General features: G+C 41.6%; 1 pseudogene; it reads right to left on the bottom strand.

The window, feature by feature from the left end:
• Nucleotides 1-17,557: 17,557 nt before the first annotated feature.
• On the bottom strand, nt 17,558-71,650 carry LOC139749428 (uncharacterized; annotated as a pseudogene).
• Between the last annotated feature and the right edge of the window lie 439 nt (nt 71,651-72,089).

Genomic DNA, 72,089 nt, shown 5'->3' with positions numbered 1-72,089 from the left:
TTCAGGAGTATTGCTACTCCTTCCCTTGCTCTTGTCCTCTCACTAACCCCTGACTTTACTCCCCAGACATTCCCAAACCACTCTTCCCCTTTACCCTTGAGCTTCGTTTCACTCAGAGCCAAAACATCCAGGTTCCTTTCCTCAAACATACTACCTATCTCTCTTTTTTTCACATCTTGGTTACATCCACACACATTTAGGCACCCCACTCTGAGCCTTCGAGGAGGATGAGCACTCCCCGCGTGACTCCTTCTTCTGTTTCCCATTTTAGAAAGTTAATACAAGGAGGGGAGGATTTCTGGCCCCCCGCTCCCGTCCCCTCTAGTCGCTTTCTACGACACGCGAGGAATACGTGGGAAGTATTCTTTCACCCCTATCCCCAGGGATAATATACATATATATATACATATACACATACACACACATACACATACATACGCACATATACACACACACACACATACATATATATACATATGAGAAATGTAAGAGACAATTTAGAAAACTGAAACTTCTAGCTTGAAATGAATGAAAAAAAGAATGTCACATAATGGTTCAACCTCTGGCTATGGAAAAAAGGAAATGTATAATTTATTTACACAAACGTCAATAGCAGTTCTCATCAATTTAACCACTGTATCAATAAGCTTCAATGTCTAAGCTACATTTTTCTCCAATTTCACTATTTTCCTTCACATTTTCAATTGTGTCTGAAGGTTCTACTTCAAGAGTGATTGTATATATATATATATATATATATATATATATATATATATATATATATATATATATATATATATATATATATATATATAAAAGAGAAAGAGAAGAGAGACTTTTGGATGTTAATGTGCTGAGAGGTGCAACTGGAGAGATGTCTGATCATTATTTTGTGGAGGCGAAGGTGAAGATTTGTAGAGGTTTTCAGAAAACAAGAGAGAATGTTGGGGTGAAGAGAGTGGTGAAAGTAAGTGAGCTTGGGAAGAAGACTTGTGTGAGGAAGTACCAGGACAGACTCAGTAAAGTATGGAAAAAGGTGAGAACAAAGGACGTAAGGGGAGTGGGGGAGGAATGGGATGTATTTAGGGAAGCACTGATGGCTTGCGCAAACGATGCTTGTGGAATGTGAAGCGTGGGAGGTGGGCAGATTAGAAAGGGTAGTGAGTGGTGGGACGAAGTAAGGTTATTAGTGAAAGAGGAGAGGCATTTGGACGATTTTTGCAGGGAAATAATGCAAATGACTGGCAGATGTATAAAAGAAAGAGGCAGAAGGTCAAGAAAAGGGCGCAAGAGGTGAAAAAGAGGGCAAATGAGAGATGGGATGAGAGAGTATCATTGAATTTTAAGGAGAATAAAAAGATGTTTTGGAAGGAGGTAAATCAAATGCGTAAGACAAGTGAAGAGTGAAGGGGGCTAATGAGGTGATAACAAGTAGTGGCGATGTGAGAAGGAGATGGGGTGAGAATTTTGAAGGTTTGTTGAATGTGTTTGATGATAGTGGCAGATATAGGGTGTTTTGATCGAGGTGGTGTGCAAAGTGAGAGGGTTAGGGAGAATGATTTGGTAAACAAAGAAGAGGTAGTAAAAGCTTTGCAGAAGATGAAAGCCGGCAAGGCAGAGGGTTTGGATGGTATTGCAGTGGAATTCATTAAAAAAGGGGGTGACTGTATTGTTGACTGGTTGGTAAGGTTATTTAATGTATGTATGACTCACGGAGAGGTGCCTGAGGATTGGCGGAATGCTTGCATAGTCCATTGTACAAAGGGAAAGGGGATAAGAGTGAGTGCTCAAATTACAGAGGTATAAGTTTGTTGAGTATTCCTGGTAAATTATATGGGAGGGTATTGATTGAGAGGGTGAAGGCATGTACAGAGTATCAGATTGGAGAAGAGCAGTGTGGTTTCAGAAGTGATAGAGGATGTGTGGATCAGGTGTTTGCTTTGAAGATGTATGTGAGAAATACTTAGAACAGCAAATGGATTTGTATATAGCATTTATGGATCTCGAGAAGGCATATGATAGAGTTGATAGAGATGCTTTGTGGAAGGTATTAAGAATATATGGTGTGGGAGGCAAGTTGTTAGAAGCAGTGAAAAGTTTTATCGAGGATGTAAGGCATGTGTACGTGTAGGAAGAGAGGAAGCTGATTGGTTCTCAGTGAATGTTTGCGGCAGGAGTGCGTGATGTCTCCATGGTTGTTTAATTTGTTTATGGATGGGGTTGTTAGGGAGGTAAATGCAAGAGTTTTGGAAAGAGGGGCAAGTATGAAGTCTGTTGTGGATGAGAGAGCTTGGGAAGTGAGTCATTTGCTGTTCGCAGATGATACAGCACTGGTGGCTAATTCGGTTAAGAAACTGCAGAAGCTGGTGACTGAGTTTGGTAAAGTATGTGAAAGAAGAAAGCTGAGAGTAAATGTGAATAAGAGCAAGGTATAGTAGGGTTGAGGGACAAGTCAATTGGGAGGTAAGTTTGAATGGAGAAAAACTGGAGGAAGTGAAGTGTTTTAGATATCTGGGATTGGATTTGGCAGCGGATGGAACCATGGAAGTGGAAGTGAATCATAGGGTGGGGGAGGGGCTGTAAGTTCTGGGACCGCTGAAAAATGTGTGGAAGTCGAGAACGTTATCTTGGAAAGCAAAAATGGGTATGTTTGAAGGAATAGTGGTTCCAACAATGTTGTATGGTTGTGAGGCGTGGGCTATAGATAGAGTTGTGCGGAGGAGGGTGGATGTGCTATAAGTGAGATGTTTGAGGACGATATGTGGTGTGAGGTGGTTTGATCGAGTAAGTAATGAAAGGGTAGGAGAGATATGTGGTAATAAAAAGTGTGGTTGAGAGAGCAGATGAGGGTGTTTTGAAATGGTTTGGTCACATTGAGAGAATGAGTGAGGAAAGATTGACAAAGAGGATATATGGGCCAGAGGTGGAGGGAACGAGAAGTGGGAGACCAAATTGGAGGTGGAAAGATGGAGTGAAAAAGATTTCGAGTGATTGGGGCCTGAACATGCTGGAGGTTGAAAGGCGTGCAAGGAATAGAGTGAATTGGAACGATGTGGTATACCGGGGTGGACGTGCTGTCAATGGATTGATCCAGGACATGTGAAGCATCTGGGGTAAACCATGGAAAGTTTTGTGGGGACTGGATGTGGAAAGGGAGCTGTGGTTCGGTGCATTATACATGACAGAGACGAGTGTGAATGAATGGGGCCTTTCTTTCGTCTTTTCCTTGCGCTACCTCGCAAACGCGGGAGACAGCGACAAAGTATAAAAAAAAAAAAAAAAAAAAAAAAAAATATATATATATATATATATATATATATATATATATATATATATATATATATATATATATATATATATATATATATATATATATACACAGACATATACATATATACACATGTACATAATTCATAGTCTGCCTTTATTTCATTCCCATGGCCACCTCGCCACACATGGAATAACAACCCCCTCCCCCCTCATGTGTGCGGGGTAGCGCTAATAATGAACCGAAACAACAGCTCCCTTTCCACATCCAGGCCCCAAACAACTTTCCATGCTTTACCCCAGACATGCCCTGGTTCAATCCATTGACAGCACGTCGACCACGGTATAACACATCGTTCCAATTCACTCTATTCCTTGCACGACTTTCACCCTCCTGCATGTTCACGCCCCGATCACTCAAAATCTTTTTCACTCCATCTTTCCACCTCCAATTTGGTCTCCCACTTCTCGTTCCCTCCACCCCTGACACATATATCCTCTTGGTCAATCTTTCCTCACTCATTCTCTCCATGTGCCCAAACCATTTCAAAACACCCTCTTCTGCTCTCTCAACAATACTATTTCCACACATCTCTCTCATCCTTACATTACTTACTCGATCAAACCACCTCACACCACACATTGTCCTCAAACATCTCATTTCCAGCACATCCACCCTCCCCCGCACAACTCTATCCATAGCCCACGCCTCGCAAACATACAACATTGTTGGAACCACTATTCCTTCAAACATACCCATTTTTGCTTTCCGAGATAATGTTCTCGACTTCAAAACATTCTACAAGGCTCCCAGGATTTTCGCCCCCTCCCCCACCCTATGATTCACTTCCGCTTCCATGGTTCCATCCGCTGCCAGATCCACTCCCAGATATCTAAAACACTTTACTTCCTCCAGTTTTTCTCCATTCAAACTTACCTCCCAACTGACTTGACCCTCAACCCTACTGTACCTAATAACCTTGCTCTTATTCACATTTACTCTTAACTTTCTTCTTCCACACACTTTACGAAACTCAGTCACCAGCTTCTGCAGTTTCTCACATGAATCAGCCACCAGCGCTGTATCATCAGCGAACAACAACTGACTCACTTCCCAAGCTCTCTCATCCCCAACAGACTTCATACTTGCCCCTCTTTCCAAAACTCTTGCATTTACCTCCCTAACAACCCCATCCATAAACAAATTAAACAACCATGGAGACATCACACACCCCTGCCGCAAACCTACATTCACTGAGAACCAATCACTTTCCTCTCTTCCTACACGTACACATGCCATACATCCTCGATAAAAACTTTTCACTGCTTCTAACAACTTTCCTCCCACACCATATATTCTTAATACCTTCCACAGAGCATCTCTATCAACTCTATCATATGCCTTCTCCAGATCCATAAATGCTACATACAAATCCATTTGCTTTTCTAAGTATTTCTCACATACATTCTTCAAAGCAAACACCTGATCCACACATCCTCTACCACTTCTGAAACCACACTGCTCTTCCCCAGTCTGATGCTCTGTACATGCCTTCACCCTCTCAATCAATACCCTCCCATATAATTTACCAGGAATACTCAACAAACTTATACCTCTGTAATTTGAGCACTCACTCTTATCCCCTTTCCCTTTGTACAATGGCACTATGCACGCATTCCGCCAATCCTTAGGCACCTCACCATGAGTCATACATACATTAAATAACCTTACCAACCAGTCAACAATACAGTCACCCCTTTTTTAATAAATTCCACTGCAATACCATCCAAACCTGCTGCCTTGCCGGCTTTCATCTTCCGCAAAGCTTTCACTACCTCTTCTCTGTTTACCAAATCATTTTCCCTAACCCTCTCACTTTGCACACCACCTCGACCAAAACACCCTATATCTCCCACTCTGTCATCAAACACATTCAACAAACCTTCAAAATACTCACTCCATCTCCTTCTCACATCACCACTACTTGTTATCACCTCCCCATTTGCGCCCTTCACTGAAGTTCCCATTTGCTCCCTTGTCTTACGCACTTTATTTACCTCCTTCCAGAGCATCTTTTTATTCTCCCTAAAATTTAATGATACTCTCTCACCCCAACTCTCATTTGCCCTTTTTTTTCACCTCTTGCACCTTTCTCTTGACCTCCTGTCTCTTTCTTTTATACATCTCCCACTCATTTCATTTTTTCCCTGCAAAAATCGTCCAAATGCCTCTCTCTTCTCTTTCACTAATACCCTTACTTCTTCATCCCACCACTCACTACCCTTTCTAATCAACCCACCTCCCACTCTTCTCATGCCACAAGCATCTTTTGCGCAATCCATCACTGATTCCCTAAATACATCCCATTCCTCCCCCACTCCCCTTACTTCCATTGCTCTCACCTTTTTCCATTCTGTACTCAGTCTCTCCTGGTACTTCCTCACACAGGTCTCCTTCCCAAGCTCACTTACTCTCACCACCCTCTTCACCCCAACATTCACTCTTCTTTTCTGAAAACCCATACAAATCTTCACCTTAGCCTCCACAAGATAATGATCAGACATCCCTCCAGTTGCACCTCTCAGCACATTAACATCCAAAAGTCTCTCTTTCGCACGCCTGTCAATTAACACGTAATCCAATAACGCTCTCTGGCCATCTCTCCTACTTACATAAGTATACTTATGTATATCTCGCTTTTTAAACCAGGTATTCCCAATCATCAGTCCTTTTTCAGCACATAAATCTACAAGCTCTTCACCATTTCCATTTACAACACCGAACACCCCATGTATACCAATTATTCCCTCAACTGCCACATTACTCACCTTTGCATTCAAATCACCCATCACTATAACCCGGTCTCGTGCATCAAAACCACTAACACACTCATTCAGCTGCTCCCAAAACACTTGCCTCTCTTGATCTTTCTTCTCATGCCCAGGTGCATATGCACCAATAATCACCCACCTCTCTCCATCAACTTTCAGTTTTACCCATATTAATCGAGAATTTACTTTCTTACATTCTATCACATACTCCCACAACTCCTGTTTCAGGAGTATTGCTACTCCTTCCCTTGCTCTTGTCCTCTCACTAACCCCTGACTTTACTCCCCAGACATTCCCAAACCACTCTTCCCCTTTACCCTTGAGCTTCGTTTCACTCGGAGCCAAAACATCCAGGTTCCTTTCCTCAAACATACTACCTATCTCTCCTTTTTTCACATCTTGGTTACATCCACACACATTTAGGCACCCCACTCTGAGCCTTCGAGGAGGATGAGCACTCCCCGCGTGACTCCTTCTTCTGTTTCCCATTTTAGAAAGTTAATACAAGGAGGGGAGGATTTCTGGCCCCCCGCTCCCGTCCCCTCTAGTCGCTTTATATATATATATATATATATATATATATATATATATATATATATATATATATATATATATATATATATATATTTTTTTTTTTTTTTTTTGCCGCTGTCTCCCGCGTTTGCAAGGCAGCGCAAGGAAACAGACGAAAGAAATGGCCCAACCCACCCCCATACACATGTATATACATACGTCCACACACGCAAATATACATACCTACACAGCTTTCCATGGTTTACCCCAGACGCTTCACATGCCCTGATTCAATCCACTGATAGCACGTCAACCCCGGTATACCACATCGATCCAATTCACTCTATTCCTTGCCCTCCTTTCACCCTCCTGCATGTTCAGGCCCCGATCACTTAAAATCTTTTTCACTCCATCTTTCCACCTAAAATTTGGTCTCCCACTTCTCCTCGTTCCCTCCACCTCCGACACATATATCCTCTTGGTCAATCTTTCCTCACTCATTCTCTCCATGTGCCAAAACCATTTCAAAACACCCTCTTCTGCTCTCTCAACCACGCTCTTTTTATTTCCACACATCTCTCTTACCCTTACGTTACTTACTCGATCAAACCACCTCACAGCACACATTGTCCTCAAACATCTCATTTCCAGCACATCCATCCTCCTGCGCACAATTCTATCCATAGCCCACGCCTCGCAAACATACAACATTGTTGGAACCACTATTCCTTCAAACATACCCATTTTTGCTTTCCGAGATAATGTTCTCGACTTCCACACATTCTTCAAGGCTCCCAGAATTTTCGCCCCCTCCCCCACCCTATGATCCACTTCCGCTTTCATGGTTCCATCCGCTGCCAGATCCACTCCCACATATCTAAAACACTTTACTTCCTCCAGTTTTTCTCCATTCAAACTTACCTCCTAATTGACTTGACCCTCAACCCTACTGTACCTAATAACCTTGCTCTTATTCACATTTACTCTTAACTTTCTTCTTTCACACACTTTACCAAACTCAGTCACCAGCTTCTCCAGTTTCTCACATGAATCAGCCACCAGCGTTGTATCATCAGCGAACAACAACTGACTCACTTCCCAAGCTCTCTCATCCCCAACAGACTTCATACTTGCCCCTCTTTCCAAAACTCTTGCATTCACCTCCCTAACAACCCCATCCATAAACAAATTAAACAACCATTGAGACATCACACACCCCTGACGCAAACCTACATTCACTGAGAACCAATCACTTTCCTCTCCTCCTACACGTACACATGCCTTATATCCTCGATAAAAACTTTTCACTGCATCTAACAACTTGCCTCCCACACCATATATTCTTAATACCTTCCACAAAGCATCTCTATCAACTCTATCATATGCCTTCTCCAGATCCATAAATGCTACATACAAATCCATTTGCTTTTCTAAGTATTTCTCACATACATTCTTCAAAGCAAACACCTGATCCACACATCCTCTACCACTTCTGAAACCACACTGCTCTTCCCCAATCTGATGCTCTGTACATGCCTTCACCCTCTCAATCAATACCCTCCCATATAATTTACCAGGAATACTCAACAAACTTATACCTCTGTAATTTGAGCGCTCACTCTTATCCCCTTTGCCTTTGTACAATGGCACTATGCACGCATTCCGCCAATCCTCAGGCACCTCACCATGAGTCATACATACATTAAATAACCTTACCAACCAGTTAATAATACAGTCACCCCCTTTTTTAATAAATTCCACTGCAATACCATCCAAACCTGCTGCCTTGCCGGCTTTCATCTTCCGCAAAGCTTTTACTACCTCTTCTCTGTTTACCAAATCATTTTCCCTAACCCTCTCACTTTGCACACCACCTCGACCAAAACACCCTATATCTCCCACTCTATCATCAAACACATTCAACAAACCTTCAAAATACTCACTCCATCTCCTTCTCACATCACCACTACTTGTTATCACCTCCCCATTTGCGCCCTTCACTGAAGTTCCCATTTGCTCCCTTGTCTTACGCACTTTATTTACCTCCTTCCAGAACATCTTTCTATTCTCCCTAAAATTTAATGATACTCTCTCACCCCAACTCTCATTTGCCCTCTTTTTCACCTCTTGCACCTTTCTCGACCTCCTGTCTCTTTCTTTCATACATCTCCCACTCAATTGCATTTTTTCCCTGCAAAAATCGTCCAAATGCCTCTCTCTTCTCTTTCACTAATACCCTTACTTCTTCATCCCACCACTCACTACCCTTTCTAATCAACCCACCTCCCACTCTTCTCATGCCACAAGCATCTTTTGCGCAATCCATCACTGATTCCCTAAATACATCCCATTCCTCCCCCACTCCCCTTACTTCCATTGCTCTCACCTTTTTCCATTCTGTACTCAGTCTCTCCTGGTACTTCCTCACACAGGTCTCCTTCCCAAGCTCACTTACTCTCACCACCCTCTTCACCCCAACATTCACTCTTCTTTTCTGAAAACCCATACAAATCTTCACCTTAGCCTCCACAAGATAATGATCAGACATCCCTCCAGTTGCACCTCTCAGCACATTAACATCCAAAAGTCTCTCTTTCGCACGCCTGTCAATTAACACGTAATCCAATAACGCTCTCTGGCCATCTCTCCTACTTACATAAGTATACTTATGTATATCTCGCTTTTTAAACCAGGTATTCCCAATCATCAGTCCTTTTTCAGCACATAAATCTACAAGCTCTTCACCATTTCCATTTACAACACCGAACACCCCATGTATACCAATTATTCCCTCAACTGCCACATTACTCACCTTTGCATTCAAATCACCCATCACTATAACCCGGTCTCGTGCATCAAAACCACTAACACACTCATTCAGCTGCTCCCAAAACACTTGCCTCTCTTGATCTTTCTTCTCATGCCCAGGTGCATATGCACCAATAATCACCCACCTCTCTCCATCAACTTTCAGTTTTACCCATATTAATCGAGAATTTACTTTCTTACATTCTATCACATACTCCCACAACTCCTGTTTCAGGAGTATTGCTACTCCTTTCCCTTGCTCTTGTCCTCTCACTAACCCCTGACTTTACTCCCCAGACATTCCCAAACCACTCTTCCCCTTTACCCTTGAGCTTCGTTTCACTCGGAGCCAAAACATCCAGGTTCCTTTCCTCAAACATACTACCTATCTCTCCTTTTTTCACATCTTGGTTACATCCACACACATTTAGGCACCCCACTCTGAGCCTTCGAGGAGGATGAGCACTCCCCGCGTGACTCCTTCTTCTGTTTCCCATTTTAGAAAGTTAATACAAGGAGGGGGAGGATTTCTGGCCCCCCGCTCCCCGTCCCCTCTAGTCGCTTTATATATATATATATATATATATATATATATATATATATATATATATATATATATATATATATATATATATATATTTTTTTTTTTTTTTTTTTTTTGCCGCTGTCTCCCGCGTTTGCAAGGCAGCGCAAGGAAACAGACGAAAGAAATGGCCCAACCCACCCCCATACACATGTATATACATACGTCCACACACGCAAATATACATACCTACACAGCTTTCCATGGTTTACCCCAGACGCTTCACATGCCCTGATTCAATCCACTGATAGCACGTCAACCCCGGTATACCACATCGATCCAATTCACTCTATTCCTTGCCCTCCTTTCACCCTCCTGCATGTTCAGGCCCCGATCACTTAAAATCTTTTTCACTCCATCTTTCCACCTAAAATTTGGTCTCCCACTTCTCCTCGTTCCCTCCACCTCCGACACATATATCCTCTTGGTCAATCTTTCCTCACTCATTCTCTCCATGTGCCCAAACCATTTCAAAACACCCTCTTCTGCTCTCTCAACCACGCTCTTTTTATTTCCACACATCTCTCTTACCCTTACGTTACTTACTCGATCAAACCACCTCACACCACACATTGTCCTCAAACATCTCATTTCCAGCACATCCATCCTCCTGCGCACAATTCTATCCATAGCCCACGCCTCGCAAACATACAACATTGTTGGAACCACTATTCCTTCAAACATACCCATTTTTGCTTTCCGAGATAATGTTCTCGACTTCCACACATTCTTCAAGGCTCCCAGAATTTTCGCCCCCTCCCCCACCCTATGATCCACTTCCGCTTTCATGGTTCCATCCGCTGCCAGATCCACTCCCAGATATCTAAAACACTTTACTTCCTCCAGTTTTTCTCCATTCAAACTTACCTCCTAATTGACTTGACCCTCAACCCTACTGTACCTAATAACCTTGCTCTTATTCACATTTACTCTTAACTTTCTTCTTTCACACACTTTACCAAACTCAGTCACCAGCTTCTGCAGTTTCTCACATGAATCAGCCACCAGCGCTGTATCATCAGCGAACAACAACTGACTCACTTCCCAAGCTCTCTCATCCCCAACAGACTTCATACTTGCCCCTCTTTCCAAAACTCTTGCATTCACCTCCCTAACAACCCCATCCATAAACAAATTAAACAACCATTGAGACATCACACACCCCTGCCGCAAACCTACATTCACTGAGAACCAATCACTTTCCTCTCCTCCTACACGTACACATGCCTTATATCCTCGATAAAAACTTTTCACTGCATCTAACAACTTGCCTCCCACACCATATATTCTTAATACCTTCCACAGAGCATCTCTATCAACTCTATCATATGCCTTCTCCAGATCCATAAATGCTACATACAAATCCATTTGCTTTTCTAAGTATTTCTCACATACATTCTTCAAAGCAAACACCTGATCCACACATCCTCTACCACTTCTGAAACCACACTGCTCTTCCCCAATCTGATGCTCTGTACATGCCTTCACCCTCTCAATCAATACCCTCCCATATAATTTACCAGGAATACTCAACAAACTTATACCTCTGTAATTTGAGCGCTCACTCTTATCCCCTTTGCCTTTGTACAATGGCACTATGCACGCATTCCGCCAATCCTCAGGCACCTCACCATGAGTCATACATACATTAAATAACCTTACCAACCAGTTAATAATACAGTCACCCCCTTTTTTTAATAAATTCCACTGCAATACCATCCAAACCTGCTGCCTTGCCGGCTTTCATCTTCCGCAAAGCTTTTACTACCTCTTCTCTGTTTACCAAATCATTTTCCCTAACCCTCTCACTTTGCACACCACCTCGACCAAAACACCCTATATCTCCCACTCTATCATCAAACACATTCAACAAACCTTCAAAATACTCACTCCATCTCCTTCTCACATCACCACTACTTGTTATCACCTCCCCATTTGCGCCCTTCACTGAAGTTCCCATTTGCTCCCTTGTCTTACGCACTTTATTTACCTCCTTCCAGAACATCTTTCTATTCTCCCTAAAATTTAATGATACTCTCTCACCCCAACTCTCATTTGCCCTCTTTTTCACCTCTTGCACCTTTCTCGACCTCCTGTCTCTTTCTTTCATACATCTCCCACTCAATTGCATTTTTTCCCTGCAAAAATCGTCCAAATGCCTCTCTCTTCTCTTTCACTAATAATCTTACTTCTTCATCCCACCAATCACTACCCTTTCTAATCAACCCACCTCCCACTCTTCTCATGCCACAAGCATCTTTTGCACAATCCATCCCTGATTCCCTAAATACATCCCATTCCTCCCCCTACTTCCATTGTTCTCACCTTTCTCCATTCTGTACTCAGTCTCTCCTGGTACTTCCTCACACAAGTCCCCTTCCCAAGCTCACTTACTCTCACCACCCTCTTCACCCCAACAATATATATATATATATATATATATATATATATATATATATATATATATATATATATATATATATATAATATATATATATATATATATATATTATATATATATATATATATATATATATATATATATATATATATATATATATATATATATATAGAGAGAGAGAGAGAGAGAGAGAGAGAGAGAGAGAGAGAGAGAGAGAGAATGTATATGTATGTATATGTGCGTGTGTGGACGTGTATTTTTATACATGTGTATGCGAGTGGGTTAGGCCATTCTTTCATCTGTTTCCTTGTGCTACTTCGCTATCGCGGGAGACAGCGACAAAGTATAAGTATATATATATATATATATATATATATATATATATATATATATATATATATATATATATATATAATAATATTCCACTAGTCTAATACTAACCCCCTCCCCCCAAAAAAAAAGTTTGCTTCCACTATTTATCAGTGTTCAGCTGTTCTGAAAAACAAAAAACAAAAAAAATCCCAAATGTTTCTAATCAATTTTATTCGTTTTTTTTTTTTTTTTTTTTTTTTTATATACTTTGTCGCTGTCTCCCGCGTTTGCGAGGTAGCGCAAGGAAACAGACGAAAGAAATGGCCCAACCCCCCCCCCCCCCCATACACATGTACATACACACGTCCACACACGCAAATATACATACCTACACAGCTTTCCATGGTTTACCCCGGACGCTTCACATGCCTTGATTCAATCCACTGACAGCACGTCAACCCCTGTATACCACATCGCTCCAATTCACTCTATTCCTTGCCCTCCTTTCACCCTCCTGCATGTTCAGGCCCCGATCACACAAAATCCTTTTCACTCCATCTTTCCACCTCCAATTTGGTCTCCCTCTTCTCCTCGTTCCCTCCACCTCCGACACATATATCCTCTTGGTCAATCTTTCCTCACTCATTCTCTCCATGTGCCCAAACCATTTCAAAACACCCTCTTCTGCTCTCTCAACCACGCTCTTTTTATTTCCACACATCTCTCTTACCCTTACGTTACTTACTCGATCAAACCACCTCACACCACACATTGTCCTCAAACATCTCATTTCCAGCACATCCATCCTCCTGCGCACAACTCTATCCATATCCCACGCCTCGCAACCATACAACATTGTTGGAACTACTATTCCTTCAAACATACCCATTTTTGCTTTCCGGGATAATGTTCTCGACTTCCACACATTTTTCAAGGCTCCCAAAATTTTCGCCCCCTCCCCCACCCTATGATCCACTTCCGCTTCCATGGTTCCATCCGCTGACAGATCCACTCCCAGATATCTAAAACACTTCACTTCCTCCAGTTTTTCTCCATTCAAACTCACCTCCCAATTGACTTGACCCTCAACCCTACTGTACCTAATAACCTTCGTTTTTATGCTATATAAATTTTCCTGTTTTTCTCCACTACGTCCTAGTAGTTGCTTTTCTCATAAATCAATTTTCCCTTCTTTTTCTCAACTCCATGTAATACTGTTATTGGAGCATTTTCATTGCTCCCATTCTGAGTTCACTGATTACTGCCATATATCACTCATTTGGCCCAACACCTGACCAGTTCTCCTCCACTCCACTGCTCTTACTCTCAATCCCCCCCCCCCCCTTTTTTTTTTAATAACCAGAATAAACTAATTTGTGTGGCCCTATCAAGACCAAAACTTGACTGCCTTAGATGAAAATACAGAATAACATTAACAAGCCCCACAGGTGGGCAGGACCGAATTCCAGTAACTCGGTCCATTACCAGGAAAGTCTTTTCCCATTCAGGACCGGAATGGCGAACGACCGATTCCCATTCCAGTCTAGTTTTAATCAATTCGGATGGTCCTTTTTACTTTTTTTGTCTTTTTTGGTTTTCAGTATAATAAAGCATAACACGGTGTTATAAACTTAGAGCATTACAAAATAAAGTAACATTTAATAGTGTCTTTTTAAATGATTTTGGTGTGACAAGATTATTTGGAAAAAGACATCTCGTTTTGTCAAGAAGACTCAAAGCCTGAAATCGAACGTTTTTCAACCCCTAATGGTGTTGTCAAGTGTTTCAACCTCAAGTCAAACAACTGAAGTTCCTAGATAGAAAACTTGAGCCCATTAACCCTTCGCCGTACCTGGACTATGTTGAATACATGGCCTCCAATGGTGAGCAGAACCTGGAATACAAGTGTTTGCTGTGTCTGCCGAACAAGAACTTGCTCTCGACAAGCGGCAAGAGCCAAACAACCTCAAACGAAGCCACTAAAAAACCAGTTCGACCGATGCATCAAGTACGAGGGTGGCCATCCAGAAAAAAAAGTGGCCAAGTGAGTATCTGGAGCTCCTCGGTGACAAGAGGCAGAGGACCATGGTTCAGCCGACCATAAAAGGAACCATGACTGAACCCTTCAGTCATCAAGGCTCTCTTTGAGGTCAGTAAATCTAATTAACACTCTTTCAGCCTTGTCTAAAAGTATTTACATCAGTCATGATGAATTGTAACGAATTTTCCAATTTCTTTAATTCTTTAATCACTTTCTTTGTGGACATGTTGCCATTTGACATCGCCGACCCTGATCCATGGAGGACAAACAAGTTTGTTTTAACTATCCAACCCTGGCAGGTATCTGGGTCACACTGACCATATTGATGTGACATATATACATCGGAAAACAAATTCTAATTATTTTACTTTCACCAAAGATGGGTTATATTGACCATACTGATATGACAAATATACATCGGAAAACAAATTCTAATTGTTTTACTTCCACCAAAGAGAACATTGATAAACAACCGTGTTAATTCAATTCATTATAATGCCCTTAACATATGAAAATATTTAGAGAATACATCTCTGTTGAATCATTTCAAAGTATTCCATAAATCCATTTCAAGTCGTTCCTGGGCATGACCACTAAAATGATCAGGAAACTCTCCTCAGGAAGCAGTCTGTTTTATCTTGTACATGATTCACTGGACGACACACCTTCCAAGTTATACACAAGGTACACTTCTACTTTACATTTGAGTCAAAGGTCTGCAGTACTACTACAGACAATGGCAGCATCTTCAAGGTATTTTCAGTAAGATTTTTTTTATCTCATTATTCTTACCAACTTTAATGTGATTTTTTTTTTCTTTTCGCAAAACAGATGAGGAGCGGCCTGAGTAAGGTTGAGGATCTGGCGTCGGTATAGGAAGGTAATTAGGAATTATTATTTGCTTTCTTTCACTATTTACAAGATGTATAAAGTATTACATTTGCACTCACAATTCAAATATACCTTTTCCGCTGGTTGGAAGATCCTGAATATGTCCTACCGAAACACACAGGTGCGCCGCTCACACAATGAATCTAGTGACCACTTCCTACACCGACGAGGCCCTGATGGACTCTCATTCCAGCAGGATGATGCACTGGACTGCCTTAGGTAAAGCTACGGAGTTGTGGAACAAGCAGGCAAGAAGTTCCCAACCCAAGCCTCAAACATCAAATGGCCGACATAGGGATACTGCCAGACTGTCCTCTAAATTATGAGATAGAACTCCGTCTACGACGGGGTCTCGTCTGGTCATCTTCCGAGACAGGGATAAGCTTCATGGACTTGCTCAGAACGTGAAACATTCTTCGGGTACCTTCATTCACATATCATTTATTTTACTCTTTTTATCTCACTCCACTTATTGAGAAGTAAAAAAAGTAAAAACTAAAAAAAACTGACGTACGGGATTAAATTATTCAGCTCTTTCAGATGATGTTTGTTTCTTCAGATTATTTTAAGGTGATGCAACCGGTCTGTAAGGCATTGGACATGATGCAAGGGGAGGACAAAGGCTATATTGGGGAACTTCTACCCACCTCGGCCGTCTCTCAAAATGTTGGAGCTGGAGGAAAGCACCGATGTCAATAAGTGTCAGCCACTAGTAGCTGCTGTTTAGAATGGCATCAAAATCAAGCTTGGTCCCCTTTTTAAGGACATGGACTTCCTCTTGGCAGCTGCACTAGACCCTCAGTTCAAACTGGGCTTGGTGATACTAATGGAGGACAATGGTATGTATGACATCAAGATCACAGCCAAGGTAAGCAGCAAATGGCGATTACGTAGAAGATTCTGACGACTTAGGCAGTGAGGGAGAGAGAATGACACAGATGAAACTTTTTAGAGCTCTCTACGAGGGTGGGGCGAAAAGCAAAGAAACCGGGAACAAGTTGCTGGAAACATTTCTCAGCAAGAGGTCTGTAAACTCTAACAAATACTCATTCCTAAGTCTGGTGCTGAAGGGCTTGTTCATAAAAGTTTAATACACCTATACCTTCCAGTGCTGCCATAGAGCGGCTCTTCTCTTTGGAGGAAGACGTCCTCAAGCTGAAATGATCAGAAATGTGACAGCCATTTTGAAATGCTGGTTTTCTTTAACGGAAAATGAAGTATTATTGCAGTTACTTGTATTGGATACTATTAATTACCATTGGTGTTATTTGTACCAGTGTTTTCACTTGGTTGTTTGCATTTCATTTCAAATAAATATTTTTCAAAGAAATATTTTTCACATAATAAATGAAAGGACCAAGGATGAAGTTGGTCTTAGTTCCTTTCTTTGGGAAGGACCGGGACCATAGATCCATTTTGAGTCAAAGAGCCGGAACGAGACTGTTGGTCCATTTTGAGAACCAGGTGCCCACTTTTGCAAGCCCCACTAGAATCAATACAAATCATCTAATGGCAACTGGTCTCGTATGACTGCTATCTTACATTGCTGTCACACACATCCTGACAACAAAAGCAGATGAAAAGCTTTGATGAAAATCAGTTCAGTTCCTAACAGTATAAATGCTTTTACCAAAGAACTGCTCCACCTGCCATATGAGGGATTTTAAGAAAACCGTTTGCTGTAAAATAGAGGCAATATCAGCTTATGAGAGTACTTTCCTTCATCACAACTCATGATGCAATTAACTATATCTTAACCACTACATGTGTATGTCTTACAAAGTTGCTCACTTTATAAAGGCAGCAGTATTACTGTGGAAGGCTTAAATGATAACAATCAAACAAAGATGAAAAAACTGTGCAACAACATTCCACATTATATACATAAACAAGGTTTATTAAAAAAAAATTCAGAATAATATTTATTTTCAGTTTAACGGTTGGACTTAGCAACTCGTTCAAGCTCATCCTTCTTCTTGATGGCATAGCTGTTAGATGATCCCTGTAATAAAAAATGGATTATGAACAAAACACCTGTTGAAATTCCATTTCACAGCATTTTCACAAGGCACTTAAGTAAATTAACTTCCCTACTTACAATATCAGCAAAAACCAAATATGCACTTGAACAAAATCACTCTAAAAACTGTATAAACTGATTACGAAATCATATACCTTGGCAGCATTGATTAGCTCATCAGCAAGACACTCAGCAATGGTTTTAATGTTCCGGAAAGCAGCTTCACGCGCACCGGTAGGTCAGCAGCCAAATAGCCTCAAAGAAAAAATCAGAATTAAAACAAGAACTCCATATGCAAAAACAATTATAAAAAGAAATCCTTATGAAAATTACGTTCACATGGTTGTCAAACACCACTAATTGGGCCAAAACCCTTGTGGTATTACCTGACCCTCTAAATTCTACCCAGCACACTTTCTGACACCACAGCAGTTAGAACACTACCGGCTCTAGTAGGTACATACCCCACTGATATCATTATCATAAAACCCCAATACCCATTTTACAAATGGGTTCTAGGGGTCTACCCCTAAAACCCCTTATCTATAAGTTCATGCAGCTAATAGAGAAGGTCCACAGGAGAACAATAAAGATGTACCAAAATTACGACAGCTGCACAATGGATGAGAATAAATGAGGATCACATCTACTCTCTAGCTGTAAAGTATAATGCAATGAAACCATAGCCCATCCTACAGTCAAGCCACAAAGACCTTTACATGGTTTTCCCTACCAGTTCAATTGCCCTGATTCAGTCCTAAGAGCATGTTACCCCCTGTACGTCACTTTGATACAATTCATTCAATCCCTTGCACAATTCATACCTTGCTGCATGTTCATGCCAAATTCAAACCACCTTTCATCGTTTCCTTCATTCTCCACCTTGATTTCCCCTTCCCCTTGTTCCCTCCACTTCTGACATGACATCTATACCTTCTTGAGTCATCCTCTTCACTTGTTCAAACCACTTCAGCACACCCTCTTTAGCCCTCTCATACGTACTTCTCTTATAACCACACTTCTCTCTTACCATATCATTTCTTAACCATCCCTCAAGCATTTCATTTCCAATATATCCACCCTCTTCTTTATATTTTTGTTGTAGGCCTACATCTTGCATACATAGAGCACAGTCTGTTCTTCACTATGGTAGAGCAATTACTAATAAACAAAAAATTCATATTCATAAAGTGGATGTTGTTTTGGAAACTTCCTTAACTGTGCTAAGAAAAAAAAACATGAAGTAGCCTTATGAGCATACAGAAAAAACATACTACATTCATGCTTACCTGGTTGACACGACGAAGTGGGGAGACATCAACAGCCTGCCTCCTAACAGTACCAGCACGACCAATACGTGTGGAATCCTCACGTGGGCCAGAATTGATGATTGCATTGACTACCACTTGTACTGGATTCTAAAATACAAACATTCTACTGATTTGTCTAGCATAGGATTCAAACAAAATTGCACTAATGAGATCTCCTGACAATTAGGCTTACTAAAGCTTTGTTTAGGGGATACTATTGAACTCCACTCATTGTATTAGAACCATAGTGGTCTTTGCAAATTCCCTATTTTTCTCTAGCACTCATTATAAACTTCAGTAGGAAAAACTACTACTGAGACAAAATTATGGTGCAAAGAAACCCAATTCAAAGACTACTCAATAAACATAGTAGCAAAGCTGTCACATTTCTTACAGTAAAAATCTAAATTACTCAGTTTGATCAAATAAACTTGCATGGCCCCTTCAGCTATCAGTTAAGAACGAATTAACTTTTTGAGACTTGGTTTTTCTTGTTAGTTTTATGCTAGGAAATACACAAAAATAAAGTTTACATGCAGCTACTAATATACTTGAAAATATAATCATGTACACAAATATAAATGAAACAATGGATTTCTTACACCCATCCACATTTTTTTCTGTAATTTGTACAGAATGTATAGTACCTGTAACATGACCAGTGAACAAAGTTCTTTCAAAAAATCACACTGTGTTCTGTATTTTCTTCCATTTAAGCATTTAAACATCAGTACAGCTGAAGCTGAAGTTCTTTAGCTTTTTCTTTCAGTCTGAATTCCAAATTCCAATCCATCATCTCTGACTTCCTCTCCTTCAGTTTTTGTCTCTTGCATTTGACTTTTGCAAGACAATTGTCATGGATATCCCTGCCTTCCCTTCCGCTGCTTCTGCTGAAGTGTCAGCATCCTGACTTTCATATACATCATGCAGTTTCCAGTTCTTTCAAGCATCAATAGTTGACTAAAAAAAATAAAAATCAAAAATTAAAAATTTTACTTTTATTACCTCAAACAATATTAACACAATTAAGACAATTTCAAAGCCTTAAAAATATATAAAGCAACATAACACTTTTTAATGCTTTACAGGGACCCAAGAGATCCTTGGCAGGCAACATGGAATGTGCCTTCGATAAGAAGTTCAGCATGTGCACGAGTGTGAAAATGTGTGTTTCCACACTCTGTCTGTTTGACGTAACACAATCAAGTGAAAAGTATATCAAAGCCATATCACTGGAAGTACAATCTCAGCATAGAAGTTCTCACTCCAAAGGAGTCTATGAATACCTGCTACTGAAAGATTTGAGTTAAGAAAGATCCAGGGTACCATTTGGACTCTCCCACAGAAATTGAACCCACCCTTGAAGCTGCAGCAGCCCCTTCAGTGAAAAGGGCCCAGAAGTCATTTAATAACAATAATTCTCCCTTTCCTCAAACTTGATTCCCAATTTCCATGTATGTGAGGTAGCACCAGGAATAGATGAAAAGAAGGCCACATTCAATCACATCCATTCTAACTGTTATGTGTAACGCACCACAGACCTTTCCATCGTTTCCCCCAGCCACTTCATGTGCCCTGGTTTAGTTCATGCGCAGCAGGTCGACCCTTGTATCCCACGTCATGAAAATTCAGTCTCAAAATCTTTTTCACTTCATCCTACCATCTCCAATTTGCTCTCCTCCTTGATCCCTTCACATGTGACATGTATATCTTCTCTGTCAACCTCTCCTCACTCATTCTCTCAGTATCTCCAAACAATTTCAGGACACCCTCTCCAGCTCTCAATCCACACTTCTCTCTTACACTGTTGTTACATACAAGATCAAACCACCTCCCTCCTCACTCCACATAATGTCCTCAAACACTTCGTTTCCAACACATCCACCCTCCTCTGCACATATTCATCTATAACTCCTGCCTCACATCAATTAACATTGTTGTAACCACTATACCTTCAAACAAAACCATTTTTGCCCTTCTAGATAATGACCTCTTAGTCCACACTTTTTCACAGCTCCCAAAACCTTTAACCCCCCACCCACCCTATGACACTTCTGCTTTTAACGTTCCATTTGCTGCTATGTCTACTCCCAAGTATCTTAAAACACTTCACTTCCTCCTATATCTCTCCATTCAAACTCATACTCAATCTAACCTGTCCCTCTACCTTGCTAAACCTAATAACCTTGCTTTTGTTCATTTTTTTTTTTTTTTTTTCAAACTATTCGCCATTTCCCACGTTAGCGAGGTAGCGTTAAAAACAGAGGACTGGGCCTTTGAGGGAATATCCTCACCTGGCCCCCTTCTCTGTTCCTTCTTTTGGAAAATTAAAAAAAAGAAAAAAAAATAATGAGAGGGGAGGATTTCCAGCCCCCCGCTCTCCCGCTTTTGTTCATATTTGATTAAATTCATTGTTTCACACACTCTTCCAAGCTGCAATCACACTCAAATCTGCCAAGAGTGCTGTGTCATCACCAAACAACTGACTCACTTTCCATGCTCCTTCATCCCCTTGCATACTCACCCTTCTCTCCAAAACTCTTGCATTTACCTGTCTAACCACCCTATCCATAATCAAACAGCCATGATACCATAAAACACCTTGCTGCATATGAACTATCACCTGGGGTTATTCACTCCTCGCTAATCACTCCTACATATGCCTTACACCCTTGATAAAAACTACTCACTTCTTACAGCTTTCCTCCCAGACTGTATATTATCAAAAGCCTTCCACAAGGAAACTCTATCAACCCTAAATGTCATATACAAATCCCTCTGTTTCTCCAGGTATTTCTAAAACATACTCTTTAAGGTAAACACCTGATCCACACATCCTCTACTACTTCTGGAACCACACTGTTCCTCTCCTCTTAATCACTGCTTTCCCATATAACTTACCAGGAACACTCAACTTATTTATACCTTTGTAGTCTGAATCCTCACCCTTATCCCCCTTACAATTATACAAAGGCACAATACAGTAAACCATTGATCTAAAAGACTATTAATACGAAAGGGTGTACAATACAGTAAACCATTGATCTAAAAGACTATTAATACGAAAGGGTGTAAGTTAATGCCGAAAGTCTGTCAAATACAAATATAACCTATTTCTGTGCCACATTTAAGTTCATATGCTTTCTTTTAACTCCCCCATCACTGTACAGTTTAGTGTGTGGTACGACAGCTGGGCAGCACACAACTAGTAGCATGGGAATGCTGCCCATGCAGGCAGAAGTCAGACCAAGAAAGAGGTGATGCCACCCCTATCCTGTGAAAGGATACTTCTTTATAATAAAGTGAGGACAGTATAACTGCTTTCATTACACCTCTTACATGACACAGAGAAGGATTAAAACCAACACAGGAATTGTCCCAAGTTATTGCAAGGCTGCTCGCCTTCAAGGAAGTCATCTCAAATAAGGAAACCAATCTAGATGGCGGGAAGAAGGAATCTTTCTACAAAAAATGGGGAATCATGACCCGCATCTCCTCAGTCCACTTCCCCTAGTCCAATGGACGTCATGAAGCCACAGGAAAGGCAGCCAAACAGGGGTTGTGGGGCAACACAGGTTTTGGAGGTAGCCTGCACAACAGGAAAGTGACTCAGGTTATGCTCCAATATCTCAACATCCCCCCTAAGAGAGGAGGATAAGTCAAACGTACAGCTGGCAGCAGGAAGACAGTTCCAAAATGGTGTCCTGGTGCCCTGGCATTATCTGATTAATTGGTCATGGAGAACTGCTCTGCAAAACAAGGAGAGAGCCATAGCAGAGAGCCATGCTCTTGTGCAGGGCAGTCTAGCATGTGAACCTGCTAAGCTGTCTGGGGGCACCCAATCTACATGCAAGAAGTTACTTCGAAGGTGTGGGACAGGTCAGGCATGGTAGTGGTGGACCTGCACAGACAATACTCAGTGAAGCTGGGCAGCAGTTGCCACCTGTCTTTGTTAAACTCATATTATTTGTTCTGCTCACAGGTACAGGAAATGTATTGTTGCTGAGCTGTGATTTGTGCATATATTTCCATTTCCTTTATACCTTGTCCAAGTTAATTTCCACTTTTTAGTTTTCTTGTTTTCAGTTTCATTTTTGCTGTAACAAAATGTCACAATCAGTTACCCAAAATCTTGTAAGGAGGATGTAGGGTTAAGTGTATGGTACAATAATTGGGGGGAGGACACCTGGCAACGTTGGAACGCTTACCAGGCAGTTGGATGCAGGAGTCAGACTGAGATAAGAGGTGATGACACTCCTCTCCTGTGAAAGGATACTTCTTTATAATAAAATGGGGACAGAATACCTGCCTTCATTGTACCTCTTACAATCACTTGATGCCTCTTTTTAATTGTAAGGATTGCAAAATTATTCAATAAAGCCAATTCTGAAATAAGAGAAACACTGTACACAGCCTGACCACACAATAGCTTGAGGCAGACTCAGACCAAAACAATGCAAGTTTATCCCACACTACCATAAGCAAGTGCAATAAAAAATGCGCATGTCGCAGCCTTGGAGATTTTTTAATTCTTTTTCAAATTTTCAATACAATTATCAATTATTTTTTTATTTTTTATTATACTTTGTCGCTGTCTCCCGCGTTTGCGAGGTAGCGCAAGGAAACAGACGAAAGAAAAGGCCCACCCCCCCCCCCCATACACATGTATATACATACGTCCACACACGCAAATATACATACCTACACAGCTTTCCATGGTTTACCCCAGACGCCTCACATGCCCTGATTCAATCCACTGACAGCACGTCAACCCCGGTATACCACATCGCTCCAATTCACTCTATTCCTTGCCCTCCTTTCACCCTCCTGCATGTTCAGGCCCCGATCACACAAAATCTTTTTCACTCCATCTTTCCACCTCCAATTTGGTCTCCCTCTTCTCCTTGTTCCCTCCACCTCCGACACATATATCCTCTTGGTCAATCTTTCCTCACTCATCCTCTCCATGTGCCCAAACCACTTCAAAACACCCTCTTCTGCTCTCTCAACCACGCTCTTTTTATTTCCACACATCTCTCTTACCCTTACGTTACTCACTCGATCAAACCACCTCACACCACACATTGTCCTCAAACATCTCATTTCCAGCACATCCATCCTCCTGCGCACAACTCTATCCATAGCCCACGCCTCGCAACCATACAACATTGTTGGAACCACTATTCCTTCAAACATACCCATTTTTGCTTTCCGAGATAATGTTCTCGACTTCCACACATTCTTCAAGGCCCCCAGGATTTTCGCCCCCTCCCCCACCCTATGATCCACTTCTGCTTCCATGGTTCCATCCGCTGCCAGATCCACTCCCAGATATCTAAAACACTTCACTTCCTCCAGTTTTTCTCCATTCAAACTCACCTCCCAAAACATCTTTTTATTCTCCCTAAAATTTAATGATACTCTCTCACCCGAACTCTCATTTGCCCTCTTTTTCACCTCTTGCACCTTTCTCTTGACCTCCTGCCTTTCTTTTATACCTCCCACTCATTTGCATTATTTCCCTGCAAAAATTGTCCAAATGCCTCTCTCTAATAATCTTACTTCCTCATCCCACCACTCACCACCCTTTCTAATCTGCCCACCTCCCATGCTTCTCATACCACAAGCATCTTTTGCGCAAGCCGTCACTGCTTACCTAAATACATCCCATTCCTCCCCCACTCCCCTTATGTCCTTAGTTCTCACCTTTTTTCATTCTCTACTGAGTCTCTCCTGGTACTTCCTCACACAAGTCTCCTTCCCAAGCTCACTTACTCTCACCACTCTTTTCACCCCAACATTCTTCTCTTCTGAAAGTCTCTACAAATCTTCACCTTATCCTCCACAAGATAATGATCAGACATCCCTCCAGTTGCATCTCTCGGCACATTAACATCAGAAAGTCTCTCTTTCACACTCCAATCAATTAACACGTAATCCAATAACGCTCTCTGGCCATCTCTCCTACTTACATACGCTTACTTATGTATATCTCTCTTTTTAAACCAGGTATTCCCAATCAACAGTCCTTTTTCGGTACATAAATCTACAAGCTCTTCACCATTTCCATTTACAACACTGAACACCCCATGTACACCAATTATTCCCTCAACTGCCACATTACTCACCTTTGCATTCAAATCAGCCATCAATATAACCAGTCTCTTGCATCAAAACTACTAACACACACTCAGCTATTCCCAAAACACTCACCTCTCATGATCTTTCTTCTCATGCCCAGGTGCATATGCACCAATAATCACCCATCTCTCTCCATCAACTATCAGTTTTACCCATATCAATCTAGGGTTTACTTTCTTACACTTTACCACATACTCCCACCACTCCTGTTTCAGGAATAGTGCTACTCCTTCCCTTGCTCTTGTCCTCTCACTAACCCCTGACTTTACTCCCAAGACATTCCTAAACCACTCTTCCCCTTTACCCTTGAGCTTCATTTCACTCAGAGCCAAAACATGCAGCTTCCTTTCCTCAAACATACTACCTATCTCTCCTTTTTTCTCATCTTGGTTATATCCACACACATTTAGACACCCCAATCTGAGCCTTCGAGGAGGATGAGTACTCCCCGCATGACTCCTTCTTCTGTTTCCCATTTTAGAAAGTTAAAATACAAGGAGGGGGGGGTTTCCAGCCCACCGCTTCCGTCCCCTTTAGTCGCCTTCTACGACACGTGAGGAATGCGTGGGAAGTATTCTTTCTCCCCTGTCCCCAGGGATACACAGACAAGTACATATATGCACATGTACGTACATATTCATGCTTGCTTGCATTCATCCATTCTAAGTGCTACCCCGTCCCACAGGAAATGGTATCGCTACCCCTTGCTTCAGTGAAGTAGTGCCAGGAAAAGACAAAAATGGCCACACTCATTCACTCATTCTCCAGCTTTCATTTGTAATGCACCAAAACCACAGCTCCCTTTCCACATCCAGGCCCCGTAGGGCATTCCATGGTTTACCCCAGATGTTTCACATATCCTGGTTCAGTCCATTGACAGCACGTCAACCCCAGTATATCACTTCATTCCAGTTCAGTATTCTTTGCACACCTCTCACCCTTCCGTATGTTCAGGCCCCGATTGCTCAAAATCTTTTTCACTCCATCCTTCCACCTCCAGTTTGGTCTTCTTCTTCTTGTTCCCTCCACCTTTGACACTATATCTTCTGTCAATCTTTCCTCACTCATTCTCACCGTATTACCAAACCATTTCAACACACCCCTTCTGCTCTTTCAACCACATTCTTTATTTCCACTCATCTCTCTTAGCCTTTCATTATTTACTCGATCAAACCACCTCACACCACATATTGGCTTCAAGATATTTCATTTCCAGCACACCCACCCTCCTCTGTACAGCTCTATCTATAGCTCATGCCTGGCAACCAAATAACTTTGTTGGAACTACAATTCCTTCAAACATACCCATTTTTGCTCTCCGAGATACCATTATTGTTCATTTATGAAGAAGAGCTGGTGAAAGCCTCACGTAAGGTAAACTGTGGCAAAGTCGCGGGAGTCGATGGTATTGCAGTTAGATTTCTGAAGTTGGGAGTGACTGTGATGTTGATTAGTTAGTTGAGATTTTAAGTGTATGTATGGATAATGGTGAAATGTTTGAGGATTGGCAGAGTGCATGAACAGTAAACACTCAGTTTACCGGACCCTTATATAACATTTCGGTTTTTAACAGACAAATAATACTAGTGGGGGAGGAATGGGATGTATTTAGGGAATCAGTGATGGATTGCGCAAAAGATGCTTGTGGCATGAGAAGAGTGGGAGGTGGGTTGATTAGAAAGGGTAGTGAGTGGTGGGATGAAGAAGTAAGAGTATTAGTGAAAGAGAAGAGAGAGGCATTTGGACGATTTTTGCAGGGAAAAAATGCAATTGAGTGGGAGATGTATAAAAGAAAGAGACAGGAGGTCAAGAGAAAGGTGCAAGAGGTGAAAAAAAGGGCAAATGAGAGTTGGGGTGAGAGAGTATCACTAAATTTTAGGGAGAATAAAAAGATGTTCTGGAAGGAGGTAAATAAAGTGCGTAAGACAAGGGAGCAAATGGGAACTTCAGTGAAGGGCGCAAATGGGGAGGTGATAACAAGTAGTGGTGATGTGAGAAGGAGATGGAGTGAGTATTTTGAAGGTTTGTTGAATGTGTTTGATGATAGAGTGGCAGATATAGGGTGTTTTGGTCGAGGTGGTGTGCAAAGTGAGAGGGTTAGGGAAAATGATTTGGTAAACAGAGAAGAGGTAGTGAAAGCTTTGCGGAAGATGAAAGCCGGCAAGGCAGCAGGTTTGGATGGTATTGCAGTGGAATTTATTAAAAAAGGGGGTGACTGTATTGTTGACTAGTTGGTAAGGTTATTTAATGTATGTATGACTCATGGTAAGGTGCCTGAGGATTGGCGGAATGCGTGCATAGTGCCATTGTACAAAGGCAAAGGGGATAAGAGTGAGTGCTCAAATTACAGAGGTATAAGTTTGTTGAGTATTCCTGGTAAATTATATGGGAGGGTATTGATTGAGAGGGTGAAGGCATGTACAGAGCATCAGATTGGGGAAGAGCAGTGTGGTTTCAGAAGTGGTAGAGGATGTGTGGATCAGGTGTTTGCTTTGAAGAATGTATGTGAGAAATACTTAGAAAAGCAAATGGATTTGTATGTAGCATTTATGGATCTGGAGAAGGCATATGATAGAGTTGATAGAGATGCTCTGTGGAAGGTATTAAGAATATATGGTGTGGGAGGAAAGTTGTTAGAAGCAGTGAAAAGTTTTTATCGAGGATGTAAGGCATGTGTACGTGTAGGAAGAGAGGAAAGTGATTGGTTCTCAGTGAATGTAGGTTTGCGGCAGGGGTGTGTGATGTCTCCATGGTTGTTTAATGCAAGAGTTTTGGAAAAAGGGCAAGTATGCATTTTGTTCTGGATGAGAGAGCTTGGGAAGTGAGTCAGTTGTTGTTCGCTGATGATACAGCGCTGGTGGCTGATTCATGTGAGAAACTGCAGAAGCTGCTGACTGAGTTTCGTAAAGTGTGTGAAAGAAGAAAGTTGAGAGTAAATGTGAATAAGAGCAAAGTTATTATGTACAGTAGGGTTGAGGGTCAAGTCAATTGGGAGGTAAGTTTGAATGGAGAAAAACTGGAGGAAGTGAAGTGTTTTACATATCTGGGAGTGGATTTGGCAGCGGATGGAACCATGGAAGCGGAAGTGAATCATAGGATGGGGGAGGGGGCGAAAATTCTGGGAGCGTTGAAAAATGTGTGGAAGTCGAGAACATTATCATGGAAAGCAAAAATGGGTATGTTTGAAGGAATAGTGTTTCCAACAATGTTGTATGGTTGCGAGGCGTGGGCTATGGATAGAGTTGTGTGCAGGAGGGTGGATGTGTTGGAAATGAGATGCTTGAGGACAATATGTGGTGTGAGGTGGTTTGATTAAGTAAGTAATAGTAGGTTAAGAGAGATGTGTGGTAATAAAAAGTGTGGTTGAGAGAGCAGAAGAGGGTGTTTTGAAATGGTTTGGTCACATGGAGAGAATGAGTGAGGAAAGATTGACAAAGAGGATATATGGGTCAGAGGTGGAGGGAACGAGGAGAAGTGGGAGACCAAATTGGAGGTGGAAAGATGGAGTGAAAAAGATTTTGAGTGATCGGGGCCTGAACATGCTGGAGGGTGAAAGGCGTGCAAGGAATAAAGTGAATTGGAACGATGTGGTATACCGGGGTCGACGTGCTGTCAATGGATTGAACCAGGGCATGTGAAGCGTCTGGCGTAAACCATGGAAAGTTCTGTGGGGCCTGGATGTGGAAAGGGAGCTGTGGTTTCGGTGCATTATTTACATGACAGCTAGAGACTGAGTGTGAACGAATGGGGCCTTTGTTGTCTTTTCCTTGCGTTACCTTGCATACATAAGGGGGGGAGGGGGTTGTTATCTCATGTGTGGCGAGGTGGTGGTGGGAATGAATAAAGGCAGACAGTATGAATTATGTACATGTGTATATATGTATATGTCTGTGTGTATATATATGTATATGTTGAGATTTATTCCCTGGGGATAGGGGAGAAAGAATACTTCCCACGTATTCCCTGCGTGTCGTAGAAGGCGACTAAAAGGGAAGGGAGCGGGGGGCTGGAAATCCTCCCCTCTCTCTTTTTTTTTTTTTTTTTTTTTTTTTTTTTTTTTAGTTTCCAAAAGAAGGAACAGAGAAGAGGGCCAGGTGAGGATATTCCCTCAAAGGCCCAGTCCTCTGTTCTTAACGCTACCTCGCTATCGCGGGAAATGGCGAATAGTATGAAAAAAAAAAAAAAAAAAATGTTGAGATGTATAGGTATGTATATTTGGGTGTGTAGATGTGTATGTATATACATGTGTATGTGGAGACAGCAGCAAAGCAAAATAAATAAAGAAAAATAAATATATGTATGCAGTGTGGTTTCGGAAGTGGTAGAGGATGTGTGGATCAGGTGTTTGCTTTGAAGAATGTATGTGAGAAATACTTAGAAAAACAAATGGATTTGTATGTAGCATTTATGGAAGGCATATGATAAGAGTTGATAGAGATGTTCTGTGGAAGGTTTTAAGAATATATGGTGTGGGAGGAAAGTTGTTAGAAGCAGTGAAAAGTTTTTATCGAGGATGTAAGGCATGTGTACGTGTAGGAAGAGAGGAAAGTGATTGGTTCTCAGTGAATGTAAGTTTGCGGCAGGGGTGTGTGATGTCTCCATGGTTGTTTAATTTGTTTATGGATGGGGTTGTTAGGGAGGTGAATGCAAGAGTTTTGGAAAGAGGGGCAAGTATGAAGTCTGTTGTGGATGAGAGAGCTTGGGAAGTGAGTCAGTTGTTGTTCGCTGATGATACAGCGCTGGTGGCTGATTCATGTAAGAAACTGCAGAAGCTGGTGACTGAGTTTGGTAAAGTGTGTGAAAGAAGAAAGTTAAAAGTAAATGTGAATAAAAGCAAGGTTATTAGGTACAGTAGGGTTGAGGGTCGTACAGTAGGGTTGAGGGTCAAGTCAATTGGGAGGTAAGTTTGAATGGAGAAAAACTGGAGGAAGTAAAGTGTTTTACATACCTGGGAGTGGATCTGGCAGTGGATGGAACCATGGAAGCGGAAGTGAATCATAGGGTGGGGGAGGGGGCGAAAATTCTGGGAGCCTTGAAGAATGTTTGGAAGTCGAGAACATTATCTCGGAAAGCAAAAATGGGTATGTTTGAAGGAATAGTGGTTCCAACAATGTTGTATGGTTGCGAGGCGTAGGCTATGGATAGAGTTGTGCGCAGGAGGATGGATGTGCTGGAAATGAGATGTTTGAGGACAATGTGTGGTGTGAGGTGGTTTGATCGAGTAAGTAACGTAAGGGTAAGAGAGATGTGTGGAAATAAAAAGAGCGTGGTTGAGAGAGCAGAAGAGGGTGTTTTCAAATGGTTTGGGCACATGGAGAAAATGAGTGAGGAAAGATTGACCAAGAGGATATATGTGTCGGAGGTGGAGGGAACGAGGAGAAGTGGGAGACCAAATTGGAGGTGGAAAGATGGAGTGAAAAAGATTTTGTGTGATCGGGGCCTGAACATGCAGGAGGGTGAAAGGAGGGCAAGGAATAGAGTGAATTGGAGCGATGTGGTATACCGGGGTTGACGTGCTGTCAGTGGATTGAATCAAGGCATGTGAAGCGTCTGGGGTAAACCATGGAAAGCTGTGTAGGTATGTATATTTGCGTGTGTGGACGTGTGTATGTACATGTGTATGGGGGGGGGGGGGCCATTTCTTTCGTCTGTTTCCTTGCGCTACCTCGCAAACGCGGGAGACAGCGACAAAGTATAAAAAAAAAAAAAAAAAAACTCAGTCTCTCCTGGTACTTCCTCACACAGGTCTCCTTCTCAAGCTCACTTACTCTCACCACCTCTTCCCCCCAACATTCACTCTTCTTTTCTGAAAGCCCATACAAATCTTCACCTTAGCCTCCACAAGATAATGATCAGACATCCCTCCAGTTGCACCTCTCAGCACATTAACATCTAAAAGTCTCTCTTTCGCACGCCTGTCAATTAACACGTAATCCAATAACGCTCTCTGGCCATCTCTCCTACTTACATAAGTATACTTATGTATATCTCGCTTTTTAAACCAGGTATTCCCAATCATCAGTCCTTTTTCAGCACATAAATCTACAAGCTCTTCACCATTTCCATTTACAACACTGAACACCCCATGTATACCAATTATTCCCTCAACTGCCACATTACTCACCTTTGCATTCAAATCACCCATCACTATAACCTGGTCTCATGCATCAAAACCGCTAACACACTCATTCAGCTGCTCCCAAAACACTTGCCTCTCTTGATCTTTCTTCTCATGCCCAGGTGCATATGCACCAATAATCACCCACCTCTCTCCATCAACTTTCAGTTTTACCCATATTAATCGAGAATTTACTTTCTTACACTCTATCACATACTCCCACAACTCCTGTTTCAGGAGTATTGCTACTCCTTCCCTTGCTCTTGTCCTCTCACTAACCCCTGACTTTACTCCCCAGACATTCCCAAACCACTCTTCCCCTTTACCCTTGAGCTTCGTTTCACTCAGAGCCAAAACATCCAGGTTCCTTTCCTCAAACATACTACCTATCTCTCCTTTTTTCACATCTTGGTTACATCCACACACATTTAGGCACCCCACTCTGAGCCTTCGAGGAGGATGAGCACTCCCCGCGTGACTCCTTCTTCTGTTTCCCATTTTAGAAAGTATACGTACATATATATATTTTTTATTATTTATTTTGCTTTCTCGCTGTCTCCCGCGTTAGCGAGGTAGTGCAAGGAAACAGACAAAAGAATGGCCCAACCCGCCCACATACACATGTATATACATACACATCCACACACGCACAATATGCATAACTATACATCTCAATGTTTTTTTTTTTTTTTTGTTTTTTTTTTTTGCTGTCTCCTGTGTTTGCGAGGTAGCGCAAGGAAACAGACGAAAGAAATGGCCCAACCCACCCCCATACACATGTATATACATACGTCCACACACGCAAATATACATACCTACACAGCTTTCCATGGTTTACCCCAGACGCTTCACATGCCCTGATTCAATCCACTGACAGCACGTCAACCCCGGTATACCACATCGATCCAATTCACTCTATTCCTTGCCCTCCTTTCACCCTCCTGCATGTTCAGGCCCCGATCACACAAAATCTTTTTCACTCCATCTTTCCACCTCCAATTTGGTCTCCCACTTCTCCTCGTTCCCTCCACCTCCGACACATATATCCTCTTGGTCAATCTTTTCACTGCTTCTAACAACTTGCCTCCCACACCATATATTCTTAATACCTTCCACAGAGCATCTCTATCAACTCTATCATATGCCTTCTCCAGATCCATAAATGCTACATACAAATCCATTTGCTTTTCTAAGTATTTCTCACATACATTCTTCAAAGCAAACACCTGATCCACACATCCTCTACCACTTCTGAAACCGCAATGCTCTTCCCCAAAAAGGGGGTGACTGTATTGTTGACTGGTTGGTAAGGTTATTTAATGTATGTATGACTCTTGGTGAGGTGCCTGAGGATTGGCGGAATGCGTGCATAGTGCCATTGTACAAAGGCAAAGGGGATAAGAGTGAGTGCTCAAATTACAGAGGTATAAGTTTGTTGAGTATTCCTGGTAAATTATATGGGAGGGTATTGATTGAGAGGGTGAAGGCATGTACAGAGCATCAGATTGGGGAAGAGCAGTGTGGTTTCAGAAGTGGTAGAGGATGTGTGGATCAGGTGTTTGCTTTGAAGAATGTATGTGAGAAATACTTAGAAAAGCAAATGGATTTGTATGTAGCATTTATGGATCTGGAGAAGGCATATGATAGAGTTGATAGAGATGCTCTGCGGAAGGTATTAAGAATATATGGTGTGGGAGGAAAGTTGTTAGAAGCAGTGAAAAGTTTTTATCAAGGATGTAAGGCATGTGTACGTGTAGGAAGAGAGGAAAGTGATTGGTTCTCAGTGAATGTAGGTTTGCGGCAGGGGTGTGTGATGTCTCCATGGTTGTTTAATTTGTTTATGGATGGGGTTGTTAGGGAGGTAAATGCAAGAGTTTTGGAAAGAGGGGCAAGTATGAAGTCTGTTGGGGATGAGAGAGCTTGGGATGTGAGTCAGTTGTTGTTCGCTGATGACACAGCACTGGTGGCTGATTCATGTGAGAAACTGCAGAAGCTGGTGACTGAGATTGGTAAAGTGTGTGGAAGAAGAAAGTTAAGAGTAAATGTGAATAAGAGCAAGGTTATTAGGTACAGTAGGGTTGAGGGTCAAGTTAATTGGGAGGTGAGTTTGAATGGAGAAAAACTGGAGGAAGTGAAGTGTTTTAGATATCTGGGAGTGGATCTGGCAGCGGATGGAACCATGGAAGCGGAAGTGGATCATAGGGTGGGGGAGGGGCGAAAATTCTGGGGGCCTTGAAGAATGTGTGGAAGTCGAGAACATTATCTCGGAAAGCAAAAATGGGTATGTTTGAAGGAATAGTGGTTCCAACAATGTTGTATGGTTGCGAGGCGTGGGCTATGGATAGAGTTGTGCGCAGGAGGATGGATGTGCTGGAAATGAGATGTTTGAGGACAATGTGTGGTGTGAGGTGGTTTGATCGAGTGAGTAACGTAAGGGTAAGAGAGATGTGTGGAAATAAAAAGAGCGTGGTTGAGAGAGCAGAAGAGGGTGTTTTGAAGTGGTTTGGGCACATGGAGAGGATGAGTGAGGAAAGATTGACCAAGAGGATATGTGTGTCGGAGGTGGAGGGAACAAGAAGAAGAGGGAGACCAAATTGGAGGTGGAAAGATGGAGTGAAAAAGATTTTGTGTGATCGGGGCCTGAACATGCAGGAGGGTGAAAGGAGGGCAAGGAATAGATTGAATTGGAGCGATGTGGTATACCGGGGCTGACGTGCTGTCAGTGGATTGAATCAAGGCATGTGAAGCGTCTGGGGTAAACCATGGAAAGCTGTGTAGGTATGTATATATGCGTGTGTGGACGTATGTATATACATGTGTATGGGGGGGGGGTTGGGCCATTTCTTTCGTCTGTTTCCTTGCGCTACCTCGCAAACGCGGGAGACAACGACAAAGTATAATAATAATAATAATGTATGTATACGGTCAAATGTATATGTATGTATATTTGCATGCGTGGGTGTTTGTTTATGTACATACATGTGTATGTGGATAGGTTGGGCCATTCTTTCATCTGTTTTCTTGTGGTACCTGGCTAACGCGGGAGATAGCGACTACGTATCATTGAATAAACAAATAAATAACAATAATAATAAAGCTTTGCAGACGATGAAATCCAGCATGGCAGTGGGACTGGATGGTGCTGCAGTTGAATCTATTGAGAAATGCAAGTTTTAGAGAGAGGGGCAAGTCACTTGTTTGCCGATTGTACAGCATTGATGGCTGATTCAAGAGACACTGCAGAAGTTGGTGACTTGAGTTATAAAGTATGTGAAATGAGAAAGTTGAGGGTACATGTGAATAAATTAAGGTTATTACGTTCAGCAGGGTTCTGGGACAAGTTAGTTAGGATGTGAGTTGATTGGAGAAAAATTGAAGGAAGTGAAGTTTTTTTGATATCTGGGAATAGATTTGGCATCAAATGGAACCATGGGAGCAGAAGCAAGTTATAAGGTGGGGGAGGGAACAAAGATTCTCGGAGCGATGAAGAATGTTATCTTGGAGAGCAAAAATGGGTATGTGAATATTAGGTCCAACAATATTATATGGTTATGAGGCATGAACTATAAACAGGATTGTCCAGTGGAGTGCGAAGATATGTTATTTATATTTATTATACTAGGTCACTGACTCCCACATTAGTGAGGAAGCGCAAGGAAACAGACAAAAGAATGGCCCAACCCACCCACATACACATGTATATACATACACCTCCACACATGCACATATACATACCTACACATCTCAATGTATACATATATATACACACACACATATATATATATATATATATACATGTACATAATTCATAGTCTGCCCTTATTCATTCCCATCACCATCCCGCCACACATGAAATGAAAATCCCCTCCCCCGCATGTGCACAAGGTAAAGCTAGGAAAAGACAACAAAGGCCACATTCGTTCACACTCAGTCTCTAGCTGTCAAGTATAATGCACTGAATCCACAGCTCCCTTTCCACATCCAGGCCCCACAAAACTTTCCATGGTTTACCCCAAACGCTTCACATGCCCTGGTTCAATCCATTGACAGCACGTCGACCCCGGTATACCACATCGTTCCAATTCACTATTCCTTGCACGCCTTTCACCCTCCAGCATGTTCAGGCCCCGATCACTCAAAATCTTTTTCACTCAATCTTTCCACCTCCAATTTGATCTCCCACTTCTCCTCATTCCCTCCACCTCTGACACATATATCCTCTTCGTCAATCTTTCCTCACTCATTCTCTCCATGTGACCAAACCATTTCAAACACCTTCTGCTCTCTCAACCACACTCTTTTTCCTAGCACACATCTCTCTTACCCTTTCATTACTTACTCAATCAAACTACCTCACACCTCATATTGTCCTCAAACATCTCATTTCCAGCACATCCACCCTCCTCCACACAACTCTATCTATAGCCCACGCCTCGCAACCATATAACATTGTAGGAACCACTATTCCTTCAAACATACCCATTTTTGCTTTCCAAGATAAGTTTCTCAACTTCCACACATTTTTCAACACTCCCAGAACTTTCACCCCCTCCCCCACCCTATGATTCACTTCCGCTTCCATGGTTCCATCCACTGCCAAATCCACTCCCAGATATCTAAAACACTTCACTTTCTCCAGTTTTTCTCCACTCAAACGTACCTCCCAAATGACTTGTCCCTCAACCCTACTATACCTAATAACCCTGCTCTTATTCACATTTACTCTCAGCTTTCTTCTTTCACACACTTTACCAAACTCAGTCACCAGCTTCTGCAGTTTCTCACATGAATCAGCCACCAGCAATGTGTGATTAGCAAACAACAATTGACTCAATTCCCAAGCTCTCTCATTCACAAAAGACTGCATACTTGCCCCTCTTTCCAAAACTCTTGCATTCACCTCCCTAACAACCCCATCCATAAACAAATCAAACAACCATGGTGACAGCATGCACTCCTGCTGCAAACCAACATTCACTGAGAACCAATCACTTTCCTCTCTTCCGACACATACACAGGCCTTACATCCTCGATAAAAACTTTTCACTGCTTCTAACAACTTGCCTCCCACACCATATATTCTTAATACCTTCCACAGAGCATCTCTATCAACTCTCATCATATGAACATGTACCTGTGTATATATATGTATATGTATATATATGTATACATTGAAATGTATGGGTATGTATATGTGCGTGGTGGACATGTATGTATATAAACGTGTATGTGGGTGGGCTGGGCCATTCTTTTGAATATTTCATTGTGCTTCCTCGCTAAAGCGGGAGACAGCAACAAAGTATAATTAAAAAATAAAAAAGGCAAATGGACAAAAACTACAGACAATAAGGCAAACTCTACAGACATTTATCCCTGATGGTTTACAAATAAAATCAAGGGGAACAAGGATGGGACACACTCCCAACTACTGAGACAAATGTTGATTGATATATACAAAAGATTCCTCAGAAGACAGAACTACTTTAAGCTATTCACAATGGAGGAATTTTGCTTGCATGATTGGGGCAATTGGCAATCAAGAAGTTGAAACCAAGTTGATTGTTCAGTGAGGCCATGTACACTTGATATACCCTATGCCAGAAAAATGGAGCAATATAACATTACTAGTGTTCTACTGTATGGATCCTTTGTCAGCCTGAAAGAGATAGCAATTGTGAAGAAAAAATCCACAAAAGGTACATGACCTACCCATATACCTACGAATGAAATCATGATAAACAATAACAAAAACTGTGTATTCCATACATTCAACTAAACTTGCTCTTATATCTGATTATATGAGGTTAGAGATCACAGTCAACAATAAAAAACCTGAATCTCAGATGTTAAATAAAGATTAACCAAAAATTATGTTACTGAAAAACATTACAAAGGTAAAAAGCACTATCTATCATAGGTCCTAACATGATAGTAACTGGTACATGAAGACTTCTACAGAGCTTCATAAAAATACAACTCACCTCTCCAGTCAACAGGTGGATGATCTCAAAAGAGTGTTTAACAATATGGACAGCCAACAGCTTCTTGCCATTGTTGCGTCCATGCATCATAAGCTAGTTGGTAAGGCGTTCAACAAAGGGGCACTGTGCTTTGCGGAATCGCTTGGCAGCATAACGACCAGCAGAATGGGGCAAGTACTTGGCATAGTGCTTTTTCACAGCTATGTAATCCTGCAATTTACTTTTGGTTATGAGGTACTGGTACATGCAAATGAAAAATAATGCTAACCACAAATGGTACATTCTTATGACATAAAGCATATTCTGAAATCCCAGCCTACTGCTGAGCTAGGTTGAACTGTATAACAACAGATTTCTTTAAAACTGGAGAAGGCATTCAATTCTATGGCCAAACTCGTAGCCACTTGCAAGCAGCTAGTTCTTTTGGATAGACATGAAGACCATTATCAATGTAGAATGCAATGCCTTTGCATAAAATCAAGGGAAACTAAAATGAATTACAGATGTATCATTTTGTTGAGCAAACCTGGTAAGGTGTATCAGAGAGTGGTGACTGCAAGGGAAGGGTTATGAATAGATTATCTGACTGAGAAAGAGCAGTGTGACCTCAGGATGTATAAATCCGGTGTTTCTGTTGAAGATCTCTTTACAAAAATATCTGAATTTTAACAACAGATGCTTCTATTGTATCACTTGAGGAGTTCAGTAGTTAAGTTGTTAAAAAGAGTATCTATTATATACACTCAAACTCCTCCTCATGATCTTCAAGTCCTGTCACATCTCTACAGGACGTAGTTTGGAATTCATATCTTACTATTTATTTGGTCTTTGGTGTGTCTTTCAGTTAAGACCACAAATAATGCATCTGTAGCATTTAGCAAAACACTTTTACAGATACAAAAAAAAAACCTTTAGTGAAAAATATTACATCTGATCCATAGCATCTTCCTCCTCAAACCCTGATACTCTTATTTCTTGACATAACTTCAACAACATGATAGGTGATTACCTGGAGTGACATGTCACTAAGCTGCACATCATCAAGTGACCATTTGCCAAAGAGCTTAATTTCTGGCAGCTCAGGGGCCTCAACCACTGGCGCTCGAACAGTTGCCACCTCCTCGGGTCCATCATCAAAATCCGCCATCTGCATTAGAAAAAAGTGATATCTCAAGAATTCATCTTTGTAACCACAATTCATCTTTAACCCATTAGATTCCGTAAACCACCTAAACAAAATACACTGCACATTCCACTAACCCTTACGAAGCATCAGTACTATTACACTGCATAGAGCAAAAAGTTATAGTGATGGGTGATTTGAATGCAAAGGTGAGTAATGTGGCAGTTGAGGGAATAATTGGTATATATGGGGTGTTCAGTGTTGTAAATGGAAATGGTGAAGAGCTTGTAGATTTATGTGCTGAAAAAGGACTGGTGATTGGGAATACCTGGTTAAAAAGCGAGATATACATAAGTATACGTATGTAAGTAGGAGAGATGGCCAGAGAGCATTACTGGATTACGTGTTAATTGACAGGCGCACGAAAGAGAGACTTTTGGATGTTAATGTGCTGAGAGGTGCAACTGGAGGGATGTCTGATCATTATCTTGTGGAGGCTAAGGTGAAGATTTGTATGGGTTTTCAGAAAAGAAGAGTGAATGTTGGGATGAAGAGGGTGGTGAGAGTAAGTGAGCTTGGGAAGGAGACTTGTGTGAGGAAGTACCAGGAGAGACTGAGTACAGAATGGAAAAAGGTGAGAACAATGGAAGTAAGGGGAGTGGGGGAGGAATGGGATGTATTTAGGGAACCAGTGATGGATTGCGCAAAAGATGCTTGTGGCATGAGAAGAGTGGGAGGTGGGTTGATTAGAAAGGGTAGTGAGTGGTGGGATGAAGAAGTAAGATTATTGGTGAAAGAGAAGAGAGAGGCATTTGGACGATTTTTGCAGGGAAAAAATGCAACTGAGTGGGAGATGTATAAAAGAAAGAGACAGGAGGTCAAGAGAAAGGTGCAAGAGGTGAAAAAAAGGGCAAATGAGAGTTGGGGTGAGAGAGTATCATTAAATTTTAGGGAGAATAAAAAGATGTTCTGGAAGGAGGTAAATAAAGTGCGTAAGACAAGGGAGCAAATGGGAACTTCAGTGAAGGGCGCTAATGGGGAGGTGATAACAAGTAGTGGTGATGTGAGGATTTTTTTTTTTTTTTTTTTTTTACTTTGTCGCTGTCTCCCGCATTTGCGAGGTAGCACAAGGAAACAGACGAAAGAAATGGCCCAACCCCCCCATACACATGTATATACATACGTCCACACACGCAAATATACATACCTATACAGCTTTCCATGGTTTACCCCAGACGCTTCACATGCCTTGATTCAATCCACTGACAGCACGTCAACCCCGGTATACCACATCGCTCCAATTCACTCTATTCCTTGCCCTCCTTTCACCCTCCTGCATGTTCAGGCCCCGATCACACAAAATCTTTTTCACTCCATCTTTCCACCTCCACTTTGGTCTCCCTCTTCTCCTTGCTCCCTCCACCTCCGACACATATATCCTCTCGGTCAATCTTTCCTCACTCATCCTCTCCATGTGCCCAAACCACTTCAAAACACCCTCTTCTGCTCTCTCAACCACGCTCTTTTTATTTCCACACATCTCTCTTACCCTTACGTTACTCACTCGATCAAACCACCTCACACCACACATTGTCCTCAAACATCTCATTTCCAGCACGTCCATCCTCCTGCGCACAACTCTATCCATAGCCCACGCCTCGCAACCATACAACATTGTTGGAACCACTATTCCTTCAAACATACCCATTTTTGCTTTCCGAGATAATGTTCTCGACTTCCACACATTCTTCAAGGCCCCCAGAATTTTCGCCCCCTCCCCCACCCTATGATCCACTTCCGCTTCCATGGTTCCATCCGCTGCCAGATCCACTCCCAGATATCTAAAACACTTCACTTCCTCCAGTTTTTCTCCATTCAAACTCACCTCCCAATTGACTTGACCCTCAACCCTACTGTACCTAATAACCTTGCTCTTATTCACATTTACTCTTAACTTTCTTCTTTCACACACTTTACCAAACTCAGTCACCAGCTTCTGCAGTTTCTCACATGAATCAGCCACCAGCGCTGTATCATCAGCGAACAACAACTGACTCACTTCCCAAGCTCTCTCATCCCCAACAGACTTCATACTTGCCCCTCTTTCCAAAACTCTTGCATTTACCTCCCTAACAACCCCATCCATAAACAAATTAAACAACCATGGAGACATCACACACCCCTGCCGCAAACCTACATTCACCGAGAACCAATCACTTTCCTCTCTTCCTACACGTACACATGCCTTACATCCTCGATAAAAACTTTTCACTGCTTCTAACAACTTTCCTCCCACACCATATATTCTTAATACCTTCCACAGAGCATCTCTATCAACTCTATCATATGCCTTCTCCAGATCCATAAATGCTACATACAAATCCATTTGCTTTTCTAAGTATTTCTCACATACATTCTTCAAAGCAAACACCTGATCCACACATCCTCTACCACTTCTGAAACCACACTGCTCTTCCCCAATCTGATGCTCTGTACATGCCTTCACCCTCTCAATCAATACCCTCCCATATAATTTCCCAGGAATACTCAACAAACTTATACCTCTGTAATTTGAGCACTCACTCTTATCCCCTTTGCCTTTGTACAATGGCACTATGCATGCATTCCGCCAATCCTCAGGCACCTCACCATGAGTCATACATACATTAAATAACCTTACCAACCAGTCAACAATACAGTCACCCCCTTTTTTAATAAATTCCACTGCAATACCATCCAAACCTGCTGCCTTGCCGGCTTTCATCTTCCGCAAAGCTTTCACTACCTCTTCTCTGTTTACCAAATCATTTTCCCTAACCCTCTCACTTTGCACACCACCTCGACCAAAACACCCTATATCTCCCACTCTGTCATCAAACACATTCAACATTTGAAGGTTTGTTGAATGTGTTTGATGATAGAGTGGCAGATATAGGGTGTTTTGGTCGAGGTGGTGTGCAAAGTGAGAGGGTTAGGGAAAATGATTTGGTAAACAGAGAAGAGGTAGTAAAAGATTTCCGGCGGATGGAACCATGGAAGCGGAAGTGAATCATAGGGTGGGGGAGGGGGCGAAAATCCTGGGAGCTTTGAAGAATGTGTGGAAGTCGAGAACATTATCTCGGAAAGCAAAAATGGGTATGTGTGAAGGAATAGTGGTTCCAACAATGTTGTATGGTTGCGAGGCGTGGGCTATGGATAGAGTTGTGCGCAGGAGGATGGATGTGCTGGAAATGAGATGTTTGAGGACAATGTGTGGTGTGAGGTGGTTTGATCGAGTAAGTAATGTAAGGGTAAGAGAGATGTGTGGAAATAAAAAGAGCATAGTTGAGAGAGCAGAAGAGGGTGTTTTGAAATGGTTTGGGCACATGGAGAGAATGAGTGAGGAAAGATTGACCAAGAGTCTATATGTGTCGGAGGTGGAGGGAACGAGGAGAAGTGGGAGATCAAATTGGAGGTGGAAAGATGGAGTGAAAAGGATTTTGAGTGATCGGGGCCTGAACATGCAGGAGGGTGAAAGGCGGGCAAGGAATACAGTGAATTGGATCGATGTGGTATACCAGGGTTGACGTGCTGTCAGTGGATTGAATCAGGGCATGTAAAGCGTCTGGGGTAAACCATGGAAAGTTGTGTGGGGCCTGGATGTGGAAAGGGAGCTGTGGTTTCGGGCATTATTGCATGACAGCTAGAGACTGAGTGTGAACGAATGGGGCCTTTGTTGTCTTTTCCTAGCGCTATCTCGCACACATGAGGGGGGAGGGGGATGGTATTCCATGTGAGGCGAGGTGGCGATGGGAATGAATAAAGGCAGACATTGTGAATTGTGTGCATGGGTATATATGTGTGTCTGTGTGTGTATATATATGTATACATTGAGATGTATAGGTATGTATATTTGCGTGTGTGGACGTGTATGTATATACATGTGTATGGGGGTGGGTTGGGCCATTTCTTTCGTCTGTTTCCTTGCGCTACCTCGCAAACGTGGGAGACAGCGACAAAGCAAAATAACTAAATATAGAGCAAAAAGTAATACTGTACAAATAGTTCAGTCAACTTACTCCAATAATAACACATTCACTCAGCCTGGATGATATACAACAAAGCATATCTCTTATGACAAAAATGTAAAGCAATGCATAAGAATGTGTGCCGACCATGATATCTTTCATTCATCCAATCTCAAAAGGAAAATTGAGAAAAATCTTTTTTCTGTATAAAAATAAATTGCCTTGCAGAAGTAATCTAAGTAAAATTTTTCACCAACGAAACATGTTGTAAAAGAAAAACTAATAATCACAACTTTGTATGCCCTTAATCAATTATCTATATCTTCAATAAATACTAATTACATAATACTACAATTACCATTTACTTTTCCACAAACAATAAAGATCTGGCCATAAATTTTGACTTTTATGTACTCCCTTATATTAGCTGTTTGCATAAAGTGCAAGTTTTCATGGTCTTGCAATACCAGTAGGCATCCAAAGCTTCTCTCTATACCTAGTCAAAAAGTCAGACATTTCACCAAATCATCACCATATCCATTTCAACTCCAACACCATAGACAGTTCAAAGTTTACTGATGCCCATAAAAACAGATGAGGGACTCACTCATTGATTCTTATGACAATTCTACATTATCACTACTAATTGTAACCACAATCATCTCCACCACTGTAATGCTCAGGACCTTCCTCAGTAAGTTTTTGATTAATCTTGTCAATTCCTTTATGTTTTCCTCCACAAAAGATTCATTGTATGCCATTTGATCAGTCTGGAACTCAAGAACTGTACCTGGTACTTTAACTAGTATTCTAACAGGATGGTCACAAATAGTATCATAGCTTTAGTTCCAGCAATTCTAATTCATTATCTTCATTTAACTACACACTGAAGTGACTTTAGATCTGTTACAACTTTTGTGCATTAAGTAATCTTTATATCATGCTCATCAAAGACATTTGCCTCTAAACCCTGAAACAGCTGCTTTTTGAAATATTTAAAATACTTTTTTACAATCATCACAACACATGACCCAGCCATGAGCCACCCAGGGTTGAGCACATAGGTTCAAAATCCTGGTTGGATCAGTCGGTCCACAGTCAACCCAACTGTTCATTCACAGCAAGGAGTTGTTCAATAAAATGGGTACTTGGCAAATGATAGGGTGTCTTTTCCAGGCACTACCTCACTGGAAGGGGGGATGCTCTTTCATGTGTGGCAGGGTGGTGACAGGAATGGATAAATGCAACAAGTACTTGTTTATGAATATGTACATGTGTATATATATATATATGTCTGTGTATGTGGTGTGCAAAGTGAGAGGGTTAGGGAAAATGATTTGGTAAACAGAGAAGAGGTAGTAAAAGCTTTGCGGAAGATGAAAGCCGGCAAGGCAGCAGGTTTGGATGGTATTGCAGTGGAATTTATTAAAAAAGGGGGTGACTGTATTGTTGACTGGTTGGTAAGGTTATTTAATGTATGTATGACTCACGGTGAGGTGCCTGAGGATTGGCGGAATGGGTGCATAGTGCCATTGTACAAAGGCAAAGGGGATAAGAGTGAGTGCTCAAATTACAGAGGTATAAGTGGATCATAGGGTGGGGGAAGGGGCGAAAATTCTGGGAGCCTTGAAGAATGTGTGGAAGTCGAGAACATTATCTAGGAAAGCAAAAATGGGTATGTTTGAAGGAATAGTGGTTCCAACAATGTTGTATGGTTGCGAGGCGTGGACTATGGATAGAGTTGTGCGCAGGAGGATGGATGTGCTGGAAATGAGATGTTTGAGGACAATGTGTGGTGTGAGGTGGTTTGATCGAGTAAGTAACGTAAGGGTGAGAGAGATGTGTGGAAATAAAAAGAGCGTGGTTGAGAGAGCAGAAGAGGGTGTTTTGAAATGGTTTGGTCACATGGAGAGAATGAGTGAGGAAAGATTGACCAAGAGGATATATGTGTCGGAGGTGGAGGGAACGAGGAGAAGAGGGAGACCAAATTGGAGGTGGAAAGATGGAGTGAAAAAGATTTTGTGTGATCGGGGCCTGAACATGCACGAGGGTGAAAGGAGGGCAAAGAATAGAGTGAATTGGAGCGATGTGGTATACCGGGGTTGACGTGCTGTCAGTGGATTGAATCAAGGCATGTGTATGGGGGTGGGTTGGGCCATTTCTTTTGTCTGTTTCCTTGCGCTACCTCGCAAATGCGGGAGACAGCGGCAAAAAAAAAAAAAAAAAAAAAAAAAAAAAAAAAAAAAAAGTTTGTTGAGTATTCCTGGTAAATTATATGGGAGGGTATTGATTGAGAGGGTGAAGGCATGTACAGAGCATCAGATTGGGGAAGAGCAGTGTGGTTTCAGAAGTGGTAGAGGATGTGTGGATCAGGTGTTTGCTTTGAAGAATGTATGTGAGAAATACTTAGAAGAGCAAATGGATTTGTATGTAGCATTTATGGATCTGGAGAAGGCATATGATAGAGTTGATAGAGATGCTCTGTGGAAGGTATTAAGAATATATGGTGTGGGAGGAAAGTTGTTTGAAGCAGTGAGAAGTTTTTATCGAGGATGTAAGGCATGTGTATGTGTAGGAAGAGAGGAAAGTGATTGGTTCTCAGTGAATGTAGGTTTGCGGCAGGGGTGTGTGATGTCTCCATGGTTGTTTAATTTGTTTATGGATGGGGTTGTTAGGGAGGTGAATGCAAGAGTTTTGGAAAGAGGGGCAAGTATGAAGTCTGTTGGGGATGAGAGAGCTTGGGAAGTGAGTCAGTTGTTGTTCGCTGATGATACAGCGCTGGTGGCTGATTCATGTGAGAAACTGCAGAAGCTGGTGACTGAGTTTGGTAAAGTGTGTGAAAGAAGAAACTTAAGAGTAAATGTGAATAAGAGCAAGGTTATTAGGTACAGTAGGGTTGAGGGTCAAGTCAATTGGGAGGTAAGTTTGAATGGAGAAAAACTGGAGGAAGTGAAGTGTTTTAGATATCTGGGAGTGGATCTGGCAGCGGATGGAACCATGGAAGCGGAAGTGGATCATAGGGTGGGGGAGGGGGCGAAAATTCTGGGAGCCTTGAAGAATGTGTGGAAGTCGAGAACATTATCTCGGAAAGCAAAAATGGGTATGTTTGAGGGAATAGTGGTTCCAACAATGTTGTATGGTTGCGAGGCGTGGGCTATGGATAGAGTTGTGCGCAGGAGGATGGATGTGCTGGAAATGAGATGTTTGAGGACAATGTGTGGTGTGAGGTGGTTTGATCGAGTAAGTAACGTAAGGGTAAGAGAGATGTGTGGAAATAAAAAGAGCGTGGTTGAGAGAGCAGAAGAGGGTGTTTTGAAATGGTTTGGTCACATGGAGAGAATGAGTGAGGAAAGATTGACCAAGAGGATATATGTGTCGGAGGTGGAGGGAACGAGGAGAAGAGGGAGACCAAATTGGAGGTGGAAAGATGGAGTGAAAAAGATTTTGTGTGATCGGGGCCTGAACATGCAGGAGGGTGAAAGGAGGGCAAGGAATACAGTGAATTGGAGCGATGTGGTATACCGGGGTTGACGTGCTGTCAGTGGATTGAATCGGGGCATGTGAAGCGTCTGGGGTAAACCATGGAAAGCTGTGTAGGTATGTATATTTGCGTGTGTGGACGTATGTATATACATGTGTATGGGGGTGGGTTGGGCCATTTCTTTCGTCTGTTTCCTTGCGCTACCTCGCAAACGCAGGAGACAAAAAAAAAAAAAAAAAAGTCTGTGTATGTATACGTGCATGTATGGGAGTTTATGTTTATTTATTTATTTATTTATTATACTTTGATTCTGTCTCCCGCATCAGCAAGGCAGCGCAAGGAAACAGATGAAAGATGGCCCAGCCCATACACATGCATATACAAAAACGCCCACACACGCACATATACATGCCTAAACATTTCAACATATACATACATATACATACACAGACATATACATATATACACATGTACATATTCATACTTGCAGCCTTCATCCATTCCCGTTGCCACTCCACCACACATGAAATGGCACCCCCTTCCCCCCGCGAGGTAGCGCTAGAAAAAGACAACAATCACCACATTCATTCACACTTAGTCTCTAGCTGTCAGGTGTAATCCACTGAAACCACAGTTCCCTTTCCACATCCAGGCTCCAAAAAACTTTCCAAGGTTTACCCTAGATGCTTCACAGGCCCAGATCAATCCATTAACAGCACATCGATCCCAGTATACCACATCGTTCCAATTCACTCTATTCCTTGCACGCCTTTCACCCTCCTGTATGTTCAGGTCCCAATCGCTCAAAATCTTTTTCACTCTATCCTTCCACCTCCAATTTGGTCACCCACTTCTCCTCGTTCCCTCCACCTCTGACACATGTATCCTCTTCGTCAATGTATCCTCACTCATTCTCTCCAAGTGACCAGACCATTTCAATACACCCTCTTCTGCTCTCTCAGCCACACTCTTTTCATTACCACACATCTCTCTTACCCTTTCATTACTTACACAATCAAACCACTACACATCCTGGGGATAGGGGAGTAAGAATACTTCCCACGTATTCCCTGCATGTTGTAAAAGGCGACTGGGGGGCTTGAAATCCCCCTTCTCATTTTTTTTATTTTCCAAAAGAAGGGAACGATAAGGGGGTTAAGGAAGGATATTCCCTCTAAGCCTCAGTCCTCTGATCTTAACGCTACCTCGCTATCAAGGGAAATGGTGAATATGTATGAATACATAAGTGAAAATTTTTATTGAGGATGTAAGGCATGAGTATGAGTAGGAAAAAAGGCAAGTTGGTTTGCGTCAGGGGTGCATGAAGTCTCCATGGTTGTTTAATTTGTTTATGGATGGGGTTGTTAGGAAGGCGAATGCAAGACTTTGGGAAAGAGGGGCAAGTATGCAATCTGTTCTGGATGAGAGAGCTTGGGAAGTGAGTCAGTTGTTGTTCGCTGATGATACAGAGCTGGTGGCTGATTCGGGTGAGAAACTGCAGAAGCTGGTGACTGAGTTTGGTAAACTGTATGAAAAAAGAAAGATGAGAGTAAATGTGAATAAGAGCAAGGTATTAGGTACATTAAGTTGAGGGACAAGTTAACTGGGAGGTAAGTTTGAATGGAGAAAAACTGGAAGAAGTGAAGTGTTTTAGATATCTGGGAGTGGATTTGTCAGCGGATGGAACCATGGAAGCAGAAGTGAATCATAGGGTGGGGGAGGGGGCGTAAATTCTGGGAGCGTTGAAGAATGTGTGGAAGTCGAGAACATTATCTTGGAAAGCAAAAATGGGTATGTTTGAAGGAATATTTTTCCAATAATGTTATATGGTTGCGAGGCGTGGGCTATAGATAGAGTTGTGCGGAGGAGGATGGATGTGCTGGAAATGAGATGTTTGAGGACAATATGTGGTGTGAGGTGTTTTGATCAAGCAAGTAATAATACGGTACAAGAGAAGTGTTTTAATAAAAAGAGTGTGGTTGAGAGAGCAGAAGAGGGTGTTTTGAAATGGTTTAGTCACATGGAGAGAATGAGTGAGGAAAGACTAACAAAGGGGATATATGTGTCAGAGGTGGAGGGAACGAGGAGAAGCGGGAGACCAAATTGGAGGTGGAAAGATGGAGTGAAAAAGATTTTGAGTGATCAGGGCCTGAGCATGCTGGAGGGTGAAAGGTGTGCAAGGAATAGAGTGAACTGGAATAATGTGGTATACCGGGGTCGACGTGCTGTCAATGGATTGAACCAGGGCATGTGAAGCGTCTGGGGTAAACCATGGAAAGTTCTGTGGGGCCTGGATGTGGAAAGGGGACTGTGGTTTCGGTGCATTATTATATGACAGCTAGACACTGAGTGTGAACAAATGTGGCTTTTGTTGTCTTTTCCTAGCGCTACCTCGCACACATGTGGGAAGAGGGGGGGTTGTTATTTCATGTAAGGTGGGGTGGCGATGGGAATGAATAAAGGGAGACAGTATGAATTATGTACACTTGTATATATATGTATGTGTCTGTGTGTGTGTGTGTGTGTGTGTGTATATATATATATATATATATATATATATATATATATATATATATATATATATATATATATATATATAGTGGTTTCAACAATGTTGTATGGTTGCGAGGCGTGGGCTATGGATAGAGTTGTGCGCGGGAGGATGGATGTGCTGGAGATGAGATGTTTGAGGACGGTGTGTGGTGTGAGGTGGTTTGGTCTAGTGAGTAACGTAAGGATAAGAGAGATGTGTGGAAATAAAGAGAGCGTGGTTGAGAGAGCAGAAGAGGGTGTTTTGAAGTGGTTTGGGCACATGGAGAGGATGAGTGAGGAAAGATTGACCAGGAGGATATATGTGTCGGAGGTGGAGGGAACAAGGAGAAGAGGGAGACCAAATTGGAGGTGGAAGGATGGAGTGAAGGAGATTTTGTGTGATCGGGGCCTGAACATGCAGGAGGGTGAGAGGAGGGCAAGGAATAGAGTGAATTGGAGCGATGTGGTATACCGGGGTTGACGTGCTGTCAGTGGATTGAAACAGGGCATGTTGGGCGTCTGGGGTAAGCCATGGAAAGCTGTGTAGGTATGTATATTTGCGTGTGTGGACGTATGTATATACATGTGTATGGGGGGGGTGCCATTTCTTTCGTCTGTTTCCTTGCGCTACCTCGCAAACGCAGGAGACAGCGACTAAGTATAATAAAAAAAATAAATAAATATATATATATATATATATATATATATATATATATATATAAATTACAGAGGTATAAGTTTGTTGAGTATTCCTGATAAATTATATGGGAGGGTATTGATTGAGAGGGTGAAGGCATGTACGTACAGAGCATCAGATTGGGGAAGAGCAGTGTGGTTTCAGAAGTGGTACAGGATGTGTGGACCAGTTGTTTGCATTGAAGAATGTATGAGAAATACTTAGAAAAGCAAATGGATTTGTATGTAGCATTTATGAATCTGGAGAAGGCATTTGATAGAGTTGATAGAGATGCTCTGTGGAAGGTATTAAGAATATATGGTGTGGGAGGCAAGTTGTTAGAAGCAGTGAAAAGTTTTTATCGAGGATGTAAGGCATGTGTATGTGTAGGAAGAGAGGAAAGTGATTGGTTCTCAGTGAATGTAGGTTTGCGGCAGGGGTGTGTGATGTCTCCATGGTTGTTTAATTTGTTTACGGATGGGGTTGTTAGGGAGGTGAATGCAAGAGTTTTGGAAAGAGGGGCAAGTATGAAGTCTGTTGGGGGTGAGAGAGCTTGGGAAGTGAGTCAGTTGTTGTTCACTGATGATACAGCGCTGGTGGCTGATTCATGTGAGAAACTGCAGAAGCTGGTGACTGAGTTTGGTAAAGTGTGTGAAAGAAGAAACTTAAGAGTAAATGTGAATAAGAGCAAGGTTATAAGGTACAGTAGGGTTGAGGGTCAAGTCAATTGGGAGGTAAGTTTGAATGGAGAAAAACTGGAGGAAGTAAAGTGTTTTAGATATCTGGGAGTGGATCTGGCAGTGGATGGAACCATGGAATTGGAAGTGGATCATAGGGTGGGGGAGGGGGCGAAAATTCTGGGAGCCTTGAAGAATGTGTGGAAGTCGAGAACATTATCTCGGAAAGCAAAAATGGGTATGTTTGAAGGAATAGTGGTTCCAACAATGTTGTATGGTTGCGAGGCGTGGGCTATGGATAGAGTTGAGCGCAGGAGGATGGATGTGCTGGAAATAAGATGTTTGAGGACAATATGTGGTGTGAGGTGGTTTGATCGAGTAAGTAACGTAAGGGTAAGAGAGATGTGTGGAAATAAAAAGAGCGTGGTTGAGAGAGCAGAAGAGGGTGTTTTGAAATGGTTTGGGCACATGGAGAGAATGAGTGAGGAAAGATTGACCAAGAGGATATATGTGTCGGAGGTGGAGGGAACGAGGAGGTGGAAAGATGGAGTGAAAAAGATTTTGTGTGATCGGGGCCTGAACATGCAGGAGGGTGAAAGGAGGGCAAGGAATACAGTGAATTGGATCGATGTAGTATACCGGGGTTGACGTGCTGTCAGTGGATTGAATCAGGGCATGTGAAGCGTCTGGGGTAAACTACGGAAAGCTGTGTAGGTATGTACATTTGCATGTGTGGACGTATGTATATACATGTGTATGGGGGTGGGTTGGGCCATTTCTTTCGTCTGTTTACTTGCGCTACCTCGCAAACGCGGGAGACAGCGACAAAGCAGAAAAAAAAAAAAATATATATATATATATATATATATATATATATATATATATATATATATATATGAATTTTTCAGGGAAAAAATGCAATTTGGGAGATGTATTAAAGAAAGAGACAGGAGGTGAAGAGAAACGTGCAAGAGGTGAAAAAAAGGGCAAATGAGAGTTGGGGTGAGAGAGTATCATTAAATTTTTGGGAGAATAAAAAGATGTTCTGGAAGGAGGTATATATATATATATATATATATATATATATATATATATATATATATATATATATATATATATATACCTCCTTCCAGAACATCTTTTTATTCTCCCTAAAATTTAATGATACTCTCTCACCCCAACTCTCATTTGCCCTTTTTTTCACCTCTTGCACCTTTCTCTTCACCTCCTGTCTCTTTCTTTAATACATCTCCCAAATTGCATTTTTTCCCTGAAAAAATCATCCAAATGCCTCTCTCTTCTCTTTCACTAATACTCTTACTTCTTCATCCCACCACTCACTACCCTTTCTAATCAACCCACCTCCCACTCTTCTCATGCCACAAGCATCTTTTGCGCAATCCATCACTGATTCCCTAAATACATCCCATTCCTCCCCCACTCCCCTTACTTCCAAGTGCGTAAGACAAGGGAGCAAATGGGAACTTCAGTGAAGGGCGCAAATGGGGAGGTGATAACAAGTAGTGGTGATGTGAGAAGGAGATGGAGTGAGTATTTTGAAGGTTTGTTGAATGTGTTTGATGACAGAGTGGCAGATATAGGGTGTTTTGGTCGAGGTGGTGTGCAAAGTGAGAGGGTTAGGGAAAATGATTTGGTAAACAGAGAAGAGGTAGTGAAAGCTTTGCGGATGATGAAAGCCGGCAAGGCAGCAGGTTTGGATGGTATTGCAGTGGAATTTATTAAAAAAGGGGGTGACTGTATTGTTGACTGGTTGGTAAGGTTATTTAATGTATGTATGACTCATGGTGAGGTGCCTGAGGATTGGTGGAATGCGTGCAGAGTGCCATTGTACAAAGGCAAAGGGGATAAGAGTGAGTGCTCAAATTACAGAGGTATAAGTTTGTTGAGTATTCCTGGTAAATTATATGGGAGGGTATTGATTGAGAGGGTGAAGGCATGTACAGAGCAACAGATTGGGGAAGAGCAGTGTGGTTTCAGAAGTGGTAGAGGATGTGTGGATCAGGTGTTTTTGCTTTCCGAGATAATGTTCTCGACTTCCACACATTCTTCAAGGCCCCCAGAATTTTCGCCCCCTCCCCCACCCTATGATCCACTTCTGCTTCCATGGTTCCATCCGCTGCCAGATCCACTCCCAGATATCTAAACACTTTACTTCCTCCAGTTTTTCTCCATTCAAACTTACCTCCCAATTGACTTGACCCTTAACCCTACTGTACCTAATTACCTTGCTCTTATTCACATTTACTCTTAATTTTCTTCTTTCACACACTTTACCAAACTCAGTCACCAGCTTCTGCAGTTTCTCACATGAATCAGCCACCAGCGCTGTATCATCAGCGAACAACAACTGACTCACTTCCCAAGCTCTCTCATCCCCAACAGACTTCATACTTGCCCCTCTTTCCAAAACTCTTGCATTCACCTCCCTAACAACCCCATCCATAAACAAATTAAACAACCATGGAGACATCACACACCCCTGCCGCAAACCTACATTCACTGAGAACCAATCACTTTCCTCTCTTCCTACACATACACATGCCTTACATCCTCGATAAAAGCTTTTATATATATATATATATATATATATATATATATATATATATATATATATATATATATATATATATTTCTTTTTTTCTTTCAAACTATTCGCCATTTCCCGCATTAGCGAGGTAGCGTTAAGAACAGAGGCCTGGGCCTTTGAGGGAATACCCTCACCTGGCCCAATTCTCTGTTCCTTCTTTTGGAAAATTAAAAAAAATGAGAGGGGAGGATTTCCAGCCCCCCGCTCCCTCCCATTTTAGTCGCCTTCTACGACACGCAGGGAATATATATATATATATATATATATTTTTTCTTTTTTTTTTTTTGCTTTGTCGCTGTCTCCCGCGTTTGCGAGGTAGCGCAAGGAAACAGACGAAAGAAATGGCCCAACCCACCCCATACACATGTATATACATACGTCGACACACACGCAAATATACATACCTACACAGCTTTCCATGGTTTACCCCAGACGCTTCACATGCCTTGATTCAATCCACTGACAGCACGTCAACCCCGGTATACCACATCGCTCCAATTCACTCTATTCCTTGCCCTCCTTTCACCCTCCTGCATGTTCAGGCCCCGATCACACAAAATCTTTTTCACTCCATCTTTCCACCTCCAATTTGGTCTCCCTCTTCCCCTAGTTCCCTCCACCTCCGACACATATATCCTCTTGGTCAATCTTTCCTCACTCATTCTCTCCATGTGACCAAACCATTTCAAAACACCCTCTTCTGCTCTCTCAACCACGCTTTTTTATTTCCACACATCTCTCTTATCCTTACGTTACTTACTCAATCAAACCACCTCACACCACACATTGTCCTCAAACATCTCATTTCCAGCACATCCATCCTCCTGCGCACAACTCTATCCATAGTCCACGCCTTGCAACCATACAACATTGTTGGAACCACTATTCCTTCAAACATACCCATTTTTGCTTTCCGAGATAATGTTCTCGACTGCCACACATTCTTCAAGGCTCCCAGAAGTTTCGCCCCCTCCCCCACCCTATGATCCACTTCCGCTTCCATGGTTCCATCCGCTGCCAGATCCACTCCCAGATATCTATAACACTTCACTTCCTCTAGTTTTTCTCCATTCAAACTCACCTCCCAATTGACTTGACCCTCAACCCTACTGTACCTAATAACCTTCCTCTTGTTCACATTTACTCTTAACTTTCTTCTTTCACACACTTTACCAAACTCAGTCACCAGCTCCTGCAGTTTCTCACATGAATCAGCCACCAGCGCTGTATCATCAGCGAACAACAACTGACTCACTTCCCAAGCTCTCTCATCCCCAACAGACTCCTTGTATTAACTTTCTAAAATGGGAAACAGAAGAAGGAGTCACGCCGGGAGTGCTCATCCTCCTCGAAGGCTCAGACTGGGGTGCCTAAATGTGTGTGGATGTAACCAAGATGTGAAAAAAGGAGAGATAGGTAGTATGTTTGAGGAAAGGAACCTGGATGTTTTGGCTCTGAGTGAAACGAAGCTCAAGGGTGAAGGGGAAGAGTGGTTTGGGAATGTCTGGGGAGTAAAGTCAGGGGTTAGTGAGAGGACAAGAGCAAGGGAAGGAGTAGCAATACTCCTGAAACAGGAGTTGTGGGAGTATGTGATAGAGTGTAAGAAAGTAAATTCTCGATTAATATGGGTAAAACTGAAAGTTGATGGAGAGAGGTGGGTGATTATTGGTGCATATGCACCTGGGCATGAGAAGAAAGATCAAGAGAGGCAAGTGTTTTGGGAGCAGCTGAATGAGTGTGTTAGTGGTTTTGATGCACGAGACCGGGTTATAGTGATGGGTGATTTGAATGCAAAGGTGAGTAATGTGGCAGTTGAGGGAATAATTGGTATACATGGGGTGTTCAGTGTTGTAAATGGAAATGGTGAAGAGCTTGTAGATTTATGTGCTGAAAAAGGACTGATGATTGGGAATACCTGGTTTAAAAAGCGAGATATACATAAGTATACTTATGTAAGTAGGAGAGATGGCCAGAGAGCGTTATTGGATTACGTGTTAATTGACAGGCGTGCGAAAGAGAGACTTTTGGATGTTAATGTGCTGAGAGGTGCAACTGGAGGGATGTCTGATCATTATCTTGTGGAGGCTAAGGTGAAGATTTGTATGGGTTTTCAGAAAAGAAGAGTGAATGTTGGGGTGAAGAGGGTGGTGAGAGTAAGTGAGCTTGAGAAGGAGACCTGTGTGAGGAAGTACCAGGAGAGACTGAGTACAGAATGGAAAAAGGTGAGAACAATGGAAGCAAGGGGAGTGGGGGAGGAATGGGATGTATTTAGGGAATCAGTGATGGATTGCGCAAAAGATGCTTGTGGCATGAGAGGAGTGGGAGGTGGGTTGATTAGAAAGGGTAGTAAGTGGTGAGATGAAGAAGTAAGAGTATTAGTGAAAGAGAAGAGAGAGGCATTTGGACAATTTTTTGCAGGGAAAAAATGCAATTGAGTGGGAGATGTATAAAAGAAAGAGACAGGAGGTCAAGAGAAAGGTGCAAGAGGGGAAAAAAAGGGCAAATGAGAGTTGGGGTGAGAGAGTATCATTAAATTTTAGAGAGAATAAAAAGATGTTCTGGAAGGAGGTAAATAAAGTGCGTAAGACAAGGGAGCAAATGGGAACTTCAGTGAAGGGCGCAAATGGGGAGGTGATAACAAGTAGTGGTGATGTGAGAAGGAGATGGAGTGAGTATTTTGAAGGTTTGTTGAATGTGTTTGATGATAGAGTGGCAGATATAGGGTGTTTTGGTCGGGGTGGTGTGCAAAGTGAGAGGGTTAGGGAAAATGATTTGCTAAACAGAGAAGAGGTAGTGAAAGCTTTGCGGAAGATGAAAGCCGGCAAGGCAGCAGGTTTGGATGGTATTGCAGTGGAATTTATTAAAAAAGGGGGTGACTGTATTGTTGACTGGTTGGTAAGGTTATTTAATGTATGTATGACTCATGGTGAGGTGCCTGAGGATTGGCGGAATGCGTGCATAGTGCCATTGTACAAAGGCAAAGGGGATAAGAGTGAGTGCTCAAATTACAGAGGTATAAGTTTGTTGAGTATTCCTGGTAAATTATATGGGAGGGTATTGATTGAGAGGGTGAAGGCATGTACAGAGCATCAGATTGGGGAAGAGCAGTGTGGTTTCAGAAGTGGTAGAGGATGTGTGGATCAGGTGTTTGCTTTGAAGAATGTATATGAGAAATACTTAGAAAAGCAAATGGATTTGTATGTAGCATTTATGGATCTGGAGAAGGCATATGATAGAGTTGATAGAGATGCTCTGTGGAAGGTATTAAGAATATATGGTGTAGGAGGAAAGTTGTTAGAAGCAGTGAAAAGTTTTTATCGAGGATGTAAGGCATGTGTACGTGTAGGAAGAGAGGAAAGTGATTGGTTCTCAGTGAATGTAGGTTTGTGGCAGGGGTGTATGATGTCTCCATGGTTGTTTAATTTGTTTATGGATGGGGTTGTTAGGGAGGTAAATGCAAGAGTTTTGGAAAGAGGGGCAAGTATGAAGTCTGTTGGGGATGAGAGAGCTTGGGAAGTGAGTAAGTTGTTGTTCGCTGATGATACAGTGCTGGTGGCTGATTCATGTGAGAAACTGCAGAAGCTGGTGACTGAGTTTGGTAAAGTGTGTGGAAGAAGAAAGTTAAGAGTAAATGTGAATAAGAGCAAGGTTATTAGGTACAGTAGGGTTGAGGGCCAAGTCAATTGGGAAGTGAGTTTGAATGGAGAAAAACTGGAGGAAGTGAAGTGTTTTAGATATCTGGGAGTGGATCTGGCAGCGGATGGAACCATGGAAGCGGAAGTGGATCATAGGGTGGGGGAGGGGGCAAAAATTCTGGGGGCCTTGAAGAATGTGTGGAAGTCGAGAACATTATCTTGGAAAGCAAAAATGGGTATGTTTGAAGGAATAGTGGTTCCAACAATGTTGTATGGTTGCGAGGCGTGGGCTATGGATAGAGTTGTGCGCAGGAGGATGGATGTGCTGGAAATGAGATGTTTGAGGACAATGTGTGGTGTGAGGTGGTTTGATCGAGTGAGTAACGTAAGGGTAAGAGAGATGTGTGGAAATAAAAAGAGCGTGGTTGAGAGAGAAGAGGGTGTTTTGAAGTGGTTTGGGCACATGGAGAGAATGAGTGAGGAAAGATTGACCAAGAGGATATATGTGTCGGAGGTGGAGGGAACGAGGAGAAGAGGGAGACCAAATTGGAGGTGGAAAGATGGAGTGAAAAAGATTTTGTGTGATCGGGGCCTGAACATGCAGGAGGGTGAAAGGAGGGCAAGGAATAGAGTGAATTGGAGCGATGTGGTATACCGGGGTTGACGTGCTGTCAGTGGATTGAATCAAGGCATGTGAAGCGTCTGGGGTAAACCATGGAAATCTGTGTAGGTATGTATATTTGCGTGTGTGGACGTATGTATATACATGTGTATGGGGGGGGGGTTGGGCCATTTCTTCCGTCTGTTTCCTTGCGCTACCTCGCAAACACGGGAGACAGTGACAAAGTATAAAAAATATATATATATATATATATATATATATATATATATATATATATATATATATATATATATATATATTTATCCCTGGGAATAGGGGAGAAAGAATACTTCCCACGTATTCCCTGCGCGTCGTAGAAGGCGACTAAAAGGGGAGGGAGCGGGGGGCTGGAAATCCTCCCCTCTCGTTTTTTTTTTTTTTTTTTAATTTTCCAAAAGAAGGAACAGAGAATTGGGCCAGGTGAGGGTATTCCCTCAAGGCCCAGTCCTCTGTTCTTAACGCTACCTCGCTAATGCGGGAAAAGGCAAATAGTTTGAAAGAAAGAAAGAATATAATATATATATATATATATATATATATATATATATATATATATATATATATATATATATATATATATATGTATATATATTTTTGCTTTGTCGCTGTCTCCCGCATTTGCGAGGTAGCGCAAGGAAACAGACGAAAGAAATGGCCCAACCCATCCCCATACACATTTATATACATTCTTTTTTTTTTTTTTTGCTTTGTCGCTGTCTCCCACATTTGCGAGGTAGCGCAAGGAAACAGACGAAAGAAATGGCCCAACCCACCCCCATACACATGTATATACATATATAATATTTTATTTATATTTTATTATACTTTGTCGCTGTCTCCCGCGTTTGCGAGGTAGCGCAAGGAAACAGACGAAAGAAATGGCCCCCCCCCCATACACATGTATATACATACGTACACACACACAAATATACATACCTACACAGCTTTCCATGGTTTACCCCAGACGCTTCACATGCCTTGATTCAATCCACTGACAGCACGTCAACCCCGGTATACCACATCGCTCCAATTCACTCTATTCCTTGCCCTCCTTTCACCCTCCTGCATGTTCAGGCCCCGATCACACAAAATCTTTTTCACTCCATCTTTCCACCTCCAATTTGGTCTCCCTCTTCTCCTCGTTCCCTCCACCTCCGACACATATATCCTCTTGGTCAATCTTTCCTCACTCATTCTCTCCATGTGCCCAAACCACTTCAAAACACCCTCTTCTCTCTCAACCACGCTCTTTTTATTTCCACACATCTCTCTTACCCTTACGTTACTCACTCGATCAAACCACCTCACACCACACATTGTCCTCAAACATCTCATTTCCAGCACATCCATCCTCCTGCGCACAACTCTATCCATAGCCCACGCCTCGCAACCATACAACATTGTTGGAACCACTATTCCTTCAAACATACCCATTTTTGCTTTCCGAGATAATGTTCTCGACTTCCACACATTCTTCAAGGCCCCCAGAATTTTCGCCCCCTCCCCCACCCTATGATCCACTTCCACTTCCATGGTTCCATCCGCTGCCAGATCCACTCCCAGATATCTAAAACACTTCACTTCCTCCAGTTTTTCTCCATTCAAACTCACCTCCCAATTGACTTGACCCTCAACCCTACTGTACCTAATAACCTTGCTCTTATTCACATTTACTCTTAACTTTCTTCTTCCACACACTTTACCAAACTCAGTCACTTTCTAAAATGGGAAACATATATAATATATATATATATATATATTTTTTTTTTTTTATTTTGCTTTGTCGGTTTCCCGCGTTTGCAAGGTAGCGCAAGGAAACAGACGAAAGAAATAGCCCAACCCACCCCCATACACATGTATATACATACACGTCCACACACGCAAATATACATACCTATACATCTCAATGTACACATATATACACACACAGTCACATACATATATACCCATGCACACAATTCACACTGTCTCCCTTTATTCATTCCAATCGCCACCTCGCCTCCTCGCAAACACCTGATCCACACATCCTCTACCACTTCTGAAACCACACTGCTCTTCCCCAATCTGATGCTCTATACATACCTTCACCCTCTCAATCAATACCCTCCCATATAATTTACCAGGAATACTTAACAAACTTATACCTCTGTAATTTGAGCACTCACTCTTATCCCCTTTGCCTTTGTACAATGGCACTATGCACGCATTCCGCCAATCCTCAGGCACCTCACCATGAGTCATACATACATTAAATATCCTTACCAACCAGTCAACAATATAGTCACCCCCTTTTTTAATAAATTCCACTGCAATACCACCCAAACCTGCTGCCTTGCCAGCTTTCATCTTCCGCAAAGCTTTTACTACCTCTTCTCTGTTTACCAAATCATTTTCCCTAACCCTCTCACTTTGCAAACCACCTCGACCAAAACACCCTATATCTCCCACTCTATCATCAAACACACTCAACAAACCTTCAAAATACTCACTCCATCTCCTTCTCACATCACCACTACTTGTTGTCACCTCCCCATTAGCGCCCTTCACTGAAGTTCCCATTTGCTCCCTTGTCTTACGCACTTTATTTACCTCCTTCTAGAACATCTTTTTATTCTCCCTAAAATTTAATGATACTCTCTCACCCCAACTCTCATTTGCCCTCTTTTTCACCTCTTCCACCTTTCTCTTGACCTCCTGTCTCTTTCTTTTATACATCTCCCACTCAATTGCATTTTTTCCCTGCAAAAATCGTCCATATGCCTCTCTCTTCTCTTTCACTAATAATCTTACTTCTTCATCCCACCACTCACTACCCTTTCTAATCAACCCACCTCCCACGCTTCTCATGCCACAAGCATCTTTTGCGCAATCCATCATTGATTCCCTAAATACATCCCATTCCTCCCCCACTCCTCTTACTTCCATTGTTCTCACCTTTTTCCATTCTGTACTCAGTCTCTCCTGGTACTTCCTCACACAAGTCTCCTTCCCAAGCTCACTTACTCTCACCATCCTCTTCACCCCAACATTCACTCTTCTTTTCTGAAAACCCATACAAATCTTCACCTTAGCCTCAATAAGATAATGATCAGACATCCCTCCAGTTCCACCTCTCACCATTTTAACATCCAAAAGTCTCTCTTTCGCGCGCCTGTCAATTAACACGTAATCCAATAACGCTCTCTGGCCATCTCTCTTACTTACATACGTATACTTATGTATATCTCGCTTTTTAAACCAGGTATTCCCAATCACCAGTCCTTTTTCAGCATATAAATCTACAAGCTCTTCACCATTTCCATTTACAACACTGAACACCCCATGTGTGCCAATTATTCCCTCAATTGCCACATTACTCACCTTTGCATTCAAATCACCCATCACTATAACCCGGTCTCGTGCATCAAAACCACTAACACTCATTCAGCTGCTCCCAAAACACTTGCCTCTCATGATCTTTCTTCTCATGCCTAGGTGCATATGCACCAATAATCACCCATCTCTCTCCATCAACTTTCAGTTTTACCCATATTAATCGAGAATTTACTTTCTTACATTCTATCACATACTCCCACAACTCCTGTTTCAGGAGTACTGCTACTCCTTCCCTTGCTCTTGTCCTCTCACTAACCCCTGACTTTACTGACTTTATATATATATATATATATATATATATAAAATGGGAAACAGAAGGAGTCGCGCGGGGAGTGCTCATCTTCCTCGAAGGCTCAGACTGGGGTGTCTAAATGTGTGTGGATGTAACCAAGATGTGAAAAAAGGAGAGATAGGTAGTATGTTTAAGGAAAGGAACCTGGATGTTTTGGCTCTGAGTGAAATGAAGCTCAATGGTAAAGGGGAAGAGTGGTTTGGGAATGTCTTGGGAGTAAAGTCAGGGGTTAGTGAGAGGACAATAGCAAGGGAAGGAGTAGCAGTACTCCTCAAACAGGAGTTGTGGGAGTATGTGATAGAATGTAAGAAAGTAAATTCTCGATTAATATGGGTAAAACTGAAAGTTGATGGAGAGAGATGGGTGATTATTGGTGCATATGCACCTAGGCATGAGAAGAAAGATCATGAGAGGCAAGTGTTTTGGGAGCAGCTGAATGAGTGTTAGTGGTTTTGATGCACGAGACCGGGTTATAGTGATGGGTGATTTGAATGCAAAGGTGAGTAATGTGGCAATTGAGGGAATAATTGGCACACATGGGGTGTTCAGTGTTGTAAATGGAAATGGTGAAGAGCTTGTAGATTGATGTGCTGAAAAAGGACTGGTGATTGGGAATACCTGGTTTAAAAAGCAAGATATACATAAGTATACATATGTAAGTAGGAGAGATGGCCAGAGAGCGTTATTGTACTACGTGTTAATTGACAGGCGCGCAAAAGAGAGACTTTTGGATGTTAATGTGCTGAGAGGTGCAACTGGAGGGATGTCTGATCATTATCTTGTGGAGGCTCAGGTGAAGATTTGTATGGGTTTTCAGAAAAGAAGAGTGAATGTTGGGGTGAAGAGGGTGCTGAGAGTAAGTGAGCTTGGGAAGGAGACTTGTGTGAGGAAGTACCAGGAGAGACTGAGTACAGAATGGAAAAAGGTGAGAACAATGGAAGTAAGGGGAGTGGGGGAGGAATGGGATGTATTTAGGGAACCAGTGATGGATTGCACAAAAGATGCTTGTGGCATGAGAAGAGTGGGAGGTGGGTTGATTAGAAAGGGTAGTGAGTGGTGGGATGAAGAAGTAAGATTATTAGTGAAAGAGAAGAGAGAGGCATTTGGACGATTTTTGCAGGGAAAAAATGCAATTGAGTGGGAGATGTATAAAAGAAAGAGACAGGAGGTCAAGAGAAAGGTGCAAGAGGTGAAAAAGAGGGCAAATGAGAGTTGGGTGTGAGGTGAAAAAGAGGGCAAATGAGAGTTGGGGTGAGAGAGTATCATTAAATTTTAGGGAGAATAAAAAGATGTTCTGAAAGGAGGTAAATAATGTGCGTAAGACAAGGGAGCAAATGGGAACTTCAGTGAAGGGCGCAAATGGGGAGGTGATAACAAGTAGTGGTGATGTGAGGAGATGGAGTGAGTATTTTGAAGGTTTGTTGAATGTGTTTGATGATAGAGTGGCAGATATAGGGTGTTTTGGTCGAGGTGGTGTGCAAAGTGAGAGGGTTAGGGAAAATGATTTGCTAAACAGAGAAGAGGTAATAAAAGCTTTGCGGAAGATGAAAGCCGGCAAGGCAGCAGGTTTGGATGGTATTGCAGTGGAATTTATCAAAAAAGGGGGTGACTGTATTATTGACTGGTTGGTAAGGTTATTTAATGTATGTATGACCCATGGTGAGGTGCCTGAGGATTGGCGGAAAGCATGCATAGTGCCATTGTACAAAGGCAAAGGGGATAAGAGCGAGTGCTCAAATTACAGAGGTATAAGTTTGTTGAGTATTCCTGGTAAATTACATGGGAGGGTATTGACTGAGAGGGTGAAGGCCTGTACAGAGCATCAGATTGGGGAAGAGCAGTGTGGTTTCAGAAGTGGTAGAGGATGTGTGGATCACATGTTTGCTTTGAAGAATGTATGTGAGAAATACTTAGAAAGGCAAATGGATTTGTATGTAGCATTTATGGATCTGGAGAAGGCATATGATAGAGTTGATAGAGATGCTCTGTGGAAGGTATTAAGAATATATGGTGTGGGAGGAAAGTTGTTAGAAGCAGTGAAAAGTTTTTATCGAGGATGTAAGGCATGTGTACGTGTAGGAAGAGAGGAAAGTGATTGGTTCTCAGTGAATGTAGGTTTGCGGAAGGGGTGTGTGATGTCTCCATGACTGTTTAATTTGTTTATGGATGGGGTTGTTAGGGAGGTGAATGCAAGAGTTTTGGAAAGAGGGGCAAGTATGAAGTCTGTTGGGGATGAGAGAGCTTGGGAAGTGAGTCAGTTGTTGTTCGCTGATGATACAGCGCTGGTGGCTGATTCATGTGAGAAACTGCAGAAGCTGGTGACTGAGTTTGGTAAAGTGTGTGAAAGAAGAAAGTTAAGAGTAAATGTGAATAAGAGCAAGGAAATTAGGTACAGTAGGGTTGAGGGTTAAGTCAATTGGGAGGTAAGTTTGAATGGAGAAAAACTGGAGGAAGTAAAGTGTTTTAGATATGTGGGAGTGGATCTGGCAGCGGATGGAACCATGGAAGTGGAAGTGGATCATAGGGTGGGGGAGGGGGCAAAAATCCTGGGAGCCTTGAAGAATGTGTGGAAGTCGAGAACATTATCTCGGAAAGCAAAAATGGGTATGTTTGAAGGAATAGGGGTTCCAACAATGTTGTATGGTTGCGAGGCGTGGGCTATGGATAGAGTTGTGCGCAGGAGGATGGATGTGCTGGAAATGAGATGTTTGAGGACAATGTGTGGTGTGAGGTGGTTTGATTGAGTAAGTAACATAAGGGTAAGAGAGATGTGTGGAAATAAAAAGAGCATGGTTGAGATAGCAGAAGAGGGTGTTTTGAAATGGTTTGGGCACATGGAGAGAATGAGTGAGGAAAGATTGACCAAGATTATATATGTGTCGGAGGTGGAGGGAACGAGAAGTGGGAGACAAAATTTTAGGTGGAAAGATGGAGTGAAAAAGATTTTGTGTGATCCGGGCCTGAACATGCAGGAGGGTGAAAGGAGGGCAAGGAATAGAGTGAATTGGATCGATGTGGTATACCGGGGTTGACGTGCTGTCAGTGGATTGAATCAGGGCATGTGAAGCGTCTGGGGTAAACCATGGAAAGCTGTGTAGGTATGTATATTTGCGTGTGTGGACGTATGTATATACATGTGTATGGGGGGGGGGTTGGGCCATTTCTTTTGTCTGTTTCCTTGCGCTACCTCGCAAACGCGGGAGACAGCGACAAAGCAAAATATATATATATATATATATATATATATATATATATATATATATTTTTTTTTTTTTTTTTTTTTTATACTTTTTATACAATCTTTCCTCATTCATCCTCTCCATGTGCCCAAACCACTTCAAAACACCCTCTTCTGCTCTCTCAACCACGCTCTTTTTATTTCCACACATCTCTCTTACCCTTACGTTACTCACTCGATCAAACCAACTCACACCACACATTGTCCTCAAACATCTCATTTCCAGCACATCCATCCTCCTGCGCACAACTCTATCCATAGCCCACGCCTCGCAACCATACAACATTGTTGGAACCACTATTCCTTCAAACATACCCATTTTTGCTTTCCGAGATAATGTTCTCGACTTCCACACATTCTTCAAGGCCCCCAGAATTTTCGCCCCCTCCCCCACCCTATGATCCACTTCCACTTCCATGGTTCCATCTGCTGCCAGATCCACTCCCAGATATCTAAAACACTTCACTTCCTCCAGTTTTTCTCCATTCAAACTCACCTCCCAATTGACTTGACCCTCAACCCTACTGTACCTAATAACCTTGCTCTTATTCACATTTACTCTTAACTTTCTTCTTCCACACACTTTACCAAACTCAGTCACCAGCTTCTGCAGTTTCTCACATGAATCAGCCACCAGCGCTGTATCATCAGCGAACAACAACTGACTCACTTCCCAAGCTCTCTCATCCCCAACAGACTTCATACTTGCCCCTCTTTCCAAAACTCTTGCATTTACCTCCCTAACAACCCCATCCATAAACAAATTAAACAACCATGGAGACATCACACACCCCTGCCGCAAACCTACATTCACTGAGAACCAATCACTTTCCTCTCTTCCTACACGTACACATGCCTTACATCCTCGATAAAAACTTTTCACTGCTTCTAACAACTTTCCTCCCACACCATATATTCTTAATACCTTCCACAGAACATCTCTATCAACTCTATCATATGCCTTCTCCAGATCCATAAATGCCACATACAAATCCATTTGCTGTTCTAAGTATTTCTCACATACATTCTTCAAAGCAAACACCTGATCCACACATCCTCTACCACTTCTGAAACCACACTGCTCTTCCCCAATCTGATGCTCTGTACATGCCTTCACCCTCTCAATCAATACCCTCCCATATAATTTACCAGGAATACTCAACAAACTTATACCTCTGTAATTTGAGCACTCACTCTTATCCCCTTTGCCTTTGTACAATGGCACTATGCACGCATTCCGCCAATCCTCAGGCACCTCACCATGAGTCATACATACATCAAATAACCTTACCAACCAGTCAACAATACAGTCACCCCCTTTTTTAATAAATTCCACAGCAATACCATCCAAACCTGCTGTCTTGCCGGCTTTCATCTTCCGCAAAGCTTTCACTACCTCTTCTCTGTTTACCAAATCATTTTCCCTAACCCTCTCACTTTGCACACCACCTCGACCAAAACACCCTATATCTGCCACTCTATCATCAAACACATTCAACAAACATTCAAAATACTCACTCCATCTCCTTCTCACATCACCACTACTTGTTATCACCTCCCCATTTGCGCCCTTCACTGAAGTTCCCATTTGCTCCCTTGTCTTACGCACTTTATTTACCTCCTTCCAGAACATCTTTTTATTCTCCCTAAAATTTAATGATACTCTCTCACCCCAACTCTCATTTGCCCTTTTTTTCACCTCTTGCACCTTTCTCTTGACCTCCTGTCTCTTTCTTTTATACATCTCCCACTCAATTGCATTTTTTCCCTGCAAAAATCGTCCAAATGCCTCTCTCTTCTCTGTCACTAATACTCTTACTTCTTCATCCCACCACTCACTACCCTTTCTAATCAACCCACTTCCCACGTATTCCCTGCGTGTCGTAAAAGGCGACTAAAAGGGGAGAGAGCGGGGGGCTGGAAATCCTCCCCTCTCGTTTTTTTTTTTAATTTTCCACAAGAAGGAACAGAGAATTGGGCCAGGTGAGGGTATTCCCTCAAAGGCCCAGTCCTCTGTTCTTAACGCTACCTCGCTAATGCGGGAAATGGCGAACAGTTTGAAAGAAAGAAAAGAAATATATATATATATATATATATATATATATGTTTAGATGTATAGGTATGTATATTTGTGTAAGTGGACATGTATGTATATATATGTGTATGTGGCTGGGTTGGGCTATTCTTTCGTCTGTTTCCTTGCGCTACCTCGCTAACGCGGGAGACAGCAACAAAGTTAAATAAATAATAAATAAAATAATATTTAATAATTACTATTATTATTACTCGGTTTCCTGCATCAGCGAGGTAGTGCCACGAAAGACAAAGAATGGCCCATCCACTCATATACACCTAAATGTCCTTACACGCACATATGCATACATATACAAAGACATACATATATACTAATCTACATATTCATAATTGCTTGCCTTCATCTATTCCTGTCGTTACCCCACGACACAGGAAGCAGCATCGCTATCCCTCACTCCAGCGAGGTAGCGCCAAGAAAATAGACAAAAAAAGCCACATTCGTTCACACTCAGTCTTCAGCTGTCATGTGTAATGCAATGAAACTATCCACATCCAGGCCTCACAAACCTTTCCACAGTGTACCCCAAGATGCTTCACATGCCCTGGTTCTGTCCACTAACAGCATGTCGACCCCAGTATACTACATCATTCCAATTCAATCTATCCCTTGCATACCACTCACCCTCCTGTATGTTCAGGCCCCGATCACTCTTTTTCACTCCATCCTCCACCTCCAATTTGGTCTCCCACTTCTTGTTCCCTCCACTTCTCACACATATATCCTTTGTCAATCTCTCCTCACTCATTCTCTCCATATGTCCAAACCATTTCAACAAACCCTCTTCTGCTGTTTCTTCAACTTTTCACACTCTTCTACTATTACTTCATAGTTTGGGGTACACAAAGTGTATCTAGGACCAACTTATTAATTTCCTCTTTCATTAGCTAGGTACAGTCAACAAGACCACCCCTGTGCAGTGCATCCCCTGACCACTGTATATTACTATCTGCAATATAGTAAAACTTCTCCAAAGCTCTGGAAAAAACAAATAAAAATACTGCCCATGTTGCAAGAGGTCACTGTTGTGTGTGATCCAGTATGTACAGGTGATCCATGGGAAAATGAAACATAAGCTGATGTACAAGTAAGAGACATAGCTAGCTAAGATGCCACTGGTAAACAAGAGCTACCGGATGGTGGCATTTGGATTGGTGCATTCGAGTCTGGCAACATGCATGTCATAAAATTTTATCATGTGGGCAAGAGAGGGAAGTTAAAAAAATTTGTCTACAATAAAGCTATCCAATTTGTGTAGACCTTCAATAATATCAATGTTACAAGTCTTGTGTACTTAATAATAGAAGATTCAATGACATTTCTTGTGGTAAAGGAGTTATAACAGAGTTGGCATTACTACAGTCACTACAATGATTTATCCATTTCAATTTCTGTTTTTATTGAATTGGCAAAAGTGTATAAAAGGCTATGTATTTCAATTTAAGCAAATATTATGCTTAGAAATTTGGTATGGCAATGGGTAAACTTCTTTCACCAGCTAAGTAATCTTTACATGGAATTCTTTGAAACAAAATTACTATGGGATACCTTGCCCTTAAATGTGATTTGCTTTAGGCATGCAGATGGTTTTGTGTTTGGCCAACAAATGAAAATCTACAAACATTTCTCCCTTTACTTAACAATTTTGTACTTTCTATCAACAATACTGTAAAAGTTGGAAAATAATGGTATATTACTATTTTCGGATTAGATGATCCATAGGGATTGAAACTGTTTAGTATATAAGTATATAAGTTTAGTATATACAAAAAACCTACCAATATTTGTTCATATATTCATCATCACTCAGCTCAACATGAGTTACTTTATCATCATTCCAGTTTATGTTCCTTAGGGCATTACATATATGAAGTCCAGAATTTATTGATGATTTTAAGATATGTGCTATTGGATCCAAGTTAAAGTATCCAAGATCTTTCATCAATATAATCCATTAAGATAGCAAAGAAATCAATTTATAAAGTTAAACCCAAACCTCTCCTTGATACCAGGAATCTTTTAGTTCTTCCCTTTAGTGATAATTCTACATTACTTCCCAGGTTGCTTAAATCCTTTAATGTAAATGTAGCCTTCAGCAATAATAATACAATAAAGAATATCTTAATCAGGAACTCACTGGAAAGTTCTGAAGGATGTCTATAGAGTGCCATGTTAAAATTTTATTGTTTTATTTATATGTCAGACTTAGCAACATCAATATAGTATTATTAAGAACAGGACAAGAATCAAATGCCTTATGTTAAAAATTATGAGCATTCTAATGACTGAAGTAATGCCAACTAAGTAATTAACTCAACTCCTTTACCACGAAAAATATCACTGAATCTTCTATTATTAAACACATGAAGAACTGAAATAATATAAGGTCTACACAAATGGATTGCTTTACTGTAGACAAAATTTATAAACAGTTCCTTTCTTGTCCACATAAAAACTTTTTCTGACATGCGTGTTGCCAGACTCAAATGCACCAATCCAAACGCCACCATCCGCTAAGGCTTGCCTACTAATGGCATCCTAGCTACGTCTCTTCCATGTAATGATATCAAATGATTGTTTTATATCTCTTTGTGCCTCCCCAGATGTGATCATCACATAAAAAAGCACTTGGGAACTTATGTTTCATTCTCCCGTGGTTCACCTACATGTACTGCGCATGTGTTGATCCAACTTCTAGCCATTCACCAACTATCTGCCTCCCCTCCAAGATCTCAACTCACGGTGGATTTTAAGATGGGATTACCCAGTACTGCCAGTAGTGTAAGACCTTTTGCATCTGGTAACACCACTGCAATTCCAATAAACTGCCCAGAGCAAAATTCAGATATTACTTTATCAGATAGTAACATGAGTGGTCTATGCCTCCACTTTAATGAACTTTAATGAACTAAGGACAACCCAGCAATTGATTCTGACAAAGAAATCATTTGGTGAACTGTAAAGAATGGTAAATTTCACCATCAACATCATTAACTTTTTAAGCCTTCTGCTGCATTGTTCAGATACATCTGGGTAGACATTTACACCCACTGACTGCAAAACACAGATTCACCCTACGGTTCCAGAAAAGTTTCCATCCACTGAGACATTCAGCAAATAACCCCCTCTACTTGAAACTACCACCAAATCAGCATGCATGCTGCCATCTGTGTTCTGCAATGTGAAACCTGAATTGTTCAATGCCTTAGCCAACTGACCTCATACAATTTAAATATATATTTTTCAAGAAAATTTTTCAATGTTATTTTACCTTTGATGTTTTTTATGTGATTACTTAGTGTACAGTAAAGATTTTGCTGTACTAAACATAAAATCATAAATAAGGACTTTAATCTTTCATTAAAAGTTTGGCTGATTTGTTGGAACACATCCAAAATCTATAAAAATTGTTTTTTAATATCTTGGATATCATCTAAATCATTTTCTTCGTATTTTGTAATGATTTTGGCCACTTCTCGACATCACGTAAAAGTTCCATGATTCATACGGTATGGTTGGAAAACAATTTCATATGTCTAACCCAACAGGTCACATTTCAAAAGCATTAATTTGAACCTTTTATCTTATAAACACTCTGAACACAAAAAATATCTGCAAAACACTGGTATGAACATTATGATGCATGGTGGCATTCAATGGAATACATAAATTCTACTGGAAAAAGGCATTTCTGGACTATACAGGGTAGTTTTTTCTTGCATCACATCCTTTGTATATCAACAAACAGAAGAATGCTCTGTAGATTCCAAATAAGCCACAGGTGAATGCTTTTTGTCTGCTGTCTGCAGGACACTCATTTAATGTCCTCACACTAAACTTGCACCTGTGCTTGCTCATCTATTCCACTTCCATTAAAATACAAAACTTTTCCTTCTTGGAAGCATGCCTTCATACACCCCATCCATAAGAAGGATAACCACTCTATTATCATATTGTTTTGACATCTAACAATTCCAGTCTTTGAATCTCTCCTCAACACCAATATCCTTTCACTCCTTCAATCTCACAGTCTTCCGCAGGGCAACATCCACTGGTGATATTCCTTCCTATCTTGCAACATCTAGTCATCATCCCTAACAGATTTTGGGGATTCTTGTGTGGTTGCTTTTGACATGTCCACAGATTTTGCCAAGGTGTGGCATTGGCGTCTCACTTCTAAGCTCCCCTCCCTCACTTTGCTCCTTAACATCTAGCTTCCTTTCAGGCCAATATATCTCTGATTGCTGATGGATCAGCACCCCCCCAACTCTCTCTCTTCTCTCTCCATCAAAAGAGGAGTCCCTAAAGGTTCTGTCCCATCCCCTACACTTTTTTCACTGTTTATCAATGATTTACTCTCTTCCTCAAATAACGAAATGCACTCATACGCCAATTCAACAATGCATTCATCCTCATCCTTTATCTCTGTTCCTTCTCTCAGCTGATCTACGTCTCATCTTAACAGAGATTCCTCAAACTCAGACTTGGACAGGATATCTCAGTGGGTTGATGAAATCTAGTTACGTTTACTGCCTCTAAGACCCAGTTGCTGCTCATCTCTAAATCAAAAAGCCCTCACAACTCAGGACCCAATTGCTGCTCATCTCTCAATCAAAAAGCCCTCACAACTCTTGTCTCTTCTACGTTCCATAATTCCAATTCTTGACTCACACTATTTCTGGGAAACCCTACATTAAGGATATGACTAAGTCTGCCTATAAAAAACTTGCCTCAAGAAACTGAAAGTCCTGTTTGGATGTTAAAATTTTTTTTGTACTGAACAGTTGCTCGGTTTATACAAGGGATTGATGAGTCCTTACATGGAGCACAGCTCTCACATCTGGATTGGTTCTAGCTCTGCATCCTTACTTGACAGAGCAGAACTGAAATTGGTCCGCATCATAAACTATCAAAGGCTAACTTCAAAACGTGATCCTTCTTGCGCTATGCCACAATATTGGTTCACTTTCCCTTCACTATCGGCATAACTTTGGTTTTCGCATCCAAGAGCTGGCTGCTAGTGTTCCCCAACACTAGGTGGACCACACAATACCCTGCAAACTGCTACATCACATGATTACTGTGTGGCTGTTGGTAACTCAAGAGTGAGCCGTTTTGATAACTGTTCTCTCCCTAAACCTCGTGGCTTTGGAACTCTACCATCTCAAGTCTTTTCCAATAACTATTACAAGGCACCTATTTAAAGGCAGGTCTTTCATTTCCTCCAAATCCGTATATGCTTTCCCCATTTTTTCCCCTTATAATCATGTTTATAACAATTAAAACCCTGCCTTGAGGTTGACATAAATGTTACAAATAATTTACCTACTTTATCCAAACTTTAATATTAGTTATGAGGTGCTGCACCTAAATTGCCACACCCTTTAAGCACTCGATACATTGTAAGAAATCATCAATTGGTACCCAAAACGTTAATAGTTTCATCGTTTTCCCTGCACTTTAAGTCTTATCATTTCACCAAAATCACAATAGCAAAAGCTTGGCGGAGCTCAACTAGATCAGTACCAGCCCTAACGCGTCAGGCATTCTTCCCAAAACTAATGAAGCTCTTATTAACCAAAGTGTTATATTCGATAACATTAAAAGGTACAATATCAGGAAAGGAGACACATTCTTAATTAAAGTTCACTAGCGCCTTAAGGTCAAAGCGATCCACTCTTAAGTCAGTTTGCTCAACAACTAGCAAAATGGTATTCTTTCACAATATAAGTTCAATTTCGTGGTAAAGCCTGAGATAACAGCAACATATGGCCCTTGCCATTCATACACAGCGGCGGCTTGGGATGTTCTTACAAGGCATCAGTCAACATGAACACATGGACTACCTTATGTTTATCTCCTCATTTCTAACTCACAACGTTTCCTCGTACTTGCCTTTACTGTGAGCCTCACAATATGCAACTTAATACATGTATACAGTAATAAAACTCTTCATACTGGCCGGGATTCACAATATTTTGTGAGTAAAATTGATCCTTTACAGTCATGGTCCTCACCTCGTGTGTGGATACGGGACAGGAAAGACAACGTAATGAACTTGGATGGAAAAATACAATTTGACATTTCAAGAAAATCATACTTCCATTTTATTATATTAGTAAATCAATAACTAACTTACATTATGGATAGAGTATATATTTTCCTTATATATTTCTTATTTACATTAGGGTAACTATTTACTATGTACTACATCTTGATAGCGGGAAATTCAAAATGGTGAATATTACTGCTGTTCTCCATAAGTCCTTTATGATCTTACAATTTTTTTTCTTTTACTGTTAGTAATTGTAATAACCTTTGCAATAATACGGTATTTTCAAACAGCTCTTAAATCTAATTCGACAACTTTCAGTTGTAATATCTACAGCACAAGAGGCTGGTGCTCACGTCAATGTATCAAGGGACAAGAGTGGAGGAAGATCAAATTGCTGTTGATTACAGCATAAAAGAATA

The sequence above is a fragment of the Panulirus ornatus genome, chromosome 7, assembly GCF_036320965.1.
Source record: "Panulirus ornatus isolate Po-2019 chromosome 7, ASM3632096v1, whole genome shotgun sequence".
Classification (NCBI taxonomy): Eukaryota; Metazoa; Arthropoda; class Malacostraca; order Decapoda; family Palinuridae; genus Panulirus; species Panulirus ornatus.
The sequence above is the reverse complement of the archived record's forward strand: the minus strand, read 5'-3'. Positions and strand labels throughout refer to the sequence as shown.